The 65,572-nt window shown below is 35.5% G+C and overlaps 1 protein-coding gene across 10 annotated transcripts; it reads left to right on the top strand.

Moving 5' to 3' along the window:
- Positions 1-5,581: 5,581 nt before the first annotated feature.
- Positions 5,582-59,555, top strand: drn (zinc finger AN1-type doctor no). 10 transcript variants are annotated; one of them, XM_088230591.1, is made up of 5 exons: positions 5,582-5,808; positions 41,375-41,833; positions 51,912-52,076; positions 56,349-56,520; positions 59,265-59,555. In XM_088230591.1, the coding sequence occupies exons 2-5, from the start codon at positions 41,735-41,737 to the stop codon at positions 59,411-59,413; spliced, it is 585 nt and encodes a 194-aa protein (XP_088086717.1). In that variant the 5' UTR covers positions 5,582-5,808; positions 41,375-41,734; the 3' UTR covers positions 59,414-59,555. The 10 variants fall into 10 exon arrangements, with proteins under 10 accessions (XP_088086717.1, XP_088086714.1, XP_088086711.1 ...); XM_088230588.1 differs by lacking the exon at positions 5,582-5,808 and adding an exon at positions 16,098-16,159; XM_088230585.1 differs by lacking the exon at positions 5,582-5,808 and adding an exon at positions 16,098-16,159 and having other exon boundaries at positions 56,346-56,520.
- The last annotated feature ends 6,017 nt before the right edge of the window (positions 59,556-65,572 follow it).

Raw genomic sequence — 65,572 nt, 5'->3', positions numbered from 1 at the left:
TGTGTAACTGGCTCGACTCGAGTCCGTAGCTGACGATTTGGTTGCGTTACTGTTACACCATGTCCTCATTCTGTACTCTATACCTATACTAAACACTGTGTACTGGCTGTACGGCTGTACGTCTATACGTCTATAGTATGTCAAGGCTGGGCTCGGCCGGTGGCGCCACCGCGCGCTCTTATCACCATCGCTTCCTTATTTTGTAACTCCGAAACGGAATCTGTCCGACGGTTTTCTAATCGCCCGATTATATGCAAAAGGAGCATTCTTCTCCGACCGGGTTCGTTTAAGCGCCGATTTCACCTCATAATTATCATTATCGGTTTAAAGTTATATTGATCCGAAGCACCGATTCAACGTGCGGTCTCGTACTCTTATTGCTTAGAACTCGCGACACAATCTCGACTGTTTATCATTTTAATTAGGAGAGAAATTCGCTAAATACTAGCTGGATAATATACCGAGCGTCAGACACGTGAGCTTTTTGTTTGGGAACAAACTATTTTAAATAAACAATGCCCGCGGTGTGAATTGGAAAAATAACCTTTCCATTTATGAGAATGATAAAATTGATACACAATTGTTTATCGAGTATTGTAAATAATGAGGAAATTTATCTGAATTATTCCAACATTCGCTCGCATAACCCTCGAATTTTGAACGATCGATTTATCTTTAGCGGACGCGGACGGTTTGACCTTATTGATCTTCATTTCGTTATATAACGTTGTTTATACCCAAATGGCCGTCAACAGATCCTCGAGTCCGGGGTTTTTATGTTGTAAAGTAAATCCGCAATCTGTCGGAGGGAATCCGGCCTCGTCGTTGGTATTAGGCGCCCAGAGTCAGGTGAAGTGGGTCACGGGTTGTGACCGACTCGCTGTATACGGGCCAAGCTGTTTGCCGCTTCAGCTCCTCAATAATTAAACGCCAATTCTGTCACTGCGACCGCGACCGGGTGTTGTATCTTGTGTCTTGTATATTATATCGCTGGCAGTACCGCAGCACGCAGTACTAGTATCTATGTCGAAATATTCATTGGCCATTGCCGTTGCGCATTGAACAAGTTTAGGATTAGAAATAGGTAATTGGTAATGCTTTTTTGTACTTTTTTTTTAATAGTTAATTTACAAATTAATTATTTAACAGATATGGAGAAGAGCGTTTATGAGAAGGTACTAGGCAGCAGTGGCGAGCCGTGATTTATTTCATAGGTAATCTATTAAAAATGTTCAATAATTTGTACTACATATAAGTACCTACATAACATGTAAGTAATGTAATTATAAATGACTATTTTTTTTCTGGTTCTGTGAAAATCAACTCAAACAACAATTATTATTAACCACGCGATATACGTAGCTTTATTCTACACTATTTTAATAGAATACTAAACTTGTACAAAAGTTTATCAACAAATACCACAATGACATTCAGCAGATATTTCCATTATGATCTGTCATTGACAGTACTGTCAACACTTGAGCACTGGCCGATTTATTTTAAAATGAATAATGCCTAAAACGGCCACTGCGAACGCCACCTGTCCTATGTGATTCATAATATGTCAACGGTATCCCATCAAAGAAAAATAGTCCTTCGGAAAGTTTCCAAATAGAGAATCTTCTAAAAATATTTGTAATCTGCGGGTTTGTTTTAGTACTAAAAAAGCCGACTTGGGTTAAAGACAATAAATACAGTGTACTTTTTTGTATGGAAGAATAAGCTGAGGTAATCGGCTAGTTTCATCGTTCAGTGAGAATGGGCTGGGCGCTGGCGCTGGGCGCACTTCATAGATATTTTTTTGTAGAAAGATTTAAACGATTATTTATAATAAATATCAATTACTTTATTTATTTTCCTATAAACATGGTTACTATAAATTATTATTATTAAAAGTCAAATATAATGGTAAGCCGTGCATAATCGCTTACTTTGACGATTCGCCCCTTCTAGGCAGAATGGTAATGGTGTTACACGATGTGTAAAGTGGCCGCTTAAACCGGCCAGTGACAAACCGTATGCCTTGTAATCAGCCGAGATTTCAAAATTCCCTTCTCATAAATGTTCTCTTATTCATAAAGGTGGGGGTCAGTGCTATACGAGCTCCTGACATCTCTGGGACCTGTAAAGATCTATTGTGACGGGTACGTATTCTGAAGGGAGGTTTAAAATTTATCTTCAAATGTATCTACAAAGTAAAAAGAAGTTTTAAATATGTTTACAATTTTTTTTCTAAACATGTTCAATTACTGGTTACCGACGAAGATACTTTGAATTTTCATATAAATATTTCGTACATAAATATCGATATTAGTTTTACCGTCTCAGTAAATACTGATGAAGATAGCCGTTCATAATCGCGGCCCATGTCTTAAAGAGCCTCGCTATTGTGTGGAAGGCGAGAGTTCTCATTTTGCTAAATCTCCCCCTCCAAGCCTAGATCCGTAAAGTATCGGGTTATTATGTAGGGGGCGAGCTTTTTAACATCATCGGGTTTAACCTGTGGTCTCCCGAGGATGAGAATCCACCAGTAGGGCTCGGGGCCTGGCGGGGCTGTCTCGGCTCCCAGCCTTGCCGATGCATCAGCTGCCTCGTTACCGTCGATATTTGAGTGTCCAGGTACCCAAATTAATGTCACACTGTTACACTCACCGACACAACTAAGCGCCCGTAGGCATTCCAAGGTTAATTTAGAATTGCTCTCGACAGAGCTCGGTGCTTTTAGAGCAACCTGACTGAGAGAATAATAATAAATTAATTTTTGTTTTGTCTGCGCAAATGAAAAAAAAAAAAAATAATAATGATGCTATAATAGTGTTCTTTTCATGTTTTAAAAGTCAAATAAGCAAATGCCATAAAACAAACTAGGCATTATAATGTCATTATAAATCAAATTCTACCTCTTCATTCCCTTTCCGCACCGAATGGTGCATAGGGCACTGCATCGGTACACCAGTTGCAGCGTAACTTGATATTTTTTTTGTTATTCGAAGATAAGATGATCAGTCTTACGATTCAGGTGCCAGTCCAGAGACTGAAATATTTTAGTGTGAAAACACCCTTTTAAATATTTCATATGAACCATGTCGGGAATCGAACCCGAGACCTATTGCATGGCAGACAAACGCGTTGACCATTACACCACGAGGCCGACAGTTACGAGCATTAATAAATAACAAATAGTTATTTTTGCTCTCGTACAAAATAGTCGATTTAGACACACACACCTAGTGTACTTCTGGGCCCCGATTACTATGGGAAGTTAACATGGTTATCTTCTAAAGGAATAAATAAAGTTACTTTGTTTTATGAACCACTTTTTTTTATTGTCACGACCGACTAGTTTCGGCAACTCACGTTGCCCTCTTCAGGGTTTTATAATAACTAAATATACATATGTTAAAAAAAAAAACAGTAAACAGTGGGAAACAGACATAAAAAAGTGGTTCATAAAACAAAGTAATTTTATTTTTTTTATTACAATATAACAATGAACTACAAAGTTAGTGCTACAAACATCCAAAATAGAGTTATCTTCGATTGTCTATAAAGAAAAACCGATATTAGTGTACGAAAATGAGTATATTTGCATGAACATTTAAAGTATCTTCGTCGGTAACCTATAATTGAACATGTTCAGAAGAAAAAAATGTATGCATATTCTGCTTTTCATACAGAAAACTTCATTTTATTTTGTAGATAAAATTGGAGATAAATGTCAACTTCCCATTGTAATCGGAGCCCTGGGGCTGCGATATCGATAACTCTCCGTTCCTACATTCTACCCAATGCATTTGTTCCGATATTTTAGTGTTATTGTATTTTATGAAATAGTTATAAATATTTATCCGTCATCAGTGCTTAGTTTACGCAAACGTGAATGGCATTCGGCGAACATCGCAAATTACGCGAGTTTCAATTGTCGTTTTCGTTTGATGAAATTGAGAGTGAGCTTTCCGTCGGGCGGTGGGGGTAGTTGACCCGGTTCTGCTCCGTCTACCCCTCGCACAGCACGCGGCGCGCGGTGTCGCGGCGGCGCTGGCGGAGTCGGCATCCCCGTGTCTGCGTCTGCCCCTTTCCAGCCTTGCATTCGCTTAAATGTCAACCGAGCGACATGCCCACTTTACGGCCCGCAAAGTTCATTACGAGAAAAAAAGCTCCCTTTTGTTAGAGATGAGAAAACCGTGTACGTTCAAGGCGCACGGAAGGAATGCGGCACTGTGTTGTGGCGCTGACCAGTTAAGTATAGATCAACATTTGCTTATCAATATTCACGAATATATTATATTCGTGATTATCGAGGCGCCAATTTTCATCGGAACTCAACCGGCCAGCGTAAAACCACATTGCATTCGTAGACTCCGTGTATACCTATACAAAGAGTGGTGCATTTACGTGTACTCGTAGGCCCACTGCACATGTATTGCTCAAATCCACATGGCACGGTAAAATTATGGTGGGTATGTTTGCAAAAGGAAATCGTGTGGATATCAGTCGGCCTCATGGTGTACTGGTTAGTGCGTTTTTATGCCATTAAATATATTTCAAAACGAGTTTGTTGTAACTCCTGGGAGTACAAAAAAACGATTGATTTCAAAATAAAAAATAATAATAAATATTGAGAAAAAAAATTGTAATGCGATAAAAATCAATTCACCCTATAATATTTTATCGTACCGTGTGAATTTTTCTGTTGTGAAAACGGCCCCCCACTCGTTCACTCATTCCATATTTTATATATTTGTTATTTACACAGTGAATAGGTAAATATCACATACTACGAATACAGATAAAAATATATGAAATGGATTTAGAAAAATTAATTGTATTTTCAAAATCAATATGGATATTGTGGAGAAATGTTTTCATAAATAAATGTAAAAATAGAAATTCAATAAAAATACGTGCGTAGAAAAACGCGACGTGTTTGGCCTTGGTTGTTGTGACGTCAAGATTCGTGATAATGTTCTAAACAAAATTCAGTGGCTGGGAACAAATTAACATGAATCGTGACGTATTAGGGGCGTGGCCGAAGGAAGAACTGTTTTTGCGGGAATTCAAAATTGCAAATTTAAAAATTTATTTTATGCTACTAATAAAACAAAAAAAAATTTTACTGGACTTATTTTATTTCTTTTTTTTTTACTTTTTTATTTTTTTCCTACCTTTATTACTTTAAAAATTTAAAAAGAAAATTGTGATATTTCCCTATTCTGGTTTGATTTAATACAAAATACATAGTAAACTATATTTGTGTCATTTAATGAACAAAATTTGTTATTTGGATAAATTATTCCATAAGAAATCAGCGTTTTAATGTGTGAATATAATACGAACTAATGCGTGCATTGAAAATTGCACACAGTGAATCACAAAAATATGAATCCATTCTCTGCGTGTTACACCACTACCACGATGACCCCACTCACCGGGCCACGGAGCCTCGCCTCCCCCCCCACTTCCCACAGCTGATCGCTAACTATAGTATCGTGTTATGTGATTACGGCGAGTCATTGTTTTTAGCCAAGTAAACTCACTTTTCAGAATGTTGTCTTCATCAACCTGTTGCTATTAGTGAATAATGTAAAATGCGAATTTCTCATTACGGCGCGGCGCGGATCGGCGGGCGGCGGGTGGCGGGCAGCGGACAGCGGGTTGCGAGGCTCTACCTAGAGCCACTTCCGCCCAGCATTCCGCCGCGCCCCGAGGTCGTCGTCCTTCGCGCGGTATAATTTAAGGACTCGGGTCCTTTGGCATTAGCGAAGGAAGCGACTCGCGGCAGTTTGTGGTTTGGAAGCTATGTATGTAAGTGTATACTATCTATGTACCCCCTTTACTATTTCTTTGTCTGGATGTAGCCTGTGTCTACTTACCGTGCCGTAACACCGTGCGATTATTGCTATGAAAATACCGTATTTTGCGGATGATAAGACGCATCGGACCGTAAGACGCACCCCAATTTTTGGTTGAATTTCAAGAGAAGTGCGTCTTATGGTCCGAAAAATACGGTATGTAACCCTATTTTAAAAAAACGTGTTCAATCAACTTTTAAAAGTTTTCTTATCTGTACGAAGTAGCGACAGCGACGTAAAATGGTCAGAATGGTCGTCAACATCAACGGTGGATCTGTGCGGGCTGCGGAGTTATATTCAGGGCAATTATTTATGTAATACAAAAATGTTCCTCAGACCTAACAACCACAGGATTACATTTATGTTGATAGTTAAGTTTTACTGTAATTTTTTTATTTATGCTTTATTAGGTTTGTTTATAACATCTTACGAACAGTTTGAATTATTTTAATTATTTTTTAAGAAATTGGCAATATTTGTGTACATACTGTTTGTTTACCTAATAAAATAAATAAATTCATATTTATCGAGAATTAAAAAAATAAAATAAATTGAAAAACTATTTTTTTTATATTGGAAGCACTAACTTTGTGGTTATTCGTTTTAATAATATAAATAAAACAACTTTGTTTTTAACCGCTAATTTTAAAGAAGTCTCTTTATTTATTTTATTATGATGAATTAAAATATTTCATGACTTCCTATTTCTTCAGGTAACTGAGTGTACAGTTTTAAACGCCTTTTCAGTGAGTTTTGATACCCCATTTTTCTCATCGTCGGTATGGCATTGTTGGTTGTGTTTGTATGTATGTTTTTTTATTTCATTTAATTAACCCTTTAATTATTTTATGAATGAAAATTGCAACACTGTAATTTATTTGTTGCTTCGCTGTGAGAAAGCCGATTTCTTTACGCATTATTTATATATTTGTTTGAAGTATAATCCTCACTGTCTTATTCTGTAGAATTAGAATGCTTTTGGTTTCCTCTGTATAACATAAAAATAGTATCAATGAACGTTAGTAATTTATATGTGCGTATATTGTTTTATGGATAAGAACATTGGTACATATTTATACCTAATTTCTTAATTTTCTCATAAATGAAAACTTCTTTAGGTGTGTACTTGGAATGCGTTTTGAAATGTATTTTTCTCGCTGCTTTCTGCTTACTAAATTGCATAATATTTTCGTACAAATAAATGCGGCGTGTAATAGATTCTCAGTCCTCTCGCCTTGTGGCAGGTACCTCGGGATTGTCGGGATTGTCGGGAACGACTAACGACGCGCGTTACTACGGTATTATCCCGGCTTCCCTCGGTCGGAGTCGCAGCTGGAAGGTTCTGCCCGTCACCTGTTCCTGTACCCCATTTCCTGTCTCGTATTACCTTACCGACCAGATCTTAGCTAGCTTACGCTGGCAAGTAGTGCCTTTTACTATACAAAAAATACATAATGTGTAGAACTAAAAACTTCAAATAATAGACGGTAGATATGTACATAATTTAACACAGTAGTTTCGTACACTGATCACGCTAACATATAAATAAAGTTTAAAAAGTTAGAAAAATGCTTTTATAAAATAAAAAAGTACTGGTAGGTACATTTTAAATCATGGGTAAAAAAAAATACAAAATATAATTATGCCAAGTTAAAGAGAAAAGACGCCTTTTTTTAAAGTTAAAAATAACAATCCGAATAAAATACAATATATATTCACAAAAAATGTACAAATAGTAGAAAAAAATATAGAAAGCAAAATAAAATTAAAAATATATAATGTGAGTACATAATTATGTATATCTTAACAGATTTAAGCTACCGTTCACCATCTTTAAAATAATTGAATAGAGTTGATTTATATAAACCATACTTTATGTTATAAATATCAGGAACGTCAGAATAGTTATTGCCGAGTACATGGTTTATGAAACGTACTATAAACCATGGTTTATGAAACGTACTATAAACTAAGTATGTTTGCGTTTTGTTAGATTGGCGTTTTACTTATGGATAAGCTATTCAATATTCATGTATTAGTTTAATACGCAGTTTTACCATTTATTACGCTGGTAAATAAATATTTTTTTAATTGCCATGTTTAAAGTTGCGTTATTACTTATTGTTGAAGAAAGTATGTTCCCGTGGGATCTACTCGTATAATCGATATTATGTTTGTTTCTTGTGACTATCGCAGTTCTAACGTAATAATCGGCGCGGCAGCGGCGTTTGGATCAGCAACCGCGCCGAGTAATTTATGAACCCGCTTTATTCAGAGAAAGTATTGTTTTGTGCATTGCGTGAGTTATGCTTTCGATGACCGTGGTGCAAACTATTAAACGATGTCTATAAATAATTTATTGTTTGAATTTGATGTATATTTTTTTTATCTACTAACTCACTTACCTGCTATGCAGTTTCAGCTTTATTGTCCAGTAAAGAGGATCCGTTGCAGTATTTTAAACTGATTTCATCATAATTCTAAATTTAATACAAGTTTTTACTTGATCTGTGTGAATAAATGCTGACTATCGATTCGTTTTTCGATGGTCATTCATTACTGCATGACTGGTAATAACTTTTAAGCGGGCGCTGTCGACGTGCGTCCGTTGTCCAGTGTCCATCCTTCCGTATCTAGTGGGACCGGTTCCCCCTGCAGCAGCCCACAGGTGCGTGTGCACTCGTTCCGTCCCGAGTGGGTAAAAAAAAGGGGTTCACTGACCACCGCATCGCCTCGAGTCAAACAATGGCCCAGCGGAGAGTTGAACCGAACCTTTTTACCGGAATCTGTCCTATGATGGCAAAAATATTCGAGTGAATAAAATTTGTTCGATACGTTTTTATAAAATTTTTTTTTTGGTGAAATTAATTTTAACCTCGAGTTGTTCCTACATTAGCTAAACGAGTTGTGCTACGAACCCAGGAAAAACATTATTAGCATTTCCAATACGCATTTAAACTATCTATTAACATGAACATATTACAATACTATTAATTCAATAGGTTTTTATTTGATTTATTTTGTTGATTAACGCCCAAGGGGCATTTACAAAAAACAAAAAAAAATACACGCTAATATACTTAAAAATAAAACACAAAATATACAGAAAAAAGATGAGAAATTACTTAAGTTAGAAAAGATATAATAAAAAAGTTATACAAAGTAAAAAAAAATGTAATGAAGGTAAACAAGAAAAAAAAGTAAGCGTATAAACAAAAAATGCCAAGGTATAATTTAATCCCCCACCCAGTGAGGTCACAGTATTTTTATTATTAATTATAGTTTATAATGAAAAAAATATGAATAAATAAAAATAAAAGAATAATAATTTTAATTGAATCGGCATTCACTTCGTAACACTTCATTATAAATTATTATTAAAATAAAACTTTGTTATCAGTGTAACACAATTTTATTATTTTACAAGAATACAATTATAGTTTCGGGAGAGCACTCCTCCAATCGACGAGTGATATAAAACTAATATAATAAACACAGAATATTGTTCACAATGTCATAGAATCTAAACGAAAAATAAGTTCTTGTAAAATAATAAAATTGTGTAACACTGATAACAAAGTTTTATTTTCATAATAATTTAAAAACAACAGAAATTAAAATAAATTCTGTAAAGCGAACAAAGTAAATAGAGTGTTACGTTAAGCAAGAAAGAAAAATATGAGTAAAATTAATAATCAAGCAAGCATATTATCGCGAAAAAAAAAAGAAATAAAATAATATATGAAATGCGACAATACTATGTGTTTATAGGTTAATTAAAATTTTACTACAGCTTGGAGAAATTTTACATTATTATTTAACAAATAATCTCGAATCAGCGAGTTTCAAGCGTTGTTTTAAGCGAAAACTAAATATATCTACATCTGCAGGGCCGGTTTTTGTAAAGTCGCAGTTGCCCCTTAGAAAATGTAAATCGCCTCCACGTGTTGGCCAATGCGTCGGCCGATACGTTGGCAAATACGTGTCGGCAAACGTGTAGAGGAGCATATTGTGCTTCGTCCGCACGTTGGCCCGCACCGTGACATATACTGAACGACTCGCCAACGTGTGGGCAGTTTAGCGATTACGCGCGCCAGCGTATTGGCCAGCTTGTAGAGATTAGGGGTCAATAATAATTACGATGCGTAATGTTTAATTAATTAAACTACGAGTTCTAATGATCACAATTGAGGACCATTTTCACAAAGTGAAATTTCTACAAAAAAAACCAAATGCGTTTTTTTTTTATTGAAATGGGTTCTCCATGTGCGTTTTATGGATTGGTAAAATAAAATGTCAATAAAACGATTTATGTGCGTAGTTGTAGCGGTTCAAATATCGTGAATTTTTACAAAACGAAATATCTACAATACATAGAGTTTTCACTAAGCGAAATATCTACATGTTTTTTTTAATCGAAAAAAAAATCACAAATAAAACATGATTTCGGCCAAGAAAAAATAAGTATAATAATAATAATAAAATAATATTTGAAATATATTTTGTTATCATTTTATTTGTGCTATTATGAAAAAAATATATAGGAGGTGAAAACCTAAATGTGTATATTTACATAAGTACTTAGATATGTCAGTAGACATATAATTTTACTAAAAATCAGTTTAAATGATTTCACGCAAAATAAAACTTATTTAATTCCCAACATAAATCAATTTTCCATACATTCATTCCTATCACAAACATATGTAGATATTTATTTTTTGTGAAAATTCGTAAATTTAGAACATTTTTATAAATAATTCTACTTATTCTACATTGTTGATTTTTAGTATATATGTAAGAATTGTATATATCCATAAAATATAAATTTTATTTTATTTAAAATCGTAATAGTTTTATTTTTAACACGAAAAAACCTTCTTTTGAAAAATGTACATTTTGTAGATATTTCGCTTTGTTTAAAACGGTCCTCAATTATATTCCCCATATCGCATCATCTGTATAAATACTCCGCTCAGAGTAACGATTCTCTAGAGAAGCTCTTACGCACTATTACTTAGAACAATATCAGTTTTTAGTTTAGAAACAAACGTGTAATAGACGGTTTTAGTTTGCGCTCGCAATTTTCCACCCATGTACGTACGGCCCGTTGTATTGCTGTAATCTATAGATAACTTCGTGGTCAAAAATCATATTATGGTTTTTCTTCGTATGGGCGACTCTATTAGGTTATTACTCTAAAATACTGCAGAAATACTAATGCAGCAAAAAATTCATGCACACATAAAATTTGCAATTTGTAAAATAATATTATTTTGGAGCCAATGCGCGCGATATAATATTCAACTTTAACATTAATAAATTCAAAAATCAAATAAGCAACAGCATACAGACAATCGTTGTAGGTAAGTTATGATAGGTAAACGCAGTACTTTAAAAAAAAATTTAAATTCAAACATTTAATTTTTTGTTTTTCAATTTCGATTCTCCTGTAATATAACTTAAGACACATTGTTAATTATAGGTTTTAAATAATTTTTAGTCTAGTGTTAAAGTTTTTTTTATTATAGCTGTATCATTGTGTATATGACTGTAGATTTCAATAAATTTAAAAAAAAATGTAAATTCATATTTTATACGAATATTATAAGTATATTGACGAGCTCACGCAAGCCATAACAAGTATGATTTATGATTATGAATTGATTATATTTGAAGGATATCGCGCAATATAAAATACGAAAGAAGAATCTCGCAGCGTCATATCAGGAACTGAACAGAACTGAACAGAACACAGCACAGAACCACTGACGCCGCCGCCGGTGACCTCTGAGTACTGTCGCTCGGCAAGCGAGGTCAGTAAGCACGCGATGCCTTGTGCATAATGAGGAAGTTGTCTTCTCTGCTTCACTCCACACCCGGGTATATAACGTCGGCTGTCGACCACTCGCTAGCGTCATTTATGGCTCTAGGTATATTCATCCGACTTCCTAGTTCGTGGTACCCGTAAATACGACTGTATTCCCATGTTATCCACCTGGGGGTTGGGTGAAACGTATTATTTATATTTGCGTACTTGATATAGATTTTAAGTTGAAAGAGGTGATAAATATGTCAAAAACAACTTCGGATTGAGGTTCTGGGACCTCTTCTGATTCCTGAATCAAATTATTTCAGAGTCGAATAAGTTAGAAAAATTGACTTTTTATATACATTTACAACCCAGGCGCCGTGACGATTTTTACAACGCTTTTACAGAAACAAGTAAATCGGTAGTCAGATGGCAGAAGGGACCATCTGTATTTTTTTCTGTGTTTTAGTTTTCAAAGGTTTTAATAAATATTTCGGTAAATACACAGAAAAAAAAAAATAACAGCATTATTTAGAATGGTAATTTGTTATTAAAAAAAGAACACAAAAATTTTTTTGTTTGTGGATTGAAGTCTTGAAATTGAGTCTTATTTCAGCTCTCCTGAACATTTTTGAAAATTACAGATGGTCGCTTCTGCCATCAGACTACCGAAATAAATGCTATGACAGGCATTTTGAATAACTATAGAATTGACCCCGTTTTGTATGCCAAAAGGGGTCAGATGTAAGTTTTTATAAATATGCCGACGGTGGAGTGCCTCTCGCCTGTTACGGGTGACGGTGAGCGGCGGTAGTAGAAAACCTCCGACTGTCAGGTCGACTAGTCCCGACGAAGCTCGGAGGTTGGAAAGTAACATGCAAATTAGACCAGTACCGGGTTTCAAATTCTGTCCATGGTTTGATTAACCTTTAAAGGTGCCGGATCTAGAAGGCGAAAAACCCCCGGGAGGACATCACCCCGATGGACAATGTTATGATTATTTCAGAAGCGATAATGCTGTCATACGAATATTAGGTGTGTGCGGTAGTTGATGTATTATGCACCCACGCCTTGCCATTTGAAGGCAGCGTGTTATCACCTTTACTTGTCCCCTTTACACGAAAGTTGGTCAAACTTTCATTCGTCGACTAACATAATCGGTCCTCCGCGAACAGCGTTCGCTGCCCGTGCTCCGACGTTATGCAGAGTGCTCGCTGCCAGTTGCCAGTTGCCATCCGACGCCGACGCCGACGCTCGCATCCGCGCACTGCAGGTACATGCCGAGCGTGGCGAGCTGTCGCCTCCCGAACGAGTATCGAGGCCGATGAGATAGAAGTTCCTCTCGCCCGTCCCGCCCTCCCCCCGCCCCCGCGGCAACCCTGCCGAGTAACGGCGCCGGTTCCCGTTAGCGGAGGCTCTCGGGGTCCGCCCCGGCGGGGCTGCGGCCGCGGCCACCGTCCGCAGTCGGGAGATTTGACGACCTCCACTCCCGTGCCGGATTTGTTCCGCGCCAATCCGCATTGTGCGACTGTGTGTAAACGTTTCACTTTCCTTTTTATCGTCGATATCTCGTATGATATATAATTATGCGGGTAATATTATTAATGCATTATCCTGCATCGATGCTTGCATAATGGATTATTGTTATTGCCATAATTTGTCGATGATTAACATCTTTTTCGTATGTACTAGCAATAACTTAGAATAATTAGGTAGTTTCTTTAAAAGTCGTATGGAAAAATTTCTTGTATTTTACATCTATCTAAGGTATTTGAACAGCAAACACCAGAGCAGCTCAAAATTCTCCATTATCCATAAAGAAGATGTACGATCTGGACTCGTTTGACGACTCAGCCTTCCGCTACAAGTCTCATTGACGTTAATAATATTTAAGCCTTTTCAAAAAAATAAAACTAAATCTACTCCCATAACACACAAACCACATTCCACACACGTCACTCCATAAACTCACAAAACAATAACACTAACACGAATAAAATCATTTGTAAATACCCTTTCTCGTCCCATATCGTTGTCCCGTGAAGAAATTTGTATGATATAATATTGAGAAATGTACGTAATTGATACTGTGCTAGATTTATGTTTTTTTAGTAATAATTTCTATGTATTATACCGACCGCTGTGTTCGCAACAATAAATATTTATAAAATTTCGCTTCGTTGACAGTGCCGTAGTTTGGCTACGCCCGTTTTAACGAGTTCCGAGATTAACTGTACAAAGGTACGGAGAGTGGAGTTAGCCGGGAGAGGTAGCGAGTAGACGGTGGATAGATGTAGTCGTCGGTCGAGTGTGTGACGCGAGATTTGGGAGAGTTGCGCCATCGGAATCTCACTCCAGCGGAGAACGAGACCGTCATTATTTTAGGCATATAATCCTAATTCGCTCATTTTCTGCCCCTCCCACTACAGCTCCCGCGTCCGGTCGCATTCTGCCGTCTGCCCTCAGCCATAGTCAGTACCTACACCTTGTAGCTGAGCGTGCAACAAAACTTTTTTACATTTTCTGATTATATTTATCTAATTTAATTATAAAAATCATTCCAGTAAAAAGCGTTCGATTACTTTTTCTACTAACGAAATCCATATAGCTTGACTTCATCGAAATGGATGACTCAAAATCTTATTGTTGCCTTCGATTTAGTCCCGTTTCTATGGCTCGTTTCCAACGTGTTGGGTCGCTTTTTGCTATCCGTCCCGATATATCGGGACTGACGCCGTTATCGGGCCCTCTGTCCCGATTACAACTATAATGTTACGATTTAAACTTACGCAGTGGAGCAACGCTGTTAACTAGCAAAAATCTTCCAAGGCCGTACTGACTACGGACGATGTAGATTAGGTGGTAAATGCTTTCATCAATTTGTGTATCTATAGAACTTGGTAGAGGGTGAACTTGCCTCGATTGAGTGGAAGTCGATAGGTTTTGTGAAAGAAAAGTGTTTTTTTTTGTCAATTGTTATAATTATGCATAAAAGCCATAGTGAAAAAGTAATATCATTGATTTCGGCCCAGTGCAGTGGACCAAAAAAATGTCATCTGCTGCCAGGGACTGAAGAATGAATATTGCAGTATTAGGTTAATTTTAATCCATCAAAAAAAATTGGCCATTAAGTATTTCTTCCGCAAGAAGCACCACATAAAATGTAAAAACATTTATACTATATATTTTTGAAAATTCGTTAAAAATTGCCTTTTTTGTGTACTGGTCAGTGCCATTCAAAAAATATAATATATATGTGCAATCCGATAAAAATAATCCACCCTATGTTATTTTATCGTGCCGAGTGGATTTCTAATGTGGTGTGAACGGCCCGTCTCTCCTGATGCAAGTCAGGTGTCAGTATCGCGCGAGTTATCCAGCAAGTGGAGTCGGTGTGGTCCCCCGACCTCCCGACATCTGCCACGGTCTACTACCGTAGTCTGCAGTGCTGCGGTACTGCGTACTGCAGCTGGTAGCGCGGACCCGCCTCGGCTCTCGGCCGGGGTTCAGTGACCGGCGGGGCAGGACGGCCGGAGGGCCGCGCCGCCCGCGCCGCCCGCGCCGCGCCAGCGGACCGGTGACGGGATGCGTCCGCGCGAGTAACGGGCACCCTCGCGGGAGACACGTGTTGACTGATTGGTTTTAGGGGGTGGCTGTGTGCCCGTAAACAACAGCTATTACAAAATTTACAAATGAATCAAAATTGTAAGCCACTCCGTATCACTGTACATGCATAAAAATATTTTTCGTTGACGACAATCTTAAAAATTTCCAACGGATTTACACTGAGCAACCCCAGATTAGTTTATTTTAAAACATGATAAATATAATATCTAAGTATATTTTATTTATGCTTCATTTAGTTAGTTCGTAACATCTAAAGAACTAATATAAACCCTTTATAAACCTTTAATAACATTACACTTTTTTATTAAAAAAATTCAAGAGCATATTTTTTCAAATTTGTTTGAAATATTCCAATGCTTTCTATTTCTTCAGGAAACCTACTGTACAGTTTTAATCCCTTGTACAATGAGTTTTGAGACTTGTAATCTTACCTTTTTTATCCCTATTTTTATATGTATGAGATTGTTGGTTAAATTTGATTATAAATGTTTATATTTTTTATTTATCCCCTGAATTATTTTATTTATATTATAAAAAAGAGTTGGTTAAATCAGGTTAGATTAAATTAAATTATTATTATTATTTACCATTAATGCTCCTCTAGCATTTCTCTGTAGTTGTTAAGAGTGAGAAAATCTATTTCGATTTAAAAAAAATATAATTACAAATAAAAATACTTTACAATATTACGTAAATACCTACGCTCGAATCGAAGCCGGGGACACCTCATTTTGAATTCCCGGTACGGTTGACCTGAAATATTTATTAAAAGGGTGTTTTTTCACTGCAATATTTTCTAGTCCGCAGACTGACACCCGAAGCGTAGGACACGCAGCATTATGTGTACAAATGCGTGCAGATAAGGGTAAGTTTACAAAAAAAAATGCTTTGATTATTTCTTTACAACAGGCCAATAAATCCAATAACACGGAATACTAGGGCTTAAGAAATTTTCAGTTTGAGATCTTACCGGGAATCGGGTTCGGAACCGTTCTTTCACGAGCCGAGCATTACGCTAGCGGGGGCACCGATACAAAGTAATCCCCCTAGTCCTAGTCTAAATTTAACATGTTCCCGGACAAACATAGGTATCGGTGGGGTCTACGTTCAAGGCGCACGGAAGAAACGCGGTAATGTGCTTTGACGCTGCCCGGTCGAGTTTCTATAAAAATTGGCGCCTTGTATATATATATTGTTATAAAACATTTTAAATTTTAATTTGAATTTAACTGAAATTTTATCAACTACCTTTGGTTTAAAATCTTCTCCTTATATTGCTTTTTCAAATTTTAAAGATTACTTGCTATACCTGTTATTCTTTCTTTTTTCTCTGCTGCATTTATGTTTTTATACTTTAAAACTACTTTTAATTACTTATGTTGTATATGTATATAAAATCTATATATTGCTGCTCTTATAATAATGGTGTTTTTTTTAATTTACTTAATTTTTTGTGTTATATTATTTCATTTAAAGATTCTTCTCATCGTTTCTTTGAATCCCATAAAATATGTATGTGTATATTTATGTTTTTCCTTTTTAAAAAAATGATAATATTTTATTTTATTTTTACATCTAAGCATGTTTTTCACTCTTCATTTTAATTCTTACCTTTTAATTACTTTTACAAATTTTCTTCATTTTTTACATGAATTTTAATCTTTAAACAACTTTTATTTGTGTTTATTTTCCTTCTCTTTTTTGTACTTTAATTAATGACCTAACATACAATTATTTTATAATATGGAAACTTCACTGGTCCATTAGAGTTAAGTCTAACTGTGTAAAATATAAAACCATGTAACTGTACTGTATGTTTCCTAAATAAAAGAAAATAAAGAAAATAAATAAATAAAATATATTCGTGAATATTGACCGGCTATTTAAAAAAACATATAAACTCAACCGGACGGCGTCACAGCACTACCGAATTTCTTCCGTGCCCCTTGAACGTAGACCCCGACTTAGCTCGAAATTTTATTAAACTGTTGTCGCGAACGACAGATCTTTTTGAACTTTCCAGTTTCTAAATGTGTCCAGAAAATGTACACAGTTTGTGTATGTTAATGCGATATGTATAACCGTAATATTATTATTATTAACACATTTAGGACTTAAGGCTTCAGCCAGACGACAGAATTTGATCCAGGATACGGCTCTACCCAATGTAGGGAGTACCGCTTTACCCACCGTTAAACTACTGGGAGTTTTACTCAATTCTGACCTTTCTCTTGAAGCTCAAATTAGTAGAACGATAGGTTCATGCTTCTACCAGCTGAGACAAATTAAATGTATACTCAAAAATTTGCCGGTTGATGCCGCCCGTCAATTAATAAATGCGTTTGTAGTGTCTAGAGTCGATTATTGTAATGGTATCTATGCAGGTCTACCAATGAACAAAATGACTCGCCTACAATCTGTATTGAATGCCGCAGCGAGACTTATTTTCGGAATCTCTAAGTTCAGTCATATCACTCCACTACTTCGGGAACTACACTGGCTACGTTTTCCACAGAGGGTCGAATACAAACTTTTGGATTATGTATAAGTCACTGCACAACTCTGCTCCGGAATATCTAAGGGAACTGTGCATTCCAGATGAACTAGCTGACAGGCGTCTCACGCTTAGATCAGCTACGTCTACGGCGAGAGGAAAAGTTATTATATCTCTACGCAAACACCGCGCTAAATTTAGTGAACGCGCATTTGCGGTCGCAGGCCCTATGGCATGGAATACTCTCCCAGCAGAGGTGCGAGGTTGTGAAAGTGAAGTGATGTTTCGGAAGAAACTTAAAACCCACTTGTTCTCTAAATCATTTGAATAAATCCGTAGCATGTAACAACAAAATAAATTGTTTTGATTAAATTACAAATTTAAAAGCTTCAATTAAATTAATTTAACAATAGAATCACTATGTAAAGCGCCCTTGAGGTATTTTATTACGAAAATGGCGCTATATAAGTTATCCATAATAATAATAATACTTAAGTTGGCATATTATATTAAGCGAACGTTTTGGAAAATAAGGAAATATCGACACTATGTAGCAACAATATTCATTTTCAAATACATATAAATGTGCATATTCACAGAAAACCAAACGCATTTGTGCATCGAGGAATTACAAAATTCTTAATACTAATATCAGACACCGTGGCGCAGTTGGTTAGACGGCTAACTGTGAAACTGGCGTCGCGGGTTCGATTCCCGCCAGTTGCAAGAAAATATTCCAAGAAAGATTTTTTTTTCAATCGGTCTGGGTGTTGTGGTGTATTTTTCATTACCTCCTTCCAAATATCACCTATCCCACCTGCTGAAATCAACAGTTCGTGAACATAATTATTAAACTCTTTAATTTAAACCAACTTGAAAAAATAAAAGTTTATGCTGAATCAATTTAGGACCCAAAAATAAAAAAAATGTAGCTTGGTGCTCGTCAGTTCGTGGAATTACTGTACATAAATTTACTTTAAATATTATTAATTGATCACGTATTCTTTCAACATGAGCATGTTTTTCAATATTACTCGTATACGAATTAGATACAACATTTTTGGTACAAAAAACGATGATGAGCATGCGGCGATAGAATGTGATATGATATTATTATAGGCAGTTAGTAGACTGACTGCTGACTGCTGACTGCTGACTACACGTTGGGATTGGCATTTGGCATTTGGCAGTTGGCACTTGGCAGTTGGCAGTAGGCATAGGCAGTAAGTAGGCAGGCGTGCAATTCAATAACCCACATTATCCGAATATGACAGGACGACTCTTTTTCCTTTATCGATTGACTTCCATTCTAATTCAACATTTGTAACACTGTAAATTTAAAAGTATTATGTGTCGTTTGGTAATTTTCGGCGATAACGTATTACGTTTTGCCATTGATTTTATGATAGGGTCGCTGCGGTTACGGTCTACTGTACTATGCAGTCGCGCGCGCAGAGTTTTTAACTAGGGTAGGCGGTAGTAAAAAAGAACGTTCGAGGGAGTAACCGATTGCTCGCGCGAATATTTTCAAATGTTCCTCTTTATCTCTTAAGGGATCTTAAAATTTGCGCTACAGAAAACTAATTGTTCAACTGTCCTCCATTTCTCTCGTGGTCTTCCAGGCGGACGTTGTCCAGGTGGGATTTCACCGGCTGCGGCGTACACGAGTGTGTCACTGCTCATCCTGCTCATCCTGCCCGCACGGTCTCTCCAGTATCTTCGTCCGAATCTGCTCCATCGCACGATATCCTCATATATTTCACGCGTGTCTCTAATTATAGTATCGCGGATTCGGTCTCCGCGCGTTTTTCCAGCAATGGACCTTCATTTCGGCAATTCTGAGAAGCCTTCGGTACGAACAGCGTCCGCGCATACGTCATGCAACATGCGTCTCGCGCGTGTCTCGTTTACTCTGACTTTGCTATCGACACGCATATGCTTATTTCTCCGTATTAAATTACTCAGACACTCGGATACATTTGGTGCTTTGCTGACTTCAGTGTACGGATCGCTATTTCCCGGGTATCTGAAACTCATGACCTGTTCCACTGGCTTCTTTCTCGCATTCTTTATACTTAATTTTTGATTTTGTTTAAATATATTTTTTATTTTAATGATAATCACCGCTTATTTGCCCATATGGAACGCACGCCGCCGGTACTACGGTTAGTGTATATTACTTTATATATAGTGCCTCAGTTCCGTACTGAGAATATATAACTAGAATTACCAGTTTTGAGTAATGGTTGACCAAAGTTTTGGCAGATCTGAGTTGGTTTTCAACAAATAATTCTTTATGTCACCTTAAGTGAAGTAAATATGTATACATTTATGTGAAAAATATGCACAACGGTTACTAGTTTTAGGATTAAAATTGTTATGCAAATTATCACAGCGTTTTAATTAGCTATGGAGCTAATAAATTGTTAATTTTATTTATTACCATATGAAAACATCTGTCCAACAAGAGAAAACCAATAGTTGTTTTAGAGTTATCCCGGGAAAAAGGGTATTCTTTAAATATACTACACTCAAAACTGTGCATTTTTTTGTTATCCCTCTATGGAACTGAGCTGACGATATGCTATCTACAACCTAGCTAACTACTACTACATATTTATCACCGCATTGCCCGCTGTCGTTGGTCGGTCGACTCTGTCATTTATTTAGTCAGTTGTTGTCTGCACACGGCTTTTCGTATTTTGTAAATCGCGTCAAAAACAAACTGGGCTGAATGATAATGACACTGGTATTTTTCGGTATCGTCCGACCTTGCGGTTCGCGTGTTTTGTCAACTACTCTTTATTCTAACTGTATTCCGTCGCTAATCGCCACACATTTTGATTCGTCAGGTCGTTCGAGAAAATATACGAAGGTGTGCTTTTCTATAAATTAATTTATACGCGAGTATTATTCATACGTCTTCAAGGGCGGTCGATCGCTTACGCTTACACGTATCGAGTGTTATCAGATATCGGCGAACGCGTAGTTTCTAGAAGAAATATATTCGAGATTGCATATCAGCCGGGCATCAGATTGTGACGAACATCCTTTCGGATTAGGTAATGTCAATTTGATTATTTAAGTCGTATTGTCCGACCAAGTTCGTGCGTAAACCCAGAGAAAAATGGAAATGTGCGTGTTCTGAGCCATACGCACGCGTGAAATCGTCAAATCAACCCATCCATCTTTCGTTCGTATCCGGGCGGGTGAAAAATCTATTTTGCGTAAAATAGAACCAGATCCCGAACGAGGGAATCGAGTGGAGACAAGTCCGCTTCGTCGTGTGGTAGTTGGCGCGTTCGCCTACCATTTTCTAGGTCCCGGGTTCGATTCCCGGCGGAGTGAACGTGAAATATTGATTTAAAACGATGATTTGAAACGAATATTTCATTGCTCCCGGACTTATGGAAAGGGGAATAACGACCATCTTATCTGGTTATTTACTTAATTGGTTCTCTTGGATATCTATTTGTATGAAACTACATCGCGGGATCTCCTTTATTATTGACATAATGTATATTATTGCGTCGCAGTTTCGTACAAAGGAAATATTGAGCGATTCGTCTAGTTCGCAGTTTTCGCACATGCCGGTCAACGATCGCCGTTAGTATGATAGTGAAAACTGCGCGCTTTTCATTTCTTTCAGATCCATAATATAGCAAATAATCATGATTCGTGACCTTAGTGGTGTAACGATAATGGTGTGCGTTGCGTCGGCTGCACCGAGCGCGGACTACCCCGTGGGGTGGGGGAGGGGCGGGGAGGGGGAGGATCGTGCAGGGGTCGCTGACCCCGCCGGGGGCCGGGGGCTGGATGCGTCCCGCCCCCCTAGAGTTAGCTCGTTGGGAAATTTATCATTTTTGACACCTAACACAAAGAGAAAATAAAATGTACTCGCTGTTTTTGCACTCCTCGGCTTACCACTTTCGGTTCTTGTTTGAATTACCCGATAATCTTCCGTTCTACTAAAGCTCTATAACCTATAGTGGATCATCGTTATCGTAATTTCCCTCTCCGCACCCAGCGGTGCATAGGCACTGCGTCGGTTAACCAAATGCAAAGTATTTTCGAAGGTAAGATGATCAGTCCTATACTTCAGGTGCCGGATCGACAAAATATCGCAGTTTAAACAACCTTTAAAATCAATATTTCACGTCCACCCCGCCAGGAATAGAACCCGGGACCTCGAGAACGGTACTCGAACGCGCCAACCTCTACGCAACGAGGCGGACTTATCTCTCCTCGATTTCCCTTTTCAGGATGTATACCCGAGAGTAGCCAATCTATAACCAATAATACATTATATATTTCGCTTAATGTTATTTTCAGTTTCAGTGCTGCAGAGCAGCGTTTATTTAATAATTTAAAATGCATATAGTAATTTGTTACTCACCAAGTCTAAAGAATTTTCGGTGGGAAACATTTTTTTTTCTTCTAATGACAGGTTTATTTTATTTATATTATATTAATTCATTTATTAACAGGCACTATAAAGCATTTAGAAGATATTTCTTCAGTTCTTTTTTTCATTTGAAGATCTTTCATGTTAATGATGGTTTGTGGGAGATCATTGAACAATCTTGGAACAACGCAATTTAATGTTCGCTCTCCGCAGTAATTTGTAATTCGGGGAACGATGAGAGAGTTCTTAGTTTGCAAACTAGTGTTGTGAGTGTGGGAAACTCTTTTTTTATATTCCGGATCAACAGTGATCTACAGTCAATTTGTAGTCACAAAGTTGTTTTACTGGCAGGACATTACAGAATTTAAAATATACACTTTTGCCCACATATTTCGCCTCACATATTATGCTATCCGGTACAATCCCCATCAACAGTCTCACCTGAATATCATAAATTTTACCCAGATGAGACTGGAAGGTGAGACCCCAGACACGCACTTCGTAAGATATAATGGATTCAATGAGCGAGGTATATATGTATCTTAACGTTTTGAAAGGTAGTATGCTTTTGATTTCATAAATCACTTCAAGCCAGCACCTTAATCTGTCGCAGATTCCACCAATACGAACACCCCAGCTAAATTTAGAATCAATAATTGATCCTAGATATTTATGAGTATTTACACCATCTATAATAGGACAATTACATTTATCTGATTCTATATTAAATATTTGTACATAACCACTTATCGACTTTTCTAAGTCCACCGGCAAATCTGTTATTGTAAAACATGGCGTTGAATTCTCTGCCCTAACAAAATATTTTCAGCGGGATATAACCCTCGATTCTTTTCATATTCGAATAAACCCGCTGCATTCGGTACTCGGTACTCTGTACTCGGTACTCGGTAACAGCAACAGCAACTGTTATGCTCGTGTGAATCAGGTTACCAAACAACAGTATTGGAGAAGACGCATACTGACTACTTTAAACCCTACAATGCTCAATGTAGACTATCTGCTACATACTGATAATCGGTGTATAAAACACGCTTATCACTCGGCGGCTATAGTCCTTAAAATATAGCTTAATTAAAATGACATTTGTCAGAAAAAGTGACGACATAACTTTGTAGTAACGTTAGAGGAGTTATTTATATTGACACACGAAAAATCATTCGTATCTGGCGTGTTAATTTATTTTTTTAGTACAATGCTTGACACATAAATCAACATTAATATATTAAATCAGCTTTAAAACTAAAATAAACCTAATTATTAACGACGTTCTTACCAGGTTACATTATTTTGCAAAAACGTTAGACACGGGACAAATTGATCAATGTAAATTGATCGAATAAAAAAATAATTCATTTGATGTTGTTCTTGAAAAAAGTATAAATGTTTTTGGTGAATAATTGTCTTAAACACACTATAATAGGCTTGTTTTTGTGTTTTTTATATCAATTTTCGGAAACAGAGTTTCATAATTACATAAAATAACTGATAAATCGATTTGATCAGTGATCAGTAATTTCCCATCACTAATGAAATTAGTTTGAGAGCTGTCATCCTAATCAAGCTATAGTTTATTATATTGTATACATACTAGCCATTATAATTTATTAAAAAAGTCGCCACCAGGGTAAAATTTTTGGATAAAATTTAAAACAAAAACAAAGTTTTACGTATTCTGTCAAAAGTGTAATTTAGCTCAAGTTCAAAGGGTAATTTTTTTTTTTTGAGATTTGAAGTTTTAATTGTTTCCGCAACTTTCATTATTGTATAAAAAGATATGTTCATAAGAATCGTTATTTCTTGTTTTACTTACATTCTTGTATTTTTTTAAACTTTTAATACCCGATGTAGCATATTGTCCACATAAACTAAAATAGGTTTTTTTTTTTTAAATTATTTTTCCCAGTATTTGTATAAAAATAAACATACATAAAAATATGTTTTTTGTTAGAATTAGAAAAATTGGGCATTGAAGGGTTAACTTTTCATGATCAATGAAACCTCCCTGGAAGTTGTTCAGTTTGTTAAGGGAACATAATTATATTATCTGAACTAAACTAGCAATATATAGTATTTATATCATTGCAGGTTTATATGATATTATTATAATATTTAGCGCGACTCCCGACAAAACAATTTACTGTTTGTAATTCTGTCTGTCAAGAAAATAATACCGCAACTTATTATTTGTTTGACGAATGTTTCCGAACCTGTACTCCATAACACGCGTGTTATTGTCAACATGTTTTTATATAAATTTTCACTGGTTTCCTGTTTTTGTTTGACCGTTGGTTGTGTTTTATAAAAAGCTAAATTCCTCGCGTTCGAAAACATTATCAGTGAAATACAACCCGTTGCAATTCCTTCAATTATTGCACCCTTACAATAATAATACTCCACCCACTGAAAGAATCGCCATTCTATGATTGTCAATCACGAATTTGGCTACAGTTTACAGCAATACTACGGGCCGTAGGTACTCAGATCGAGAATTGCTAGCGCAAACCGAAACCGTCCGTTATACGTTCGTTGTTAAACCAAAAAAATGGAACGCTTTTGTTTGGCTTCTCTACTACGGGCGAATTATTACTCTGAGCTTTTATTACCCATATTTATGGCCAAATGTAAAAGTTTTTTGATATTGATAATTGTATAAAAAAAATGCTAACAAACCAGTCACGATCTCATATTCCTCGCTATCGTTTCATTTTTAGGATTTGTCGCTCTAAGTTCGTGAATAAAATAATACAAATGGCTCTCTCTGATTTTACTGTTTTTTTTCTAATAATTTATTTATTCCTTGAAATCTCCCAAAAACAAGAATCAAGGCAACTTGCGACAATGTGTACTATAAAGAACTATAAACTCTTAAAAGACTGTGGTAAACAATCCCTACGCGAGCGGTGATGTAACATCGTGTTACCACTAGTAAAAGACGGAATATTCTAAAGTTCAGACATTGAAAAAAAAAACATGAAGACATACTGTTTAATAATTCCTTTTCCATAATTTATGCCAATAAACATATAATTTCGTTATCCATAATTTATGCAAAATAAATTAAAAATCATAAATACGCCGCTCATATTACGCGCGTGCGTCCCCCATCATTGTGATCAACCGACTGAAGACTGAATCTATTTTTCACAACACCCGCCACAGAACAGCGTCTTGTTATGAGTTCTATCTTCGTGCTCTCTCTTATACAGATGTGTTGCTGCATTAGTGGTCATTTATTCTTCATGTAGCAAGGATAAATATTTTTTGTATTCAAATCCAGCATAGTTGTACAAATTTTACTGCCCAAATCCGGTGTGAAAATGTCAATTTGATGATTACAAAACAGAAGAGTTTATCATTTTTTAAAAAAGAGAGATATATCAAGACTTGTATCCTATGTCGACTAGTGTGACATCACAGCCACACAAGAGTTGAAGATATTTAATGAGTTTCCTTCAGAGATTGGGGATGCCGGGTCTATCACATCGTTTCGTGGGATGGCAATGGTTTTCGTTAAAAACAAACATCCAAATAGGTATATAGGTAGATAGAGTGTCATCAGAGTCTGAATTAATAATGTTTTTTATATGATAATACGTATTTGTCAAGTATAACTAGGTAGTTGTTAAAATGTATGTTGTTCAACCTAAAATAAGCACATTACGATTCCATCAGAGAAATTAGGGACAAATTAGAAATTATGCAGTGTAGTAAACAATGTTCTATCTATATATGTTACAACAGAGAGGGAAACCATTTTCGTGCGGAGGATTCTGGAGGAGGCCAGGGCCCACAACGGGCTGTAGCGCTACTGATGATAATGATGCTGATGATAATGACCTGTCTTCGCCCGGTTTAAGTGGCCACGTTAACACTGAAACATTCACCATTCTGCCTATGTTTAAACATCTATATTTCCTCAACTCTTCCATATGTTGACTTTTTTTAAGTAAACGAGCTGAAACCTTTATTGATGTAGGTGAGATTCATCCGGCTGAATTATTTTACTCACTAGGTAATATGCCTCAAAACAGTTTTTCAATTTTATATCTCATATGCCGTAACAATTTATTGCTCACAAATTATATAAATTTTAATGTTAACTAGTAAAAAAGTAGCACTTTTACGCCAGTCATTACTAAATTATTACTAGTTCATATTTAACTGAAACGCGTTGATTTAAGATATTTTAAATTTTATAAAATGTTTTTTGTACACAGTTCTCAAAAACATTCCGTTATTATGTTTTTTCATCAATATTCAAGGTCGGTTTAGCCTTATCTTTTATCCTTCTTATTTCGAGTTTGCTTTTGAAGTTGTCGAGATTTTAAATTGAAACCAGTTCGCGTGCTAGTTTGTCGATACCGACTGTCAACAACGGCTATATTGCTTAGATCAATAATTGAATCGGTCATTTGAGAAACCCCGTAGTTAGTCACTATAAACATTCCAGAAATCACGCAAAAACTGTTCGTTATAAAACTGGATGAAATATTTATATCTAGCTTAAATAAAAAAGTAGCTAATAGTGTATTCTTTTATTATGAGGAGGCATCCGCGGTATATGGCCCGGCCGACCGTATCGCCTGCCTCCGTTTGATGACAGCTGTCATTGGAGTTTGCTGCGTCCGTTCTCTTATCACTTTATTCTTTACGAAGTCAAACCACCGCACATTTAAGATTCTTCCGAGACACCTATTCTCAAAACTCGGTATTTTGCCGTTTTGGGCCCTAGTGAGGTGCCACGATTCGCATCCATAGAGAAGAATACACGTTATATGGGCGGCATTTGATTTCTACAAAGTAAATAACCGATCTCCAGACAGCCTTCATACTGTTGAATGTGGCGCCTCCTGATAGCCTTAACCACGCTCACCCGCTTTACGAGGCATCGGGTTCTCGACGTCCCGGACGTCCGCCGCTGACTGTACGTCGGCAGTTTATGTCGGAACTGCGGGACGCGAACCTGACTTCGGAGGACGCGCGAGAGCCGGCAGCCGATATCCGATGTGGAATGGAATGATGATGATGATTCATTGTAACGGGATGAAGTGCGTTTCAAGTCAGTCACATCCGTCGAAAACCTGACTTGCGGGGTTTCTCAAATGATCGATCCAGTTATGATAAATGGGAAAATTCTTAAATGCAAATAAATATTCAAACACCTTTATTCGTGGAGTATCGGTTCAGTTTTCTTTTCGTTCTTTAGCATTATTTTGTCCGAAGATTCGGTTGGGGCGCTGATACGCGACATATTCTATTATCTATTATACGCATACTAGACTAGTACAGCTGCTCGCGTCACTTGTCTGTGTTCGCTTCGCACTCCCTGTTGTTGTCTTGTGCGGGAACAGGGAACATCGCCCGCTTCAGGTGGAATAGTTGTGGATTGTGCAGCCCCCCGCTGCAGAGTGCGGGTGCTATTGTACTTGTACCCGCAGGTAGACGTTGAATGAAGTGCAAAATATCCAGGTACGCCAGGTTAGGACGTATCACATTTTTACTCCGCTGTTTCCATTGTCCTCGAGCTCCGATCTTATTTCGCAACTAAATGAAATAATACGTGGATTTATTAAATATTTTAGTAATATTCGAAATATGTAAAACAGTATTGTCGAGCGCGTTTGTGTATATAGGAGTGAAAATCAGTGCCTCGATCACGAACGCTATCTTCATCCGTATATATCGAGACGGTATACTTACTATCTGTGTCTTATCTTGGTATGTTCTACCTACTTGTCATACCGACATCATATGATCGAAACAAGCCAATGAATGACCGCAAACAATTAGTCCGCGTTCCTTACGTCATTAACATTAAAAATAATTCTTATTTATATTTTAAATAGGCCTCTGTGATAGAAAGTGCCCACTTCAAAGCGATTATAAATTCCAATAAATCCCAATTCAAGCAAAGAAAGCTCGCTTAAATATGATTTTATATGACTTTTAACCATAGCCAAAACGACACGCTTAACGATCGTCTGCATTTATCTACTGAGGTAGTACTGAGCGATTACAAGGCTGACTCTCGATACGTTCTCTCAAAAATATCGTAAAACAGGTGTAAAAAATAGGATAACTATTTTTTTTTTTTACAGTGGTAACTTTCTAAAGTCTAGATACTCTTGTACGTTAATAGGACAGAACAAAGCGACACTATTTTTGCATCTAGGCGTTCGTTTTATTAAACTGACTGTTATGTCGGAATTTCATTCGACTTCAAATTTTACTTTTTTCTCTCATATTTTTAATAGGCTTTTAAGAAAAAAAGTGCCAACCTCAAAACGATGAAAATTTTTAATAAATCATAATTGAAGGAAAAATTGCTCGAAAAAATATCGAGGGGTTCTAGACCCGTCGGTATAAACCGATGTACTTACATCTAAACTTGATGGTAGGGAGCCAGTAATATATATTTGTAATTGCTAGAGGGAATTTATCATCAACTATACCGTCAAGGTGAAGGTATGACGTCTTTATCTCCCCATCATAATCGAGGCCCAGAGTTCGAATCATATGCTTCGATACAGATATCTGTACCTCAGAGGAAGTAGACTCCCGTGTTTTAACACGGGAGTCTACTTTTTGTCATTTTGAAGTTAAAAATGCAGAAATTACCGCAATAAGCTATTTTATACTTTAATAAAACACCGAAGTCCACTTTCGTCATAAAAATGCTTATTTATGTTGAATTAAAAATGTGAAGCCTACTTTGTTTAAATGGCAAAAAAAAAACATTAGAAGTCCCAGATACGCTATTTTAATATGAACTTGTATTATCAAAATAATAATTATTTTACATTGAAAGTTCTTTATAGATTGAAATTATCTCATTTCTTTCAAAAGTTATCATGTTGTGGAAATCGCACAATCACAGAATCTCGTTTCCTAAACATGTCGTTCAATGTGGCTCCCGTGGTTTATCCTTTAAGGTACACGATATTTATAGTTATGTTATTACTCTACATTATATTAGTTATTAGTTATTAGTATTACTATTATATTAGTTATTACTCTCTGCTAAAATATATATTTTAATGGTTTAGTTAGTTTGTTTTTACGAGATATTGCCGCGCTTCTCCGTCTTTAACTTTACTATTAACTTGGATGAACATAAATTTTTTTACGTGTTCGATGGTTGAAAAGGCTTCAGATCCCAAAAAAATATATTTGTTTGAATCAAAATTTATTATGAATTGTGTTGATGCAGTTAAAAATGAAAAGTGTGGTTAAATGTGGAATGCCGTTTTACTCGTGTTTTAGTTCACATTGAAAATGTTAGCTTTACTGCGATTCCTCGGGCATCATAATGTCGCGTTTGTTCCACGTTGTGAATCGGAATGGGGATTAACCCGGAATAGGCAAATGCGGGAATTCTAGAGATATACTTTTCATCCTTTGGTTTGGTTCAGTACAAACTTAATAAGCTGGGTAATTAAATGGTCGTAAAACTGGTATTCCTGAACAGCCTGAAGCCAGACATACTGATTCGGAAGACTTCGGTCACAGATGCTCATGAAGATTCCTTGTCGTTTGATGATGTGCCAATAGTTTACCCGATAGGAGATTGATTTCAGTTTTATCGTTTGGATTTTCCCCGTTCGAGAAATGAGGGTATTAAAAGCAAACTTAGAAATCTCCATTGGAAGGAGTTACTGAGATATTTGCGAAAACTTTGAAAAAAGAGTTGTGAGATTTCTAATTACGCTTCACTAACTCAATGGAGAATGCCAAGTTTGCGGTGTCAAGTAGTATACTTGAAATCTGTTATTGCAAGATTTAGAGACGGATTTGAATTACGCTATTATTTAGGTAATATTAATGTTTAGTTTATTTTGGCATCAATAACTAATTTTCAGTTTATGGTGGAGATTTCTTAGTTAGCTTCTAATGCTGTCGAATATTACATTTCAATATATGAACTACCTAGTTAAACTGTATACTACGTCTATCTCCTTTTAGTAATATTCATACAAAATAAATATCATTTTGTGATGTATATATCGGTTATATTGTATCGCAATATTTATTTATTTATTTATTAAACACCCAAAGGGCTTTCACATATACAGAGGTTATAAAAAATTTAATTTAAAGGGAAAATATATGAAGCTGTAAAATTAAATGAAAATACTGGAAACACAATTATTATTTTCAAAAAATATGTAATAATTGGTTCTTGAAGTTTGATAAAGTTATAGCAAATACGTTAATTTTTTGGTCATCAGTGTGTTTATTCCCGGAGAGTGAATTCTCGGGAACAGAGAATTAATGTGCGAATTCGACTTAGGTATATGAATATATTAAAAATAAATATGATGCCTCATTGTTATTATTCTCATATACATATATCGCATATTTTGATATTTATATAAACATCACGATGTTTTCGAATCCTGCTAATAATGCAAAAAGAACTCGCTGTCTTTGGCACGTGACATCTGGTCATAAAGACAGAAAGCGGTGTTTTCCTTATACTCAATTTTACACTCCACGTAAAATACTCAGATGTTCGTATCACTTTAATACGCAATAGACGAAATTATTTTGCCGTAATACGTACGTATGCGTGTTCTCGTTTAATATGTATTTATCGTTACAATGGACTTATTTAAATCGACGTAACGGCCTTACCATTTTTGAGTGTTTTATATGAATTAGTAGTGACAGTCGTCGTTCAGAAAACGAGAAGTCTCCGCGTTGGCGGTAGCCAGTAGCCAGTACCGGTAGCCGTTTATTTATTTTGGTTTCGTGCCATGCATTGTATTTCTGTTTCCCTGTATTAAGTCTCTCTCGTGTACTCTACATTTGCGCATCACAGCCGTATATTCAACATCTCTCGGGGGAATGTGTGGTAAAACTCGGTCGGTGCGCAAATGTCGAGATCCCGTGTAAGGCTGAGACGAGCATTATTGAAGGAGTGCTGCGCTGGTTTGGACGTGTAATGAATAGCGACAGAACAGCTTAAAGGATTTACGATACGGATGTTGATGGACGCAGAAAACGAGGAAGACCGAGAGAGACGTGGCATGTCCAAATTCAACGAACACTCGAAGAGGTCACGAGTGCTTGTATGTATTACAATATGTATGAATGTAGAGAAGGCGAGGGCTTTATGCTAAGACAGGGTGATGTGGCGTTCTATCCTCTCTGTCTACACCCCCACTGGGAAACGGCCGGATGGTTTGTTTTTTTTTGTCATTTTTCGCGTTTCTAAGTTCTACAAAAATGTAATCAAATTCTAGCAGCTACAATAGCTCCTCTAACCGCGGACTTGGAATCCACCTGTCATGTTTGGAAGACGGACTTGGTGATCATGCACCGGGACGTTCGACCCTAGGCACTGCTCGCCCGTGGACGGTCCCTCTCCATTTAGATCGATTATTATAATAATCCATCGCGCAAAATATTTCCCGATTAATTCATCCACATTCCTCTAACCTCTGACATCCGAGCGACGCCGCGCGCTGGCCGATGCGATGGCCGATATGATTAGGTATGAATATCGTAGGCAAACGAACGTCGGGCAGCGAGAGTAGGAGCGGGAGGGTGGAGAGGAGGAGAGGAGAGATGTCTCCGGTCCCCGCACCCGCACCTGGCGCGGCCTACTCCTGGCGGCCGCGGGCGGCGCTCGGCGGAGGGGAGAGGGGCGCCGACCTTGCTCCCCCCCGCGCGGCACAGCTGTTTCCTCGCGCGCTGGCGGACTCTAACCTCTGCCCACTGACGGGAAATACAACAAACAACACTCGACCGTTTTTATTTTATTCGCTAAACCATACTCGAAGGTTCGATACCCCTCGCCGACCGTTTGGTATTAATTTATCGCTATTATTTTCATTGTTTATTTTTATATTTTACGCCGCAAAAAGCTTTAGTTTCTTTGTCCTCATCGTGACCTCATTTCTTCGTATCTGAGAAAATGGGGTATTTGCGCACGATTTTAAAGGATTTACACGTGTTTTTACGATTCACGATAATCGTATTTTGTATGATGTTTAAAAACGTGGGTTTTATGATTTAAAAATGGAACTAAACATCGAGACGCAATCGTTGTGACGTCACCACCGTTGAAGCGGTCAACCTTTAAATCCTACCCGGAGGCGACTAACCGTGAAGAGTGACGACACAGTTCCAATTTTGCTTAAAAGTGAGAAAATTTAGTTTAAAAAAAAAACGGATTTTCAGCGCATTTACACGGACAACGCACCGTGTAAATGTAACTCGAGTCACTCCGTTACTCGAGGTGGCTGTTCCGGTGAATTTCTTCGTCGAAATATTGCGTACTTCGCGAAGGTTTATTTTTCTCTCGTGGCTATTGCTTTGAACTTTTACGAAATATTTCAATCGTAAAGTATGTGCTTCAAAGTAAAAAATCCACGGACATTGCGATAACAACCTCCGAGCCCCGAGCTGCGTTGAATAACGAGCGGACAATGGCCCATTTCACGTGTCGTCGCTTTAGTTCGTTTTTGTCCAACAGACCATTTTTAACAAAATTGAGTTAAGTGTACAGGAGTTCTGAGAAAGCCCTTATTTATAATATTCAAATGAAAAAAATATTTTTATAACATTGTTTAAGGGTTTTTAACGAATTTCGCTTAAGTTGTGGTCATTATTTATGCCCATTTCGTAATAAAAAACTTTAAAGCTCTATTTCTGCTGATTTGTGCTTTGGTCTGTTGGACAAAAACGAATTGCAGCGACAATGTATCGTCCAAATTCAAACTGCACGGTAAAATTAGAAATTAAACCAATTATAATTTAAAGAATCATTATATTAGAATAAATATCGATCCATCTTGTTATTTTATCGTTTCGTTTGAATTTTTGCCATGATGTGAAACGGGTCTAGAGGGGGTGGAAGGCGGTCTGCGACGGGGGAATAAACTATGACCATGTTTTCTGTGACACGTTTTCATTTGATTGATTCGATTTCCTTTATAGGTGCGAGGTGTGACAACACCATTCGACCTTCTTCGTATCACTCTAAACAGCGAAACAGCTGAAATAAAATAGATGTTTGTTTCTGCCACGACGAAATACGCACATATCGGCGACTACGACTCACTGTGCTGTGAATCGTAGTACACCCGTAGTATAATAATATGCAGCCGAATTTTTGTACGTAACTCGGCATACGTCGTATTTGTTTGGTAGCTCGAGTTGCTGTACGCGAGTGTGGCCTCGCTCGAATCTCAGTTATCGTAGTCGCGAGTTGCGAGCGATGGTTCACATCGCACATCGCACGTCGCACGAGCGAGTCGAGATAAATATTGTAACCTTGTATACAACATTCGTTTGTTTGTTCGTCGACTTCGCTCGCATCTAATGGGACAACAAATGTTAAGTTTTTTTACGTAATTATCTCGGAAAATATATTTCGTTGTCAGCGTCGTGATGATGAATTTATTCAGCACACAATCGGGTGATATTATCCGCGCAATCGGGTGAAACTGAAATTGGAACTCGGAACTTACGCACGACGAAATGTTAGGGCGTATACGTCAACGTAGACGTAGACGTAGACGACTGAATGTGTGGACTGTTCATCTTTCTGAAAGTTGGCAAAGTCGGGTAGCGGACTCTAATACAGATACGGGGCCGATAATATGACCGATATAGCCGGTGCCGGTAGAGCGTCTCGCCAATACGCGAACTCTCCGGCCGTCATTTTCAATAATGATTATTGTAGCATTTATGGCGGCCCCGCATCATCAGCCGCTACGCCATTTCCACATTTATACACAAGCGCGACTATGTATCTACCGCGCATAGCAGCGGTGCGCTCCCAGCTCTCGGTTTCGATAAAAATCATGTAGGTATGCCACTTTCGAAAGCGATGCCAGAGGAAAACACATCTTATCTTATTTTCATCTCGCACTCTGCACGAAGTTCGATATCATCGACACGTAGTGTTATTTTATTTCTATCTTAGTTCTTATCTAGCTGACGACACGCTCGATTATAATTGTTCGCGTTTTTATTGAAATTCGGCAGTTTTTCTTTATCGAGGGTTGCGTAATTCGAAATGCCTACTCGCGGCGGTGACGTTACGTAATCTAATTAATTACATACTGTTTCAGTAATAATTGTATTGTTTCAGTTTATGTTCGCTCGTTCGACGTCTCGGCGTTTTCCCGAAAGCGAAGCGCGCAGTAAGGGAAAAGTGCCTCTCGAATATAAATATCTGTTTTTCCGAGTCGATTTTATTACCCCGCGATATTTTAATTGCGCGTATCTTATAGATATAGACGGACGGCGCACAGTGTTTCGTTTCATACAAGCTAGAAACTAAAAATTCTGAATGTACTTTTAACTCACGTATGCGATTCACTTAATCCTAAAAAGAGTTTTTTTTTACTAAATATGTAATAATAATTCGTTTTATAAAAAATATGTCACATTTTGTTATTATAAACGAAATAAATTTTCTGAAAATTGATATCTGCATCCAATAATGTATTTAATGATCATAAATAATTGAAATTATTACTTTAATTCTATTGACTGATAAATCGGTCAACCTATAAAATAAATCATTGAAAATTATATTAGATACTTAGGCATAAAATAAAGATTTCACCCGAGAGAACTAATCTGCCTTCACTTGTTTTGTCAGAATAACCATTTTACAGCTGATTTTATTATGTTAAACACGAAAACTCAAAGGGTTTAAATAAATTTAAAAGTTTGACATTGTAAGGAACACAGAAGTGAGGCAACGGACACAGCAACCCTTGGTATCTACTGTCATCCAGCGAAGGCGTTTTGGCTGGCAAGGCCATATACTACGTATGCCTTCCGAGAGCTTTAACCATGCTTGTCTATGTTACAAGGCATCAGGTTCTCGGCGTCCTGGTCGTCCACTGTTAACAATTTGTCGACAGTTTGCGTCAGAGTTGCGGTATGTGGACTTGACTTGGGAGGATGTACGGGAGGTTGATCGATTGGCCGGAGGCAGATTATGGAATCCATATGCTCCACATAGGGAGCGGATATGGTATGATGATGATAAAACTTGAAGGTCTTTAAATAAAACATTTTTTTAAGTGATTTTCAAATAGATGTATTTTGAGAAATATAAAAAGAGCGTCATAAGGGGAAAGTGCAATCAGAATACAAAATAAAATCAACATACGAGAGAAAAGAAAGTACAAAATTCAGCAAAGTAATTATAACTTAATTTTAATATTTATATAATTCAATGAAAAAGTAAATGGCATGCTAATAAAAAACACATTAATAGGAATAACTTAGGCATTAACAAGAAAGTACAAATAGTATACAATGAACAGAGTTCAAAGAAAATAAAATATGCAAAAATTGACAAAAGAATATTATTTCCTTTAAATGGATATTAGTAAATTTTAGAGTCAAAACATTATAAAATATAAATTAATATGAATAATTAAGGTTAAGTTAAAAGTACAAACAGCATGTAATTAACTGTTTTACAAGAAAATAAAATGCATAAAATTTGACAAAATAATATTATCGCCTAAATAAAATTGGTATTAGTGAATTTCAAAAAAACATTATAAAATACACAGATTAACAACGAACAATTTACGTTTGGTCAAAAAGTACAAATAGCATTAAATCAACAAATTTCCAAGACAATAAAGCAGTACACAAAAATCGATAAAATAATTATTACTTTTACTAAAACTTCTACAATTCAATAATATATGCACATTAAATGAGTAATTTTTTATGTCAAAAACTAGTACCTCAAAGAAGAAGTTACATAAAAATAAATAATCGGAGTAAGTATTAACATAATAGTAAATAAATAAATAAAATAAACCCAAAAGAGTCTAAAGAAAAACTGAGATCGTATCTGAGTCATATTCAGATGAGTCTTCGGAATAATTAGGATGCAAGTTTTGTGTCCTTATCTCTGAAGAGAAAGAAACAATTAAATTTAGCACTTCAGAAGGAAGTGAGCCAATTTTTTTTTTCGGAACCTCTCTAAAACGATTTATTAAAGGATCCGATGTTATTAATAACATGGTCAATAAATCTCTGTTTGTGGATGATCGATCGCATTTTCGGGTATGTAGTTGCCTGAATCGTCGACAATCTTTATTACGCGCCTCTTGAGCTTCTTCAGAGAGCTGACCTATCGGTACAATACAAGATCGAATAACATCAACTGAATGATGTAATATTTTATGAACAGTTGGTGGCATTGTGTACCACCCATAAAGGTTAAGATATTGCTCTTTGGTCACACGCACAAAATGTTCAAATTTTTCTAAATTTATATTATGTCCTGAAGCTAATGTACATAAAATTACGTGAAATCTATTAATCAACCCTGCATCTATACCCGTTATTTCTGCGCTCTTTTCGTGCTGTTGGAAAAACCGCCTTGCCGTATTACCGTCATTTGAGTTGCCAAACCCAGGCTTTGGCTTATCTACAATTAATCCCATTTCAGCTTTAAAAAGTTCCTGTAATTTTTTTTTTCTGTTGTTTAAAATGATTTTATTTTCTTCTCCTTTGACTTGCCAGCATTTGAGTTGAATTCGATAAGCAATATGCAAAAAGCATTCAAAATTTTTTATCCAAGCATGTAATGTAGATAAGCCAAAGGAATAAAATTCTTGTCGAGAAATTCTATTAATACTAATAGAGTTCATTTCACTGGGTTTGGCGCCACAAATATAACAGGACATGGTTGACTTATTTTCAGCCAAAACGTTGCAAATTTTGCCATCTACCATTGTTAAAAGCATTTTGAATTTTATGGACAACACTACACCTCCAATATTAACATTAACATTTTCAAGTTTTTCAATTGCATCTTGAAGTTTTTCGATTTCAGACTTAGTAAGAATATCAGTTTCTTTGGCGAAAATAAATTTAATAGGACGACAATAAGAGGTTGAGGAAGGGCTTAAATTTTGCCAAATTACTATATTAGGGTCATCATTAAGCCTAAGTTGTATTGGAACGAATGACATAATAAATAAGAATTCATCTGTTGCATGCTCTGTGTGAAATTTCTGTTTATAATTACTGTCCCGAGCTTCCATCTCCACCCCACTTGCATATAAGAGTCAGTACAGAACCTGAAGGAACTCTTTCTTTTAAGACTTCTGATTGTACATTTAGCAATCGTTCCACCGTATGATTTAAAATTGCTTGTAGCTGGATTTCTGCACTAGTTTCCGTTATTTAAACAAATTCCTCGCTCGGGCAACATGTTTCTTTTGCTTTTCTTAAACTATAAAATGCCGGATATATGTTGTGGCCGGCTTTTATGGCATTTTTACGCATAACTTTGTAGGAATGCGAAGATAATTTACAGTCAACGTATAAACTTAGCGCTTCCTCAATTGTCAATGCCCGTTGTTTGTTTACTTGTTGACGTTCCCTACGTATTTTTGCTACTTCATTGGGAGTAGCTTCCAAAATTTCCTTTAGGAGATCGGCAACTGTGCGTTTTCCTGATGCTCGAATAGATACCTGCGTGGCAAACGAAAGTTCTTCAGATGTCTTCGTACTCACTAAATCACGCACTTTTGTCCTTTTGCACTGATCACTGCATGCCCCAAAATCCTTTGCGGGCCTTCCAGTAGACGTAGATGGTTCATTCATGTCTACTGAAGGACTTTGTCGAAAGTTTTCACATATCAAAATATTTTCACTACCGTTAAGCCACTCAAATTTTTTTTTTAACAAATCTATCTAGTTTACAGCCAGATTCGGTCCATTTTCTGTTTATATTTAAACAAATAAGCTTAATTTGATTTTTTAACAGTTTTTCACCACTTGCACCAAGTTCACTGACTTCAAATTTACTAACAATATTATTTAACATTCCTTGAAGCCTTTCTTTCTTTGTCAAACTCTTCCACATCACGTACAATTCTTGCCTGGAAATCTCGTATCTGGTACATGTAAAATAACAAAATAAGATAGATGCAACTTCGTGCGGTAAAATATCGAAACTGTAATGAATTAACAATAAATTGGTCTATTGAAAAATAAAAAAAATATTTTGCTACTTTGATATACTCTCCGAGATAAATTCTCGAGAAGTTAGAAATTGATATTTTTTTAACTACTAAAAAATACATAAGTTAAATTATTATTTTTTTAAATACCTAAATGAAATACATTAAAATATTAGAAAAAAAAACATACAACATACCTTCCAAAATAGCTTCCATTTTTTTTTAAATCGAAATAAAACACTTTAAACTTGATAAACAACCTTTACACGTCGGACGCCAAAATGCAAATAAATGTAATTAGGCTTTCAAAAACCAATTATCCGACTTTCATATTCTGGTATGAATCACCCTAAGCATTAATCACCCCAATTAGGCTTACAATCGTCACACTAACTATCTGGTAATGCCCCCATGACGTCATCGTTTAAGAATTCAAAAGTGACTTTTTATCTTCTAGCTTGTATGGGTCAAAACACTGTGCGGCGCGTGTAATGCGAACTTGGACGCGCGACGATGCAGCGTAGATTCTGCATTCATTCCTCTGTGCGAAGTTGGTAGCGGTGGCGGTGGGCGAGCTACGAGCTACGATTTATCACTATAGAGGCTGTTTAGCCTCGACATGTTACTGGCGCGAAGCAAATGCCATTTCAATTCCTGGCTAATTGCCTTCCGTGCCTTCATCCTCTTACGGACTTTCGTCATGATCAGACGAGATGCTACGCATAAACATGTCGTCGTTTGTGGTAACTGTAACAGTGAAAATAATACATCGTATATTCATATCGTTCCATTTGTAATACATGAAATACATTCCAATTTATAGAATAAGTAGACGATAGGGAAATATCGCATACTACGAACATCGATAAAAACATGCGGAATTGATTTAGAAAATTTTATTGTATTTTCAAAATCAATGTGGATATTGTGAAGAAATGTTTTCACACACAATTAAAAAAAAATGTTTAAAAATATGTCTTTACAAAAACGCGACTTGTTTGGCCTTGACAATTGTGACGTCAAGATTTGTTTATGAAAAAAAATTAAAATATTTGCGTTCTTTGATATACCTAAATGTTTAATTTTGAGGGCCATTTTCAACGAGGATGGGAAGCAAGTTGAGGTAGAGTGGGATTCGAACCACGGACCTTTGAGCCGTGAGTCTGAGACACTAGCCACGGGACCACAACCCGATTCACACATACCATAAGATTCGCTACGATATTATTTTTACATTTAAATGGTCACAAACAAAGTTCGAAATTTAACCGAATCGTGGCGTTTCAGGGGCGTGGGCAATGCAACGAACCGTTTTCGCGGGAATTTGAAATAATAAATTAAAAAATATTTTTTATGCTACTAATAAGTACAAAAAATATTTTTTTTACTAGGCAATATTTTAAAGACCCATTAATTCAAATTGTAAAAAAAAATATTTCCCTACTCGTTGTATTTTTAAGTACATTTTTCAAAATGTTGACAGCTGCCGGCTAGTGTCGTATCTATAGTGACGAGTTACACAGAAATGAACATTAACTATTTGGGTATGGAAATATGTAAATGTCTTTCTTGTACGAATGATAGCATGTGTATCGTGATTTGCCATCTCTTTTACTTTAAATGTTTGAGGGCAACGCAATATTCGCCGTATTTCATGTGGCTAGTATAGGAATGACGTGTCTATCGTACGTCGGTGTATAGGGCAGACATACAAACACCGACTAACGCGGGCATCAGCCGCTAACCTCTCCCCCCCAACCCTCCCGCGCCAGGGTAACGCTGTAACCCGCGTCGGCCGAGTCAGCTCGCGCACGTTCCTCGGGCACGGGCATTGCTGTACCCGGCTGCGCCTGCCGCCCGCAGGATATAGAGTAGATATAGATGTAGAAGGTAGAAGTGGAAGTGGAAGTGGAAGGTTATCTGTATCTCCAACTCCAACCGACGATAATCTCCACGAGCGTCAGTGTCCATTATCGCGCTTAATTTATTTCGCCTTACGTAATATCAATAAATTTCTCGTATGCATTTTACGGTTATTTATTTTATTATTTTCCTAACGAGAATGTTTTTGTTTGTGTTTCACAAATACTTACGTAATTTAGTGTACCAGTCATTTATTTTAGATGATTTGCTTAGTTTATGTATTATTTATGTGTTCGATTTCTTTGAAAATATTTCGCCCTTTTTTTAATAATATTTAAAAAAATATTTTTATTAAATATCGATTTGTTTACATTTTATGTGAACACAAGTCACAATTATCGAAGGTAAATTACAATAATCTTCAATGATAAACACAGGGCTCTTGGGCTCATTGATTTAAGGATACATTATGATTTTTTTGTAATTCGAGTATGTAAATAAAAAATATTACGTGAATAAAAGAAATGGAGAAAATGCCTTATATTGATAGGTATTCATTTTTCTTTTTCATTTACTGGTCCAATTTTTATTTTTATATCATTTTCAATCATTGTCATATGATTAAAAAAAAATTTATATGTATATCATTTAGTTTTTAATTATATTTTTACATTTATTTTTATTTTATTTATTCATACATACATATTACAAAAAAATACAATAATAACGTATCCCAAAGTCTATGAGGCCAAAGGGCCGAAGGCAGGAAGGCACATATGTAATTAAATAATAGCAAAAGTAAAAATATTTTTTTATTATACAAACATACATATATTTCAAAGGACATCTGGACAACACGCTTAATAGTATATAAATCTTGCATTGTTATCCAAATTTGCAAAACTTGTTTTTACATCATTCTCCATCTCTGTAAAAAATGTAAAAAAACCGCTAACAAGCCGGTCTCGCGATTTAGCGGGTTTTTCTTTTATTTGTATGTATCAAAATAAATAAAGAAAGAGCTGTATAAATATTATAATTAAATTTATTTTCTAGTAATAACCTATTTTAAAGAAAATACCAAGCTAGGTACTGAATTTTCTGCGAGACATGTACCTTCCCTGTACTTTTTGAATAAAGAAAATGTGTATATGTATTTGTTTACAGTTATATTTTGACATTTACCTTCATTTTACAATTTTTATACACATTTATTGAAATTTCAGATTTTCTCATATGCTCCGATGTTTGGTATATTATTAGTTGGTTTTAAACACAAATTTTGATGTCAATCATGTTCCGAATAATAATGTGTCTTTTATATGATTGCAGGTGACGTCACATCACTCCTGACACACCCGCAACTACTAAGCTGAACTGAAACATTATACACTTATATCTCCAGAGTACTTTACAACTAGGGAGATATACACCCGACCCCCGATACAAGCCGAGCCAAGCCAGTTGGTCGCATTGCCCGGTGTGCTGTGCTCTGCCTCGCTCCGCCCCGCCCCGCCCTAACCTCCTCCGGTACTCTTCTCTAGTGCAATACATGATATCGTAGCGGGTTAGTAGCCGCGGACAGTGGACAGTGGACGGTGAGGCGGCGGTGGACAGTGATAGTGTCGGTGGACAGTGCTATTGTCAGTGGACAGTGAAGAGTTATCAGTGTTGCCGTATATATAAATCACCATGGAACGAGAATCTAATCCCATGGAAGCGCTCTGTCGCTCGGGGTGTGGATTCTACGGAAACCCAGCCACAGATGGACTTTGTTCCGTTTGTTTTAAGGTAACCTGTCTTTTTTATTTATTAATTTTAGTTTTACTGCATTACTTCACCGTCCCCCGGTGTGCATATGGGGTGTAATCCTGATCATTTTTATTTTATTTTATTTTTATTCAGGAAACACAGTACGGTTATATAGTTTTATATTTTACACAGTTAAACTTAACTCTACCGGAGCAGTGAAGTTTCCATATTATATGTAAGGTTATCAATGAAAAAACATAAATGGAAGTTGTTTAAAATTTTTAATTAAAGTAAGAAAAGTTATTTAAAAGTCTGTAGTTAGTATTTACAAATGGAAATAATATGAAAAATGAAGAAAATTTTTTTGTAAAAGTAATTAAAAGGTAAGAATTTAAATGAAGAGTGAAAAACATGCTCAGATATAAAAAACAAAACATTTTCAAAAAGGAAAAACATAAATATACACATACATATTTTATGGGATTCAAAGAAACGATGAGAAGAATCTTTAAATAAAATAATATAAGACAAAAAGTTAAAGTAAATTTAAAAAAACACCATTATTATAAGAGCAGCAATATATAGATTTTATATACTAGTTTTAAAGTATAAAAACATGAATGCAGCAGAGAAAAAAGAAAGAACAGGTATAGCAAGTAATCTTTAAAATTTGAAAAAGCAATATAAGGAGAAGATTTTAAACCAAAGGTAGATGATAAAAGTAATACAAGTTTCAGTAGAGGAATTTGATCAAAAATAACAATATGAATGTATGTAATGTTAGTTATGTTATAGTTATGTAAGAGAAATAGTTATCAATTAACCGTTGTTTGAAAATCAAAATTACGCAATATTAAATCCTAATGAGGGAATATGATATTAATTGCTTGTGCGGGATCAGTCTTGCCAGGCTCCAAATGTATATATCATTTTAAAACCAAACTTGAAAAATTTAGAGATGTTATGATATTGGTATTTCCTCAACTCTTCCATCTGTTGACTTTTGTGAAGTAAATGTACGAGTATAAAGGTTTCAGCTCTTTTACTTCACATAAGTCAACAGATGGAAGAGTTGAGGAAATGTGGATGTTTAAACATGGGCAGAATGGTGAATGTTACGGTGTGTAAAGTGGCCACTTAAACCAGCCAATGACAGATCATAAGCCCTGTAAATGCCTAGACTTCCATTTACCCTTCTCAACAATGTTTTCCCTCTCTGTTGAAATAAATTTAACTAAATTATAAAGCCCTAATAATTTGGCATTAATTATGTATAATACACTGAATTAACTTAACCCAAACAACCGTAGAATCCTTTTTCACAATATTTAAATTTTTTGTTTTCAAATACCCGTATTTGAAAAAATCTTGTTTTTTACTTAATACATAAGAGTTACAGCACAATCTTCTAAGAATTAAAAAAACGTAACTATTGATTGCAATTACCCGCAAAAACTGACTTCTTTCGACACCTTTTACGCTTTGACTCGAGCGGGTACACTGCAATGTACCTTTGTCGATTTTATTGTTTAACGAGGAAATTTGCGTGTTATTTTTAAGTAGAGCCAAGCAAAGTGACAAAAACATTCATCATCCTGATTGTGTGTTTGCTGTCAAGGTGGCGGCCAGCAAAAAGATGTTGGCACAAATCTGATTTTTATTACACCCCATTCAGCAATGTGCCGTCACTATAAGTAAGCACATTATTTAACGATCTGTACCGTTTTATTATAATCGTATTGCTACTAAAATTGTGCTTTATGTCAGGCTGAGACGAGCTCTATTGGCAAAATCAAGAAAGGAGTGCATGATTGGTTTGTACACGTAGAGCGAATAGACGGCGCAAGAACGACTAAAAGGATTTACGATGAGAATGTTGACGGATGCAGAAAACGAGCAAGACCGAGAAAGGCATGGCATGACCAAATTGAACAGATGCTCGACGATGGGCATGTCAAAAGTCAGAATAATCAGCACGCATGCATGTAAGCGAGGTCTGTATGCAAAGACAGGGTGATATGGCATTCTTACCTCTCTGCCTACTACGGGGAAACGGGGTCTGTTTGACTACAAAAATGAGTGAAATAAGTATATAAAATTACTTTATGACAGTGTTTGAGTTCATTTCACCAAAAACCCAAATAAAGCTCGTGGCCCAAGAAGAATTATGATTTTGTTGCTCCGCATGTTGAAGCTCATCGTATAATATTCGACATTAAGCCGCTAAGTACTCAGCGTGGGTGGCTGAAAAGTTTGCCAAATGGGACGCTCTCATTTCATTTTTGGGGTCAACATGAATCTAATCCAACCAAAAAGATTTCCTGATTCAAATTTTAGCAATTTTTTTATATTCTAAGCATTACTTAGAAAACTTAGCAGTTGAATATTTTTGTTTAGTTTTTTTATTGTTTATTTTTAGCATGAACACTCGACAAATTTACTATTCTGCTTAACGTTTATTTTTGTAAATTTATTGATGTAATTTTAAGTTGCTAGAATTCCACTCGTCCATGCGCTTTGTAGCTGTAAGACGATTGGTAATCTAGCTTCAATAGGTAAACGTTATCAACTACCTAAATTTTGTAAATGGGGTCTAGAATTCCAACCGTCCATGCGCTCAGTAGCTGCAAGCGAGACTTGCTGTAATCTAACTACAATAATTTTTTTTATTTAAATCTTAAAATAGGGCACACATATCATACATATTGTTATGTGTGTTCTAATAATAACATTGCAAATTTATAAATTGTTTATCACATATGTCTTGACCATTATTTTAAATTTTGATATGTTTTTTTCTTCATAAATATTTTTTCCATTTTGTAATACTTTTTAATTGCTTTAAATAAAATTGAATTTTGTGACTTTGCCTTTTTCCTAAATGGAAGTCTAATTTTGTTCTTTTCTCTAGTATTGTGATTGTGTTCATGCTGGTTCCGATCAATTTTTTTCCAAAATTCTGTTTTTTTATTAGAGTTTATAATTTTATGAACAAATATCATTGTATTGTAAAATATTCTTTGTTTATATGTTAATAATTTCATTTCATTTACCATCGACTTTACCCTCGTATATCTGTTTTTTTTCAAAATGATTCTAAAGGCTTTATTTTGTAATACAGTTAGTTTATCTATGTTTTCTTTGTTTGATAAAAATAAAATGCTACTACAGTAGTTAACGTGTGGTTCAATAATTGCTTTGTAAATATTTATAAACGTGTTTTCTAAAATATCATTAAAACATTAAAACTTCGTCAAGATTATTTGTTTATAATTTGAATCGGGCTGTGGTCCCGTGTCTAGTGTTGCGGACTCACGGATCAGAGGTCTGAGGTTCGAACCCCACTCTACCCCAACTTGATTTCTATTTTCTATAACGAGTTATTAACAACTCATTGGAAATGGTCACCAAAATTGAAATATTTGGGTAGATTCTTGTAAAAAAATGTAAATGGGGGCTAGATTTCTTACTGCCCATGCGCTCTGTAGCTGCGAGAATTGCTGTAATCTAGCTCCTATATGTCATAATTGTAATACATCGTAATTGGAGACGAGGAAGTAGAATCCCAACCGTCCATGCTCTCCGTAGCTGCCCAACATACTGGGATTTTTATTTATTGTACAGCGGCCCTTGAGGTGATTTTCACAACACTGCGCATACAATAACTAATAATATTAGTATATATCCACTTACGGGAAATGGTTATGTACCGAATTGTCTGCCTCATGGTAAAGTGGTTAGTGTGTTTGCCTACCATGCAAGAGGTTTCGGGTTCTATTCCCAAGATGATTGACATGAATATTTCGCAGTCCCAGGACTGTTGTCTGAAGCGTGAGTGCCTTCACGTATCTAACAAGTGACCAAGATACGCTGCGATTGGTGTACCAATATAGTGCCACATGTACCATTCATTAAGTGTGGAAAGAAATTGATGATGATTGATTAACATCAGTTAAAGTTTTAACTGCCTATTACAGTTTTAAGAAGGAAAACAATTATGAGTAGCAGTTAAATGAATATGTAGTTTTCATATTAATTAAAGATCATAATTTTCTAAAAAGAAAAACATTTATTTGAAAATATTATTTTCTCTCCTTGTTTGATTCTATCTTGTTGTTAACCCCCGCAAAACAAGTTTCATAATTTTAACATATTACAAAAGAGATGGAGAATATTTTAGGCAAGGGAATATAGAAGTCTAGGTATCTACAGGGCTTATGACCTGTCATTGGCTGGTTTAAGTAGCCACTCAACACACTGTGTAACATTCACCATTCTACCTATATTTGAACACCTGTTTTCCCTAAATTCTTCTGTCTGTTGATGTTTGTGAAGTCAAAGAACCGAAACCTTTATTGATGTTAATATTAACAGCTCCCTACGGGGTTGAATCCAGTTCTTGTCTACAAAAATTTGGACAAACTCAAAACATTGTTGATGGTTCGTAATCACAAGTTTTTATTTCTTGCAAAGCCAATAAAGTGTTCCACAAAAATTAAATTTAAAAAGTGGAGCTATGAAAAGAATACAAAAAAAAACTAAAAATTATTATGTGAATGAGTATGTGCTTAAGGGTGTAGTTTAATAAATACATTTTGTATTACAGTTCGAGGACATAGCAAAAATAGCAATATTTATTAAACCTTATTAGAAGTAAAGTACATCATTGTACACATAAGTAGCTATGAAGAACAAATTGTAGTTTTTATTTAAGAACTTCCTACTCTGCAACTTTTTGTTTTGTCTATTCGGATAAATCATAAGAATTTAAATATTTTTTTATATATAAAATAAAAACATCATTCCTAAGCTAATTTTACATTTGAGGCGTGTTAAATCTTTTTCATTTTTAGTTTTATGCAATAAGTGTTTATTTTAACACTTTTCCCTGATTGTGTAGGGGTTAATTCAATACTTTAGTTTATAATTGTTTTCATAAGTTACTCTTTATGTATATTTTATTGCGATTATCGGCCAATTAATGAAATAAAAAATGGTTTTGTTTTTTATTATTTTTGTTTCACTGTCCGTCGCCAAGTCTAACTCATTTCTGATCGCCGTTTTTGCTTGAACACGCCTCATATGTTATTACTTAAAATCTGCCTATCTATCTGTTCTGGGAGCAAATTTGAAGACATAGATGTCATAGATGCCTCATGTCAGATGATGAATGCCGGAATGCTGTCCCAACCTTCAGTAAGATGTCCTAATCTCAAGTTTTTATTATTATTTGGCAACCCTTTCTTTATTAATCGCTCGTGAGTCACTAGGTTTTTTGTTATTGGGAAATTATTCAATAGTGGCGAGTCAGTGTGTTTACAGACTACTTACGTGTGGTGACTCAGTATCATAATAATTTATGATTGTATTATTGGAATGACATATTTTTTGCTTTGTTACATGTTTTCCACCTATTTTTCTGGCAAGTTTAAGTCTATTGTTTATTAAGCATTGGTATTATTTTAGTTATCAATACTTTTTGAGACTCCGAATGATTACATTATAAATATTGCGGGAGACTGCTGCGAGATATTGCATAGATTAATATACCATTAAGCGTGTTGTCCAGATGTTTATTGAAATATGGGTTATGTAATAATTTAAAATTTTTATTTTTAATAATGTACATGCTTCCACTTTCCATTATGTTGTATCCCAACTCATCACAGGGCTCTTGGCCCCATAGAGTTTGGGATACGTTATTATAATATATAAGCATAGTATTAAGAATAGTTCAGAAACCGCATACGAGCATCAAACAGAAGGCGACTAAACTACTCATTAATGAGTAGTTTTACATTTTGACCCACTAGTTTCTTTGTAGACGTCGCTCAGTACGCAACTCCCGATTTGAATTCAACTATGCCGTGTTGTGTCCTTTTAAAGTGTAGAAATACTGCTAGGATCTTAAAGAAACAGGATGGGATCACATTGCAAATGAATGTGTAAGTAGCAAAAACATTACTTAAAAATTGAATTGTTTTTCCATCTGTCCGATTGTCGATGAAAACAAAATGAATATTTCGTTAGTGTTGCCAGGGTAGTAAATTTTTTTATCCTACTTTGCTCATCTAATGAGAGAACTAATGAAAATTTGACCTCGGATTAATCAACTCTGTGGTGGACATTTGACCGACATTGTATTTAAAACATCAAATATTATTTAACATGATATAAAAATATACATTTTACGTAAAATAAAATTTGTTTTATATTTTAAGTTCAAAGTTCATTAATTCAATTACATTTATTAAATGACCCTTTACTTATCTACTCTGTTGTGTCAATCAATATTTCCGCGTTCACAATAAAATTTTAGAGAAATTAACAGATTGCCTCTTTTTTTTTTACCTTACATTTGTGTTACGACTATATTTTTTCCCATCGTGCAACATTACGCGGCGACATCACGAATGCGCGCGGCGAAAGTAAGGCATGGTGGGTGGATTTTTGGACACAGTCCTATGTATTCAAATATGATTCTACGCTCCTTCTGGACTATTCTTAATTCTATGTATATAAGTATGTATTTGTAAAATTAAATAATAATAATAATTGTATATTGAATTCTGAAATATCCTAAATGCCGATTTTTCAAAATGCTTTTTTTTCTACAGAATGTGATTATCTGTAAAATTCCATTCCTTTCTGTATAATCCTAAATGATAAATATGAAATAATTTTTAAGTTATTTGATAAAAAATCATTTCCGTTTATCGTAAACGGCAAACAATCGAAACATTCTTCTAAACTATCCTAAACCCCTAGGATACTCTTGAAAGGCAAAAATTCTTCACAGAATTTACTCGCTTTCAAAATTTTACAATGATATTGTGTTTACAATACTCTGGAACGTACCATTTGTGGAGTCTAAAAAATTATTCTCCTGTTTAGAATAGTTCAGGATTGAATAGACAATATTTGCTACTTTATTTTAAATAAGTATTTTTAAGGTAATTGTTGTTGCAGATCTCTAATTACATGTGAAAATTTTGAAAGATTATTGTTACAGTTTATTTCGAAAGCACTAGAAATTATGGCTAAATTAATTTTCAACCTCTAATTAATAATTCAATATCATTATCAATCTGAAAATATTAGCTCTCAATGTTGTACTAAATTTGCAGTTTTTGTTTTTAATAGTATAACCACTCGAGACCCGAGGCAAAACTGGCCACCTTAAAAATATTTTTTTTCTAAAATTTATGTTTGATTCCCTAAATTTATAGTTATTCACACAATAAATATAAAATAACTCTGTTTTTAACCATTTTTTTTCTTTTTTTTTTCTACTGACCGGTTTCAAAGCTACATAAGTTTCTTTTTATCAAGGTATAATTAAAAAAATAATTTTATCCTAATTTATTTTAACAGTGATTACTAAATATTGAATCGAACCTATGGACACTTTCCATTTTTATCTTTAGAAGCACAACATGACAAAAATACTTATTAGCTCCATTGTATTTATTAATAACCTTACAAATATTTAAAATATACTCTTTTATTTATTTATTATAGAAATAAAAGACAAGTGATACTTCAATCCACAAATTTTTATCATATCACTATCAGTATCACTCTTCTTTTATTTCTATAATAAATTACAATGAACTTTCATCAAGAATTTTCACTTACAAACTTAAATGTTTTGCAATATACGTTCTGGAACCCAATTTTATAATGATTTACCTTTCATAGGTTTATCTACTTAAATACTTTCTCACAGTGTAATTCTTTTAAAGAAACCTCTTTATTAAACGCGATAAAGTTGCAAAATTGAACGCTATTTTTAGTCATGTAAAGCTCGATGATTTTTGACTGAAACAAAAACCGTTGAAATCTGCCAAATGCACTTATTTTGCTGTAAAAGAATACATTAGGGTTGTTTCAAAATATTGGCAGTATTTAAAAAATATATTACCAGAAGTCCGCATAATATATCTGTACCATGAGGTCATTATCATGTTCGTGGGCAGAACTGCTATAGCAGTTGCATTTAGTCCAATCTACTATAGCCTAGCCCTTATTGCCATTACCAGTGATTTTTACTGAAGTACCTAGTTATTAATGGTACCCTTCATAATACCTATGTAACTATGCATAAATTATAAAACGACGACACAATCTTTCGCAACTGTACCTGTAGATTTTCCTTATCATTCGCATTAACCTGTATCACATTGTGATAGTTTTTTTATTATTATGTGTTTATTTTACAAGTATTAATTTCCGAGAAGTGATATATGAATATAGTTTAATAAATGAATATAAAATAATATCCAACCTTTAAATTTATTTCAACAGAGAGGGAAAAAAAAATTGAGAAGGGAATATGGAAGTCTAGGCATTTACAGGGCTTATGACCTGTCATTGGCTGGTTTAAGTGGCCACTTTACACACTGTGTAACATTCACCATTCTGCCTATGTTTGAACATCAACATTTCCTCAACTCTTCCATCTGTTGACTTTTGTGAAGTAAAAGAGCTGAAACCTTTATCACGTGGGTGATAAAGGTTTCAGCTCTTTTATTTCATCCGGCTGAACCAAATCACCTACTAGGTAACGCCTGAAAACAATTTTCCAATTTTTATACTTCTTCTTTTACCAGGTAGTAATTCAACAGACTTCCATATTCCCTTCTCAAAAATTTTTTCCCTCTCTGTTGAAATAAATTTAAATATGAATAACTCCCTAGGGAGGAAATCCAGCCAGTCTGCAAGCATTTGGACATAATCAAACATTGTTTAATATCCAACCTCTTATTTAGCGCCGAATGTAATTTGAAATACTCGAAACTGTCACATCCACCATGTATTGTCTTTTTTGCAATAATAAATCATTATTTAATCGGGTTGTGGTCCTGTGGCTAGTGTCTCGGACTCACGGACCAAAGTTCCGTGGTTCGAATCCCACTCTACCCCAACTTGATTCCCACTTTCTAATTGTGAGTTATTTACAACTCGTTGAGAATGGCCCTCAAAATGAAATATTTGGGTAAATCGTATTTCTTTTTATAAAAAAAAAAATTTCACTAAAAATTTCTAAAACCCAATAAAAATGTTAAAACCAATCGCAGTTATTCCATTCCCGTACCTGGGCGGAATGATGATTACAATTCTAGGCGGAGATAAGTCCGATTTTCGGATGGTCCTAGTTCTTATAAAAAATCAATGTATTAAAAATCTAACAATCGTGACGTTACAATGGTAGATAACAATAGTGTGTAAAATAATCATTGCTCTAATGCCGTAATCCCGACAGAGAATACGTTGGTATGAAGAAAATTCAGACTGCGCATCCTCTTAATTTGTAATTTACATAAATCAATAAAGATTTCATTGCATATTCAATATTATTATTTCTTGCACATTCAATATTATTTTTAGTTTTGGAATACACCCGACCTATATATAAGTTGCTTCCTCGGAATAAGGAAATATTTGATTTAAGATGCAGATTTTTAAGAATTCGTCATTTTATGCCAAAGTTGAAAATCTGCGTTTTGAGATACTTATTCCTAATGTTTTTTACCGAGTTTATACTACCTTTACCGTAGTTAGAGGAAATGTAATAAAGCTATATATTTAACTAATATTATGAAGAAGGTTTAGTTCGATAATTAAGTAATATGGCAGTATTAAACATAAAATGATTTTTATGCAGAATTATTATGTTGGCCTGATAACTAAAACTTTTGAAAAGAATCTTAGATTTATGTCTGTCTCGAGTATCTCGATACTACAGATACCTATATTCGCGAATATCAAAGCTGCTGGAACTTCTGCCAGACGCCAGTAGCTCTCCGAGTTTCGTTAGGGGTAGTCTTTATGCTCGCGCTGCGAGCGTGACCTAATGGTTTTTTCATGTTCTAGCAATTGGATTAAAATATTATCACCTTTGATTTTTGACTATAAATAATTGAAGCAGTATCCTATGAATATTCTATTATTATTATTATTTCATGTGTATCGACTACACAGCAACTTTTTTTTTAAACAGGAAGTTATGACAAAAGCTGAAAAATTAACTTCCACGAAACACTACCGACAACATGTAGTCGATTAGGACAGTTTACACCGACAGTAGCAATGACCATATTTATGTGTGTTCCAGGAGGCCCTCAAGAAGAAGCAGCAGCCGCCCGTGTCGAGTGCGTCGAGCGCCTCGGTGGGCTACTCGTCCCCCTCGCCCGCCCCTCTCGCCCCCCTCGCACCGCTCGCCCCGTCCCCCCCCGCCCCGTCTCGCCTGCCGCAGCCCGACGAGCAGCTCAGTGCCGACGTGAGAACTATTCCTCAACATATATGTCGAGCATAACCGATAATTCAGAGGGGAACTTTTGTTTGTTGGTCATTAACTCGAACGATAAACTTACAAAAAATATGGAATAAAATTATTCAGTTCATATATAATTAATCATGTTTTTCCACAAAATTCATGCCGATTCAATCAATAATATAGAGCTCGTTAAATGCATGCCTTTATTTTGTGGATAATGAATAGATAATCCATCCTAAAAAGGTTTTTTTTTCTTTTTTAAATGTAACCTGCTAAGCCTTTATTTTAGAGGCTCGTCAGCGGGTGGGAAAGAGAAGATATGGAAGGAAGTTATGAAAAATATACCACGACCAATTGAGAAAAACTAGTTTTGGGATTTTCTTCTTGCAACTGGCGGGAATTGAACCTGCCACGCCAGTTTCACAGTTGGCAGTCTGACCGACTTTTTTTAACCAATAATTATAACTATAAAAAAAACATTTCAAAAGGTTATAAAAGGCATTGAATACTAAAAATTGACTGACTACTGACACGGGTAGTTTCCTAAGTGGTGGATAGTTTCATAATTGAGGGAGTTTAAAGCAAAAATGCCACTGTCTAGGATCACTGTTTTTGAGAAAACAAACAAAACAAGTAGCCAAAAGACTTTTTTAAGTTCGATGTGCACATTTGGGTTATATAAGGTCAACATTTATTGCAACAGAGAGGGAAAACATTTTTTAGAAGGGAATATGGAAGTCTACGCATTTAGAGGGCTTATGACCCGTCATTGTCTGGTTTAAGTGGCGGCTTTACACATTAACATGTACTAGCTTTTACCTTGGAATTAAGGAAAAAATAATTACTTGTGTCATTTATCAATAATAGTTTTTGTTTATCAATACGAATTTCCACAATCATCATCATCAGTGGCGCTACAGCCCGTTGTGGGCCCTGGCCTCCTCCGGAGTTTGTCTCCATTCCTCCCTGCACCCTGCCGTTCTTCTCCAGTTCGTCAGGCCGATCGCTCTAATGTCATTTTCCACATTATCCAGCCATCTTAATTTTGGTCTGCCTCTGCTTCGTCCGCCTTATTTTGATGAATTGTGCAATGTTGGGTTCGCCATACAGTGCCTCTAATTCACGACTGAACCGTCTTCTCCACACTCCGTTTTTCCATTGTAGAATGATATATTTTATCGGGATTGAAAATCGCTTGGTCTTCCAACTATTGCTATGAAAGAAATACTATGATCCGTTAGTCTATGTTGACATAGCATCGTAATTCTATTCACAAATCTAAAACCCTACTACGAAAGTAAAAAAAGCAAACCAAACTAATTATAGATAAATAATTTTTTTAATTTAAGCAATTATTTTTTTTTTCCAAATAATGTTACTCATTGTTTAAACATTTTTTTCATTGTAATTTTTTAAATTCAGGATGGAAAATAAGTATCCTATTTTATTTCTCATCTCTCTGGCTTTTCCTATGCAAGAAATTATGTCCATCAGTCGCTCCGTGGAGACGTGAAGGTTACACAAACAAATAAACACACTTTGGCATTTATAATCTTAACAACTCTCCGGAGAGTGAAATCCAGCTTTATTTTCAAACATTATGAACAGGCGCCGTGGCCCAGTTGGTTAGACGGCCAACTGTGAAACAGACGTTGCGGGTTCGATTCCCGCCAGCTGCAAGAAAAAAATCCGAGAAAGAGGCTTAGCGGGTTATTCCTTTAAGAAAAATAAATAAAAAATTTGGACATACTTAAAGTATTGTTGGTTATAAATGGGACCAAATACTAGTTTTTTAAGGTGATAAGTAATTTCAGAATTGTGAATATAGAGGAGTGTGTAATGGTCAGCGCGATAGCCTACCTGGCTAGAGGTCTCAGGTTCGATTCCCGACATGGTTGATATGAAATATTTATTTAAACGGGTGTTTTCCTAGTCTCTGGACTGGTACCCGAAACGTAAGACTGATCATCTTACCTTCATGTAACAAAAAATAATCAAGATATGCTGCGATTGGTGTACCAATGCAGTGCCTTATGCACCATTAGGTGCGGAAAGGGAATGATGATGTTTATAAACATACCTTGAATGCACCCTAGATGTTGCCTTAAAATAAATAAATATAGTGTTTCAAATATATATATCAAACTTGTGTCAATAATGACTCCTCACTATTTATGTGAGTACAATGTCTAGATGGTTGACACACATGCGCCAAATTATTTTACTAGAAATCTCGAGCGTTGACCTAAAAAATCAACTTATTACACACAGGACTCTTAATAAGGAAATTGAATGACAAATCCGGCGCAACATTTCGGAGTGCATCGACTTCATCCCCGCCATAGAGACCTCAAAAAGATCGAAAGAACACAACCTATAAAAGGACCACAGGGCATGGTAACACGGTGCAGTTCAATTCAGTTATTGCTGTTAGTTTCGCACTTCATAACCAAATTTTTTAGTTTATTCAACATGTGATAAATCCACAGTTTTATCTATCACCTCCAACTTTAGGAGCGAGAGTTAGGAGCTCCCATAACAACAACAAACAAAACCCTACATTTATATTATAAATATAAAATACATATACAAAAAGAGACAATATTTGCACTATGCAAACCAATACTGTTAGATAGTTAGTAATTATAATAAAATTAAAAATAACTATATTACAATGGGATAGAATACACGTTTGCAGTGATTTAAATTTAGTTTAATGGTTAGTTTGGGGAAGTTTCCGCTGATTTTAAAATGTTAGGTTAAATTAGGTTATATTATATATATTATATTATTATACATTATTGGTGACTTATTTTTCACTGAAAGACCACAAATTACTGATTCATTTCACTTCAATGTGTTTTTTGTCCTAAACAAATACTTGTAGAATATAAAAAAATATTTGTGTTTCCATCAGGAGCACGTCCCGCATAGTGTAGAAGATGAAGATGGGGTTACTATGGTACCCAATATTGGGGATGATATAAACACGAGTGAGCCGGAATGTGGTACAAGTTCAGGTCTTGGACAAACTGCTGACGATCGCTTAAGTTCACAAAATCCAGTAATTCATTATTAATTTCTTATTACGCACTCTGATTCAGGTGTAACGAGCACGAGCTGACAAACTGCCCCTTTTCAATCGAACCAATCGGTTAATAACTGTTAAAATTACTAAAAACTCCTGCCCCCTTCTGCTTCAAGCTGCTGTAAATGTCGCCGGCAAATATCGACCATGAAATGTGGCTCGTTGCTATGATCGTCATTTGTCACCGACACATAGCCACCAGATACGCTCGACATTCATTCGATGACCATTACGTGTCAGCGACAAATATCAAGTGTGTTTGTAGGCAGGCACTTTGTATTTTTTTCTGGGTGCTGTATTTTACTACTATATTAAAATTGGACCTTTAGTTCTGTTTTAGTGCTGAATGTTTTTGATCTAACACTGCCAGAAGTACACTGTCGTATGTCTCACTATGGCTGTTTCGAGTTAATACAGTTTAACCCTTAGAGCAATAAATAACTTTATTGCATAAAACAAAAGCGTGTAACGGATGGTTTCGGTTTGCTCTTGCAATTCTCGATCCGAGTACATACGGCCCGTTGTATCGCAGTAAACTGTAGCAAACTTCATAGTTTATAATCATAGAGTGGTTTTTGTCCGTATGGGTGACTATTATTATTATCGACCACATGTTTTTCTCTTTTTTAGGAGAGCATTAGCGTATCTTTAGAATTTTTTGAACGAGATATACTAAAAACCTCGAGTAAAATATCGAGAAGAACACTGCAGTAACTATGATACTACATTGTTTTTATCATACTTCACAGCCAAATGTGCAAATACTACAACAAAAAAAAACTGGCCATTATAAAACATTAATTTACTAGGACTTTTTTATTTTTGAAGTTTGTTTTTGCTCTCGCGCAAAACTGCCCATTTAGACACACCACGGCATACTTCTGAGTTAGAGCGAAAATTTCCAAGGAAGTGACTAGTCGTCATTATGTATAAGGGTTGTAATTGAAACTGTCATCCCTTTTTGCTTTCTGGTTTATTTTCTAAAAGCGTTCTTTTGATTAGTCACAGCCGTGCTCTTTATATCCAAACATCATCTGTATTGATCAGTGATCTTATATTTGTAGTTGGTATAAATTTAAGGCAAAATTGACGGTGTTCTCTGAATATCAAACTTACTCATATCTCGTATTGTTTGTGCATTCGCTTTATCATGTTTTGTTAATTCGTTGTTAATTTGCGCACAGAAGTTGTTGGAGGAAAGAGAGAGGGAGCGAGATAGGGAAAGGGAGAGCGGCAGCACGAGCGGCTCCGTATCCTCGGGGGAACCCGAGGAAGCCGACCCCTCGGATAAGGACCCCGCCAAGGACAAGAAAAAGAAGAATCGCTGCGCAGTCTGCCGGAAGAAGGTTGGACTAACAGGTCAGTTCGATCGTGAGATAATTATAGTCATAACATTATCGACAGATTTTTATGTCTTCAGGTGGAATACACACTCGACATAACATTTGGCATATTTGAAGGGCACTCGGCTGAAACGGGCCCATTACACGTTTTCTAGATATTAATGTCACTTTTCTCCTGTAGCGCAATCACAAGTAACTATCGACGTGCTTATAAGCGGCAATAACAATTTCTCACCACGGTTGTTTATCGTATTTGCGATCACAATGGAACATCCGTGAACACCTACTATTAAATGTCAAAATATTTACGTTTCGCGATGTATAATCCTGCTGCGCAATCACATATTTGAATTTGTGTAAATATGGAAAATATTCCAAAACTGCTATTTTTATTAATTTATTTATTATTTATCGACTATTGCATTTAACCGGCGGCGGCAGTTGGTAAGCCAAATGTCAAGAAAAGCAGTCGCCATATTAATTGTAATTGAATTTTCACTTTTTTGTATTAAATACTCCTTACTATTTTGCAAATGCAATATATTGTATTGTTTTTTATAGTAAACTTGATTTTTTGCAAATAAACTGTATTTATTTACAAGGAAAACAAAAAACAAACCGACACGAGCGTTGACTTAGAGATTACACACGCGTTGACTTATGACTGCGATAACTTAAGCATGTTCATTGTGATCCCTCAAATGCTTAGCATGTTTTTAAGCACGTCAATATTATTTGTGATTGAGCTACTGAATGAGTTCTATATATCGAGTATTCAGAATGAATAAAATAGGGCTTTTTGTCTTACAAATTGTAGGAAATAAATATGAGGTCATGGCCGGCAATAAGCAGTCAAAATGCGTCAAAATATTGTATGTTCAAGAAAAGAGTTTTAAAAATAATTTAAAGTAGACATTTGTTGTAATTTTTTCCGCGATTGTATGTAAAAATATATTTTACCTTGTTGAAAATATATTTTATTAAATATGTGAACCTAGTGTCCTGCAAAAAAGGTTTTATTCTTCTTTTTGCTCCTGCTAAATTCGTTGTTTGTCGATGAGCCTGTTTTTGACATGTATTCGTATGTACTAGGGATAACTAGGATTATTATATATTTTTCCAAATCTATGACAACCACGTTCACTATTGTGTCAGTATACTAAATACATCAGCTCTCCGTGAGAACTGATTCATGTAAATTTACCTTATTTATGATTTTATTTTAATTTAAGATTATACTAAGTAAGCATCGTGTGAATTAAGTAATGTCTTTAATCAACACGTAATTTGGCTTTCCCGAATAGTGAGTGCTTACAACATAGGATAGTCTACGTACCTGCCACCTGCCACCTCCCACTTCCCATCTCCCACCTGTCGTCTAAATTTTGGAATGTTTAAAATATTTAGTAGAGCAAAAGTGTGCATAACTATACTCGGTTTCATTCGTAGCAATATAGTAAAAAAATAACTTGTGTGGCCAGAGTCTACATCGGTAGTCAGATGGCAGAAGGGACCATCTGTATTTTTGTCTATGTTTTAGTTTTCACAAGTTTTAATTAATATTTCAGTAAATACACGCAACAAAAAAATTATAAAATCAGCGTCATTTCGTCAATCGTCGTCAAAAGAAACACTAAAATATTTTAGTTTGTGGATTAAAGTCTTGAAATTGAGACGTATTTCAGCTCTCCTAAACATTTTTGAAAATTACTGATGGTCCCTTCTGCCATCTGACTACCGATATAGAATACAAGATTTGATAAACATATTATTTGAAATAGTAATGAAGTTTTATTTTGAAAAACCAGCCCAAAATATGTGGTTATTGATTTGTTGGCCTCTTGGTGTAGCGGTCAGCGTGTTTACCTACCGAGCGAAAGGTCTCGGGTTCGATTCCTGACATGAAATACTTATTTTAAAAGGTGTTTTTGCACTATAATATTTCATAGTCCCTGGACTGGCACCTGATGCGTAAGACCGATCACTTATCTCCATGTAACCAAAAACGATGAAGATATCCTGCGATTGGTGTACCGATGCAGTGCCCTATGCACCATTAGATGTGAAAATGGATTGTTTATGATGATGATTAATTTGTACAGATTATGGATAGTGACAGATTATTAAATAGTGACCGACTGAAGTTTCGGTTTCGAATAATTTTTGGCGGAAACTTGGGCTATGGTCGGGATACGTCGGATTACGTTCGGCTGTACTTGCGTGCATCTTGTGGCTCCTAACTCTTCAGTCCTCGCGATTCCTAAGACCTTCCATATTTGTATTTTTGTAATTCCTTTATAGCTAATAAGTTAAAGTTCCTATGGCGTACATTGAAGAACTGTCATATGTTTAACATAATAACGAACCAAAAAGCGCTAAAAATAAACAAATTTTCTTTAAAATTTACTCATTAAATTGATGTCTTTTATTTCATTTGTATATTTTATTTAACGATAAAAATGCCTGATTTTGGCTGTTATGATGTGACTTTTAACTTATTTCAACAAGTTTCGCTTTGGGCCGAAACTAGAACAAAAGTCGAAATTCGGTTTTGGCTTCGGTCGGTCACTATTAAACAGTTAAACACATGTATAAAGTTTTATTTTTAAATGCATGTATAATTGCTTAATCTAACATGACATTGCAGCACCTTTTCCATCGGGATGTTTCTGTTTCTCGTCAGTTGGAGAAGATGCTGGAAAGTATAGCGTCTACATGAAATACGCAGCAGTATAATGAATTATCCACGGTGTGTTTCAGGATTCGAGTGCAGGTGCGGGGGCCTGTTCTGCTCGGTGCACCGGTACTCGGACAAGCACGACTGCACGTTCGACTACCGAGAGCTCGGGGCGCAGGAGATCCGCCGCAACAACCCCGTGGTGGTCGGGGAGAAGATCCAGAAGATCTGAGCCGCAGTGTCGATACGAACTATTCCAGAAATGAACAATTAGTGTGCGGCGGTGCTCGTGTATTGTGTGGAAGCGTACATTTTGGTCGTCCTAAATTCTAGGCACTTGATTTTCTTTAAAATAAATTGGTTTTGTTTTGTAATTCTACGCTTTCATATTTTATCCCAGGGTATTTTGCTATTTATCGCGACTAAAATTAGTTCTCATAAAGTACCGGATGCGAACGGCTTCTTGCGCGCGAGCTGCACATTTTATTTACGTCATTTCTTTAAGTTAATAGTCTAATTTTCTTTATTTCTGGTGTTAATGTCTAGAGGTATCTGTAATATTCGATTAAAATTTACTCGTGGCTTATTCACACGTTAAGCGCCGTCGCGGCGTTATTCCTTCTCTAGATTCCAATCGGCCGCTTTTTATTTATACTCCCACGTGTATATACTAAAAATGCCATTATTTTTTTATTAAACTTAACTCGAAGAAAATTACCAATTTCCGCGATAATCGACGTCTCTACGGCTCTTAACGTGTCGAGTGTGAAATATTCGCAAAATGTACATAAATTGTCGTAGGGGAAGCGTCGCCTCCCCGAGCTCTGTACAGAGTTCGGGACGGTGAATATGCGGCGGAGCATCGGAGCCCCGGTCACCGTGTACAGCTCCGGGAGACGGCCCTCGCTCCGATAATCCGGCTTTCGTATTCACCGCCCGTATTGTATTTAACCTCTAGATGGGTTTATGTAAATTGAATTTAGCCAAGTTTTGTTAGTCCGCAGATTTATATGTAATATTTTTTTATATATAACTGTACATCGCAACAGACTGGTAAATAAAGACAAACATTTACGCAAATGTTGATGCGAAGTTAGGAAGTGTCGTGCGGCAGTGATGTGGCGCCCGTCGCGTGTGTTGTGCGAAGTGAACATTGCGTACCGGAGAAGTGATGCGAAGGGCGCCCCGCCCCGATGACTGGACGACTCGCCGCGAATTATTATCGATGAAATATTTTTGATCTATTAAACGCAAGTAAATTGGGGTACGAGTAGAGAAAAAGACTTGCGCCTCGGCCAGCAGTCGGGAAGTCTCCCGAGGCTCCCTAGAATGGATTGCGCTCGGTATCCCGTATATATATTTCTATATATATGATATGTATTTACTTACTAAATCACTATCTTATTATTACGCAGATGTATAGTTTAGCTATTCCGGTATTGAGTTACGAGTTACTCGGTTACTGAATCACCCCTCTGCTGGACGCCGTCCCGAAGAAAGAAACGTGGAGATTTGAAGACAGGCTACTGCGCAATGTAAGACTGTAATAAGTAAATTTGTGTGTATAAAGCAATACTTAATATTTGCCTTGAAGCGAGTGACGCCCGATGCGTGTTACCTTTTCCCTCTTCCGAATCATGTCTCGTTTTGTACAAAATCCGTCTCATCGATGGTGTTTTGGTATGATGCAAATTGTGTGTGAACAGTACGTCGGCGTTATGTTGTACAGCCCCGCTACCGATAATCTTGACAAATGGTTCACCGGCCGAACTGCCTCAGCTGCTATCTCCCGGCGTAGCGAAGGCTCGTTGTGTTTTGCGTGTGAATTTTGCATATTATAATATATATTACTAACCTAACATAACTCGGTAGACACGATATTATAATAACCATATTACGTCTCATTTTAGTAACCGTATATATATATATAATATAGAAAATTTACATGTTTATTTCTATATGAACTTTAATCTCTCAACTTCGCTGTAATGGCCTTACGATGTGTCACACCTAAAACCGCCGGTCAATTACAATTACAATCTTCCCAGCAGTTCATGTTGAACTTGTTGCGTGCATGTTGAACTATGTAGTAGTAGTAGGAGGACTTTCACCGTACACGTACCGACTTCACTTCTCCCCGCGAGGGCGAAAACAGCGGTCGGCGTATGGAAGGGCCGATCGGAAGCCACCATCCAATATTATATCATTTGTTGAGATTTAAACATTTTCGCACTATGAATATGCCTGACATAGTTGTTTTATTTTGTGGATAATTGTGCTAGATGTATATATTATATTATGTAATTTTAGTTCATTTTGTTTTGACTTCAATTTTCATTTATTAATAAACATTAAAAATTTATATAATTGGAAAAATACTTTGAATTTACCCTGTCTACACGTGTGATGTCTGCAGTGATTGTGCGCAAACAGTAAAAAGTGGTTATTTTGTTTTGTTATAAATATATTTTAGTTGGATTACAGAACTGGTTCCTATTTTACCATAATGAGTTTATTTGTTGGGATTCAGTTTGTACCATTTTTCACTGAAAGCGCCGAGTCGATGTGCGAAGAATGATTGGACAAGCATACTACCCGATACAAAATATCTAACGGTACCTGGTATTCTGTTTAATAAAATTGACACTATTTGGCTCATTTTTGGTAAAGAATAATGCAAATATGGAAAACACATCATGTTTTAAAAATAATTTTACAAATAACGAGAAAAAAAAACTCCGAGGCAACAATACTTGGGTACATATATACATATGTGTATTAATTATATCACATGAAATGTGACATTTAGTAATCATGAAATTCGGAGGTGTCATTTGAAATAAACCTGTTTTCTTTTAATAAAAGATAAATAAAATTACATTCGTAATTAAACATAACATCGCCTTAATTTGAATATACAACATCAGTCATTAAATGATAACTTTGCAGTAGACAATAAAATTAATTTTATATTTGAAGCTCTAACTTTGTGGTTATTCATTATAATAAAATAAATAAAACAATTTCATTCTTAACCACTTATTTTTTAAGCTTCTTTATCAAGGTTTACTTAACTTGTTTAGCTTTGAAACCGGTCAATAGAAAAAATGAAAAATAAGTGGTTAAAAACAAAGTTTTATTTATTTTATTAGACAATAAAATCTTTCTAAATAATTAATTTTGTATGAAATTTTAGTGTTTTTCTTTTTTAAACCAAATATTTTGTTTTTAAGGGATACATGATTTTAAGTGTTTTATCTAAACAAATGTAAACTACTGTACTTACTGACTTACTCTGTATTCCAAGGAATATATACATCTTAGAGATATGCGTCACTCGAAAATTGTGTTTTTATCTCTTTTCTGTCAACAATTTCTTCGTTCAAATGACAGAGATAGATGCTATTTTCATAGGTTGAAAAAGATTTAATCATTATCTCAAATACGGGAACAAATTACTTATGTTGTATTCAAATGAAGGCGATGATAATTTTATTCACGGTGCAAGACTCTTTATCTTTCGATGGTTTATTTGAATAAGATGATAGTCATATTTATGGCCTTAGATTTGATTTCTTTCTAGGGATGTACATAGAATACCGATTCAAATGATATGTTAGATTGGTAAAGGAATCCTAAAGCTTAATGTGAACTTACATCTGTCTGGACGATGAGCAATGAAATGTCACGAATTGTCGGCAGGATGCATCGAAAGAACACAACACCGGACCTCTTTTTACACGGAGAATACGCTCCACGCGGTACCGTGTAATAAAAGTATGTATACCAAAAAAGAACAATGGCGGAGGGGGTTTCCTCGTTTAAAAATAATTTAGAGATTTTAAAAGAAAATGGAAATTGTTTACTGTTTATTGTGTCTTATTTTTATTTAAAAAATAACATGAAAACAAAATACTTAAATAAATCGTAACAAATATTATTCATTATCACCCTTCCCTTGCGCTTACCTCTCTGCGCCTAGTAAGTAAAAGAGCGATGTAGGGAATTCCAAAACCGAATAGTGTAATTATATTACCTCGGCCTCGTGGTGTAACGGTCAGTGCGTTTGCCTACCATGCGAGAGGTCTCGGGTTCGATTCCCGACATGGTTGATATGAAATATTTTTTTAAAAGGGTGTTTTCACACCAGAATATTTCATAGTCCCTGGACTGGTACCTGAAGCGTTAGACTGATCATCTAACCTTCTTGTAACAAACAAATGATCAAGATATGCTGTGATTGGTGTACCGATGCAAGGAAATGATGATGATGATATTACTTTTACGCATTTAATCAATGTTCCATTTTTAAAAAAAAAATCATCTTTTCGCTATGATATTTTAAAACAGTGTAAAAAGAGGTTCCAGTGTACATATCAGTTGTTAAAAAGTATTTTAACAACTAATGGATTTTACAGAAAGTGGCTGGATAACAATTATGTGCCATGTCCTGAGCCATGTCCTCTCTCTAGGTGGAGCATGTGGGGTCTGCATCCCACAGTTCAGACGTAAACTGCCGAAGAACTGTCAGGCATTGACATCCAGAACTAGAAAACCTGATGCCTTGTAGATCCGCAGTATGTGGCCCAGCCAGTCGACGCCTCTGTTTGTTTGAAGACAGATTACAACACTTCTTGAAAATAAAGGACATCGACAATAATTGTAATTCTAACTGAAATAAAAGATCTAGCTTCTTTAAATAATTTATGTTGTAACATTATTAATAAATAAAAATAAAAATCAAATTAGTTATGAGGTTCAGTTATTATTTTATTTTTGTTTAATTTGCACATTTTATATATATATATTTGGATAATTTATATAGCGCCGTTTTTGTGAAAATCACCTCAAGGGCGCTACAAAATAAATAAATATCCCAGCACGTCTTGCAGCTATTGGTATTTTTGCCGACAACATTGAAAAAGTATTACACGAGAGCTCGGTAAGTACCGGCTCGGCACCTCATTACAATTTACAACTTCTTTTTATCGTTGGCATTCTTGTTTCAGGGGTTTTTGTGATGTTCTTCAGTTTTTTTTAATATTCTGTGGTCAATTTGTAATAAACATTATGAATAGGTGATGTCAGATGAGTTAAAAACTAACCCTTGAATTATAAACATGTCTATTAACAAGAGGAAGTGTCTAAATTTGTGAAAAAGTGGTTATTATTTGTGAAACAGACTGGGGTGAAAAAGTTTATTTTATCCTTATCCACTGTGTCAACATTGTGGAAAAATAAGGTTTATTTATCTGCATTTTAAAAGAACTTCACGAACACTAAAAGTTTTAGGAAGTGATATAATAGAATAAATATGTTGTAAGCATTTATGTATTTTAATTTTCCCTAACAGTTTTATTTTTCAATTATCCGAATTAATTGTATGTAGGTTTGTTTACTTCTTGTAAATGTGCAATGGGGATTGTATTTAAAAAAAAAACGTTCTCTTGTATAACGAGTAATGTTTATAATCAGCAAATTCAGTTAGTCCCATCTTCCTCGTAATTTGTAAATACCAAGTTTGACTGAAAAACTACCTTTTTTACTTTTTCCAAAGGAGAAACAAAAAAGTGTAAAATTGAGGATAACGCTAAAGTGAGATAAAATAAATATTCTAGACTTAAGTGTTAAAGGCTGTTTACACGTGGACAATACAATATTGTTTTGTCCCAGTACTCGACCATTGTCCATGTGTAAACAGTAATTTGTAGGACAAAATTGCTCCGAGACATTGCCGGGGGCAGGCTATCTTCGTGGAACAATGATTACCCCCACCGGCCGCATTGTTCTCGTGTGAACACGCACGGACAGGATCTTGTGACAGTAACAATTTGCTCAATGTGAATGTGTCGCTTCTGCACATTTTTTCTGCTTAAAATGGAGGTAGAAAAAAAACATTTTTATTATTAAGTTCATTCTTCAACAATTCTAATACATCTTGGTATAAAATAAATTAAATTTACGCTATCGCCTATTCATTTTTGTAGAATTTTTATACTGTTCTAGCGTTCTGTCCCGCGCAGTCGAGGCTATTCACGGACCTAGGACAATATGATATTGTATTGTTCACACAAAACTGTCATTTTCTTATTTATTATGGCTTTTACCAACCATCTTGTGGTAATATTAGCCAGAAACAAAGCGTACAATATTAATTTGCAAAATGTTAATGGGAGGAAAACTATATTACAGACAGAAAAACAAATTAATAGAACAGAGAAATTACATAAAACCTTATTCAAAATTAAAATACTTGGAATTAGGGATTATGAATAATATTATTTTTACCTTTTTTCAATGATTTCATTTCAGACATTTTGATATTTTTTGAAATTATGTTTTTATCTAACAAATCTGTTAATTATTTATTTAAAAAAACACATGTAACTAA

Source organism: Micrasema longulum, unplaced genomic scaffold, assembly GCF_059751315.1.
Source record: "Micrasema longulum isolate JH-2025_06_02 unplaced genomic scaffold, ASM5975131v1 h1tg000791l, whole genome shotgun sequence".
Taxonomy (NCBI): Eukaryota; Metazoa; Arthropoda; class Insecta; order Trichoptera; family Brachycentridae; genus Micrasema; species Micrasema longulum.
The sequence above is the reverse complement of the archived record's forward strand: the minus strand, read 5'-3'. Positions and strand labels throughout refer to the sequence as shown.

What these genes read in the sequence shown, in the direction of transcription:
- drn (XM_088230585.1), top strand. Translation starts at nt 41,735, where the DNA reads ATGGAACGAGAATCTAATCCCATGGAAGCGCTCTGTCGCTCGGGGTGT. An exon ending in TTTGTTCCGTTTGTTTTAAG is followed by an intron (nt 41,834 to 51,911) that starts GTAACCTGTCTT and finishes TGTGTGTTCCAG; the next exon opens with GAGGCCCTCAAGAAGAAGCA. An exon ending in GAAGAAGGTTGGACTAACAG is followed by an intron (nt 56,521 to 59,264) that starts GTCAGTTCGATC and finishes GGTGTGTTTCAG; the next exon opens with GATTCGAGTGCAGGTGCGGG.